The following is a 72,089-nucleotide window of genomic DNA, read 5'->3' on the forward strand; positions in this document are numbered from 1 at the left end:
AACACATCCAGGGATGGTGACTCCACCACCTCCCCAGGCAGACCATTCCAGTACTTTATCACTCTTTAGCAGTCTCTGATAACAAACTCTGCACCTCTTCTCTCCTCTTCACTCCTGGAACCAGTCTTAAAGCTGCAGAACTCAGTATTCAGCGCCAACAGAACAGATGATGGGGGTACAAGCATCATAAAGTCACCCCAAGACACTGAGAAAAACTTTTTCCTAATACCCAACCTAATTTTCCCTTGGCAAAACTTGAGACTGTGTCCTCTGGTTCTGTCAGTTGCTGCCTGGTGAAGAGAGTGACCCCCGGCTGACTACAGCCACCTCTCAGAAAGATGTAGAGAGTGATAAGGTCACCCCTGAGTCTCCTTTTCTCCAGGCTAAACAACCCCAGCTCCCTCAGCCATTCCTCATAGGGCTTGTGTTCCAAGCCCCGGACATAACACGACACCCTGGAGGTGTTAAGAGGTGTCTGAATTTGGCACTGGGTGATGTGATTTAGGGCTTAGGGGTTACAGTGGCAGAGCTGAGTTCACAGTTGGACTGGATGATCTTCAAGGTCACTTCCAACCTTGACTTCCTCTGAAAGCCAAAATCAAGGGGTAGGGTTGCTAAGCCTCAGCTCAGAAGCCTGGTCCAAGACTCAAAATAAAGAACTGTCTATAACACTTAGTCTTTATGGCTGAAGCTGATTTTAAAAGCTTTTTCACAATTAGATTTGGAGGCTGGATGGGTTATCTTTCTATTGATTTTAAAGTATCTGTCAGTTTTCCTAGAATTCTCCTCTACTCTTCAGTAAAAAGGCTCCATTTCTGCTTACAGCCTACCTATTATTTGCTTTTCTCCTTTCCATGCCTTGGAGCTTATACGTGCTTTTGTTTAGGTTCTTGAAAAGTGACAGGTACATATGAATGGATGACTGATCCATTAAGTGTGCAGCAATGCTGTATTGATAATCGCAGTCTATGCATATCATTGATCCTTTCAGGTTATTGGATTCAATGGGAAATTTTATACACTATGACACTTTGAGTTCAGTTTGGGTATGACTAAATGGGGAATGGCAGGCATGCAACATTGCAAAATGAAGGATTCCTGGGAAACCTCAGGTTTGGTACTTCCTTATTTCAAAGTGTTGATTTTGTAACCAGATCTAACTTCATGTGAATCAGGACCTAATGGAAAACAGAGTCCATGAAAAAGGCAACTGAAGATTGTAGCAGGGCACAAAACTACCTGGCTGAATTCGGATTGACCAGATAAGCAAATATCTGGCAATTCTCAACTTCACAGGACTTGATTTTACTCCTAAAAAAAAGCATGAATCTCAAGTATATGTTGCTAATTTATTTTGTTGGAGAAAGTCCACTCTGTTCATGAGAAACATCCTCTCTATGACAGGTGGGACATTGATGCTGACTGCTTATGATGCTGCACAATCACAAATTTCTGAGCAATCATTTATAACTGAGTTACCAGCTGCACACACCTTATTTCCAGTGGAGAGAACTGATGATAAATGAGGTGGAGAAGGCTCCTAAAGTGGGGCAAAGGAGGGAGCCCTTCCCAGCCCCCATTCCTCAGAGAGCAGCTCTGTAACCTCTTCTGCTGTGCTGGCTGCAAAGGAGCTACACCAGCATCAGCTTGTGGTGCTGGCAAGCTACCATGGCTTCCCTAAGCTCTGATAGGAGAGGCAGAAGCATCTCTGGAAGAACAATTTTGCAAGACAAAAGTTATGTATCTCCTTTTATAGTAAGAGCTCCTCCTTTTTGTCCTGCCACATACATATGTACACACTCCTCAACCATATTTCAAAGCTCTGCTGGAAGTGCCAAAGATGTTAAAACTTCTCAGGATGAAGTAACAAGAACATTTTATGCTGAAATGGTCAGGGCTCCCAGGCATGCAGGTAGAACAACTGCCACCCTGATAATTAAAGCAATATAAGCTACAGCCTACCCCAGGATGGAGAAATACTTCCTCCTTTCCTCCATACCCTTGTATGAGTTGCAAGTTTCTGGTCCAGACTATCCCAATAAAAGTGCTATCACTGTCAACAGGGTGAGAGGAATCCTCAGCAGGCTTCTTGTCTGGTCTTCCTGAATGAATCTGAATTTTAAATGTGCAAAATAAATGCTGGGTATCTGCCACAACTATTGCAGGAAGAAAAAAAGTATAATATAACATAATAGCTCATGTCTCAAGATTCTTTGATGCCAGGAAACACAATACGCAAGTACAGCTATTTTTCTAACTTATTTATCTTTAGAGGTTGCCAGAAGAAGGTCTTTTTTGCCTCCCAGACCACCACAAAGTTGAGACATGGGGAACAAGTGATCATGCACATGGTTCTTCTGTGAAAGTTCTGGATTTTCCGAAGGGCCGTTTACAGTTACATGTTTATTCATTTTTCCAGTCAGTGAGCATTACAAGAATACAGGACAGAAAAACAGAGGTTATGCTAATAATTCCCAAGTGACTATCAAGAGCGTGCATTTCAGTCTCTGATGCAGATGACAGCAGAGTTTCTCAGGAAGCTAAGGAAAGACACAGCCCAGCTTTGTGAAATTGCTTAGAAGCTAACAATTTGTAAAATTTATATCCATAAGGTCATACCAACAATTTATTTTTAGGTAATTCTTTGAATTATTGGGGGCATTAGTCACATTCTCTGGTAGATATCAACTGTAATAGTTATAGTTAGGTAGTCAGGAATTTTCCATCAGAGCTGAAAAGTCCCAATGGTCAGCAAATACATCTACTACTTAAAAAAAAAAAACCAACAAAAAATCTTTTAATTGAAGAAACAGTACCTGAATTTCTGACATTCAGAAGTATCCTGTAGTAAAGATCTGACATTTTGACTGGGGCTTTTTTAATGGGATTTTCTGTCACATTAGACCGAAAAATTCTGTGAACTTGACTAAATACTGAGAATGTTGACCCATTTTACTGCCCTTCAGCACGATTCACTGAATAATCCAATATGTTGCCCTGCTTCAGTAGAGGTGAAATAAACTATACCTTGCTTCTTCATGGGGATATTGACAATAGATAAGCTGTTAATCTGCATTAAATGTAACTTTTTTTTTTTTTTTTTGTGATTTCTCCTTTTTGGAAACATCAGAAACTTCTGAAGAAAACAATGCAGACTGCTAAGCCATGCCTAAACAAAAGCTGTTATGAACAAAAAATTGTACCGTTGGGCAAAAGAACAAAACAGTCTTCAGAGACACCTTTCTGCAGAAATCTCACTATCTTTATCATATTATTTGTCATGATATTTCACCCTGCATTCTTTCTGCTTTCCAAAGTAAGTGAAAAACAGTCACCTTTAATGGAAGGACCTTTGATATGTCCATTCTTATGTTCTTCTACATGCACCTGTTCCCATTGTGAATGTACATAATTCTATTGAAATTAACCTGGTGAAGAGGTGAAGAGGGCTCTTCATATTTAAATACTCCTTTTTCCATTCTATAGTCACAAAGGATTTGGTACAATACTCAGGGAAGTTAATGGGAGTTTTTCATTCATTTGTATTGAAAGACATGCTGAAGAATCTCATTCTCTCAGTCTCGTTCTGTAGCTTCTCTTTACTTTTTCTCTTTATCCTGTTTCTTCTTTCTACAAAAAAAAAAAAAAAAGGGATATTCTCTTTTGCTCCCATGTCTTTTCCATTTGCATCATACATCCTTCCCAACCCTTGTCACACGCCTATCAGGTGCAACAAGGTGTGTCTGAAAAAGCTACCTGGCTTTCTTATTCTCATTCGTGGTGGAGCTTGTTTCTCCCACATACAGGACAAAGTCAAATGCTTTGTGGAAATCTAATAGAATCAACTCTCCACTCTGGAGTTATGACATACAGCCAAAGGAAAAATACAGGCATCACTTCTGGACATGAACTGTTCTTGGGAACAACTGCATAAGCAATACTGTGGCATTGTGTGAAAACTTCTCAGCTTTGCTGGATGTAGTCTGATTCACAGGATCATCTTAGCTCTCTCTGTAACCACTGCACTGGTTGATCTGCAAACCAAATTGTCTTCCCCTGCTTAATGGGGGATGACTCTTCTCTTTATGAAGTAAATTGTCTGTGTCATCTGTAAGGTTATTTAGGCAAAATGTTGAGGTTTTAACCTCAGATAAAGATATTTGCAAATACATTAACTCTGTCCCAGTTTGATACTCTGGTTTTTTGTTTTTTTCAAGAGAGAAAATGTAGTATCATGTAAGAACAACTAAGGTCAGTGGAAAGCAAGGCACCTCATATTTCCTCACCACTGTAGCCAGATGAAAAGCAGAAAATCCCTTGGCTCTGTGTAAGCCCTGCTCAGCAATAACAGAAACATCTCTATATTATTGACCCTATGTTGATAAGAACAACATCTCAGCCACCTCTCTAAATGAAAGGCAGAGGTAAGACAAGTCTGTAGCTTAAATAGCTGTGGAGAACAGTTTGTCAAGAACACTGTAAGCTGCAGCAAGTTAAATCAGTGGGCCTTGGAACTATTATATAATGGAAGCAGACCAAGCATTGCTGTAGGCTTCACTGGTAAGTGTTACACTTCAGGCAGAAAGCTGCTCTCTAACTGTAATACATTGTGAAATAAATTAGCTTTTAGGAAAAAGCATGTAGAACTAATTGGAATTTGGGCCTAATATTGATGTAAAGTTATAAATTTTTCAAATACAATTGTTTATTTAAACAGGTAAATGTATTAAATATACTTTACTAAATATATAGTCCAGAAGATCCAGCAGGTTACAGAACAATGGTAACTAGCCATTAAAAGAGGGTACTTGTATTTTCACTCTCTTGAAGTAGTAATATGGAGATGACACATCTTACAATCACCACCAGCAGCTCTGAGCAGGAATGATTCCGTGAAATTCCCAGGCTTATGATGTGTACCTGTGATGGTTTTGGCTGGGGTCGAGATTATTTTCTTAACTGCTATGGGGCTATGTTTTAGATTTGTGCTGAATACAAAGTTGGTAATATAAAGATGTTTTTGTTATTGCTGAGCAGGGCTTGCACAGAGCCAAGGCATTTTCTGCTTTTCATGCAGCCATGGTAGTGAGGAAATTGGGGGTGCCTGGGAGGTTGGGAGGAGACACAGCCAGGACAGGTGACCTCAAGTGTCCTAAGGGAAATTCCAGACCACATGACATCATGCTCAGGATACAAAGTGGGGGAAGCAGGAAGAGGGGGAATGTTTCAAGTGATGGTGTTTGTCTGCCCAAGTCACTGCTATAAGTGATGGGGCCCTGCTCTCCTGGAGATGGCTGAACACCTGCCTGCCAGTGGGAAGCAGTGAATTAATCCTTGTTTTGCTTCACTTTTGTGCTCAGCTTTTTCTTTTCTTATTAAACTGTCTTTATCTCAACCTACGAGTGTTCTGGCTTTAACTCTGCTGATTCTCTCCCCACTCCTGCTGATGGGACAGTGAGTCAGAAGCTGCCTGAGGCTTCGTTGCTGGCTGGGGTTAAACCACAATAATGGGTATGCTTGTTTTGACTGAGATAGAGGTAATTTTCTTCACAGTAGCCGATATGAGGCTGTGTTTTGGATTTGTGCTGGAAACAATGTTGATAAGACAGGGATGCTTTAGTTACTGCCAGGCAGTGCTTACACAGTATCAAGGCGTTCTCTGCCTCTCACATCACCCCTACCCCAACAGTAGGAAGCCCGCCTGTATCCCCATAATGATCCCTTCTGTTTTAAAAGCTCTGAATACTATACATAATCCCTGTAATTAATCTAGCTCCATAGGCTTCTGTTTATGTGCCAGTTATTTTGGCCGTGTGTATCAGAAGAAATAACTGGTTGTAGCCAGTCAGGGTTTATTGAAAGTAGGGAATTACTATTTGGAGCAAAGTCTGTTTCTAAAAAGCCTGCTGTATAAGCCTATGCTCATTGGAAACACCAAAGTTGATCCTGATGACACATCCTATTTGCTGAAAGTTTACGGTAGATTGACTCACGCAGTTTTATGTTGTGCTCAGTTCAAAACACTTTTTTTTTTTTTTGGTTGAGTGGTAGCTGTTTCAGTGGTTACCTTTTGGTTTGATGGTTTGTTTTCATAGGGCAGAGAAAGTTTACCCAAATTATGAGCAGTTGCCAGTATTGCCAGAAGAAAAATGTCATCCTGACATTGATTTCTTTGGGGAATGAATCATGCAGCTATATAACTTTAAGCAGAACTGTCTGTCTAGATTTGTGATCTTTTTCTTTCCTTTAGTACAAAGTTTGTCACTTGAAACAATGTGCGATGTCTCGTCTTAAGCATATTTATAGTTTTCCCCCTGTTTACCAACATTTCTGTTCTGTGTGTCATTTGTGTCTGGCATATGCATCATCACAAGTTCCATTTCAGTATAGAAACCCATAATTTCACTTTATATTTTGTCCATATGCATCATTTTTGTGGCTATGTTTTATCCATGATGGAGCATTACAAGGAGGCCTTCTTAATGACAGAAACTATAACGTGTCCCAAATATAGCACAGAATGGATAATTGCAGTTGGGAGTTTAGGGTTATTTTTGGTTTTGACAATTAATGACTGCCTACAAGGAGGTTTTATTGAATTGCATCACATAAAAAACCACTAACAGAAAACCAATGACATATTCCTTTGGAGATCTCCCTTGAGCTCATCTAATCCAAAGAAAATCAAAATGGCCAAATCTTGAAATCAGCACAAACAGAAAATCTAAGTAATTAATACAGCTTGATGGATTTTTTCAGGCCAGATACTGTTCACTTGAAATCTTCCACTTATGAGGAAAGAACTGAGGAATCCCAGGAGCAGCAAAATCAAAGCAGCTGATGTTTCTAGTCTGGTTCTAATGTCATGTAATTAGAAAAACAGATAAATCATAACCTCTCACTGTCTCATCTCTGCTTTCTTTTTAAGATTGATCATTCCCTTCATTCCTTGTTCTATTACTGTGGGTCCCTGTTACTTACTACTTATTAGGTGCTGATAAATGCAAATCTTTGGAGGTATAAAGCCATAGTATTTGCCCTGATGTTCAGGGGCTCTCATCAACAAATCTCACCTTTTGTCCTTTGTTTCCTTGATAAAAGGCAGCTCAGAATTCAGTTTCTGACTCCATTGTCTGCTGGCCCCCTTATGGAGCAGCACTCACTGGACATGTGCCTGTCTGTATGGCAGAGCATGACAGCAGGTACAGTCATTCACATCTGAGGAAGTTGTCACTAAGCATTCAGTTACTGACTGATTCCCCACCACAAATCCTTCTTAAGGTAAAACACGTGAATATCTTCCTAGTGCTAATTGGCAATAATTCACTTTCAGATTGATTAAGCCTAGAAATTATTTTTTTAAAGTTACAATTGGAAAGAAGCCAGTTCCAGCTGGAGAACTGGCATAGGCAGCATTGAGCAGGATGCAAGTCAAATTCTATTTACAGTGCTCATCTGTACCCTTGTGAAATTGGCTCCCCACCTCTGTGAGCAGGTGCTGTGCCATCCTTCTGCATAGGTACAAGGTGGGCAGCCAAGCCATCGTGGGCACACACTGACTGTGGGCAGGAAGGGCACAAATCCAAGCCCAGGAATGTGGATGCAACAGCATGGCTGGAGTGTAAGCACAGATTTAACAGTAAATGGACCATGTCAACAGTATGAAGCTGGAATCACCTCTGATATCAGCCAAACAGCCTCCCCCTCTGTGTGAAGTAATTTTCACTGCCAAGGGATCAAGACATATACTGCACCAGAAAGGGAAAGAGCTAAAGAAGAGCAGTCAGATCTTTGTAATGTGTTGTACATTCATGTTCTCTCTGCTCTTTGTACAGCCTTTTTGCTTTTGATTAGATTGTTGGTCTTTGGAAAGAGAACAACTGATCTGTGATGCAGCAGAGTGGGTGTTTTTCATGGCAAACCTCTTGTGTGATGTAAAGCCAGAGACCAGTTACAATGAGATCTAATCTCTTACCATTAACCCAACTGCTCCTAAGTCTGCGTTTATTCTTAACTACTTCTGACTGGTGAGAACTTAAGGATGTGCTTTTAAATCTTACCACCTGAGGGGTAAGATCCCTTTGCCACAGAACAGTAGAACCTGTCAGGATCTACTCTTTGCTCCCAATTCATGCTGCTCTGACCAAATTGCAAGCACCTAGCAGATTGTGGCGATTTCCTGTCCCTTAGACTGAAGGTGACCCTGAAACTCATAAGAAAAAAGCTGGAATCTCCAAAAACTTGGAGAAATGACAGTGCTACATAATGTTTTACTGATACTGTTGGAGACAGTCTGACATTGTCTTTGGAACTGATTTAATCTTACTTGTAAACTCATAAATTCTTTTGAATGCTGTCATAAAATTCCATACATAAAAAAAAAAACAACAAACATGCCCCAGTTTTTGGTGATGAGAATTACTGTGCTGATTTATGAACCTTTCTTCTATATCTGTACTTATATTGCTGCAGCCAGAGAGCAGGTAGATTAAAAAGCAAAGCATCCAAGTAGGTGTCACTTCCCATACAAGGATGAGACAAACAAAAACTTGAAGGCTAGGAGAATCCTGCCTCAGGGAATAATGCAGAAAACTCTGTGGTTTCTATCAATGACAAAGTGACTACTATTCAGAAATCTTTTTGTAAGCCTTGTAGCTCATTTTTTTCCTTGTTAGAGGTGGCTCAACAGTTAAACCAAGTGATGTGAATTACTCCAAATTGGTTGAAGTCACAGCAGTCCTTTTATCCAGTCTGTGCTAGTACTGTATTTTACATGTTTATATGTTAAACCACTATTAAACTAAAACCCAGCCATAATGACATCACATTGTACACTTAAGCAAGTGTCCACAATTCAGAGGAATGCATATGAACTGGGGAGTGGGATCCAGCCTTCCAGTTTACAAATCACATGTCAAAATCTCCAGGGGTCCCAGCAAGAATCATCACCGTGTAGGAAAACCTTATAATTTTAAAATCTTCATTACACAAAATTTGAGCTTGTAAAAAGACTTAATTCATTAGCAGGTTAAAAAGGAAAAAAAAAAACCTAATAACATAACAAAACAAAGGGCTTTCTAAATGTGAACTGGGTGAAGGAGTTTTTTCCCTTTAGTTTTGTTATGCTGTGAAATGGAAAATAAGCCACCAGCATCATCCTTGCCTCCTTTAGGCTAGCAAACAGTCTGGCAGACAGTAACTAGGAAGATGAGGCTCAGAGGGAGAATGAGGCTCAAAACTTTCTTTTTCTTGCCAGAAAGACACCCACACATATATAAAACCAGTGTTACAACACATTACACAATACTGTGTGTCCCCAAACAGCAGGGAAACAACTTAGGATGTAAGATAGAGTTCACTGGGCAGGACAGACATCTTGAAACACATTTGGTAGCAGAGTTCAGGCAGTGACCAAGGCCAGGAGTCTCTGGGCTTGGAGGGAAGTTTTCAAGCTTTCTCTGTTTTCCTGCTCTCTCATTTTCCTCACATCCTTGCCCTCCCTTTTAGCTGGATCTTGCAGGGCAGGAAGCTGCCTCCTGTTTTGTTGGTGTTTCTTTTGCAAACTACCAAAGGAAGTGCTAAAAGCTGTTTGACTCTAGCTCTCTTCAGAAGGTATGCAGCAGAATTGGAACTGAAAAGGAAGACAAAAAGAGAAACTAAATAATTATAAATCTAGATGATCTGTATAATAATAACATATAAGGTTAACCTATAACATGGGTAATGCATGACACATCAGCTGAATTCTAAGATCAGGAGAGTAAGATCAAGTAAGACTGGTAGAGCTTAAGGTTTGAAGTTTTGTTGTTGCCTTGCATGATAAACAGTTTTCATACAAAATCCACAAATCAGCACATCACCTATGTACCACTTAGTATTTTAGGGTTTTCTCCTGGACACAAGCCTAACATCTGCCATCTCCTGTGATTATGTCTGCCCCCACCACATGGCTTTTTCCAGAGCACCCCACACAGTTCACCACTTCATGGCGGGGTTTCAGAGCATGCTGGAAAGCAAAGCTCAGCCTTGCCCTAATCCAAGGCTTTGTACAAGATTCTGTCAGTTTGTGTTGCAGTGTCAGCAACTTTTCTGTTCTCTTAAGTGCTAAAGAGAGTAGAATCAACCTTTTTCAGTTTATCATGTTTGTTATGGTGGGGAGTATGTCTATTATCTTGAGGCAACTTGTACATGACTTTGCCACTAATCCATACTATAAACTTAGAAAGCAAACACAAGAGACTGCACACCAGTGCTATTTCAGTTCACAGCTGCATGTGCAGGTCTGTTTCTAGATAGAAATACTTTCATTAACCATGCAATCCTCTGTTTAATTGCTTACATGATTTTTAGTTTTTTAAGAAAGGAGCCTCAAACCAGAATGGCAAGGGTATAACTAGGCAGGACAGAAGTGTGATTCCAGGCAGAACATTATATTTGGTTCCTATTTATGCAGCCTAAAATAACAACTCTTGAAAGAGCATCAGGGATGTTCAAATTCCAGAGCCAGAAATGAGCTCTGTAGCTCAAGACATGATGTGATCTCTAGGAGGAGAGCAAAGAACTCTAAAAGACAGAAATGCCTGAGATAAGAATGTAAAAATCTGAGGCTGGGTACATACCCATAATCTCTCAAGTGTAAACAAACAGTTAAACTTATGTCAGGGAGCAGCATGTTTAGCTTTCTGAAGTAGACATATTTCCCAGAAGGAATTACATAAATATTTATGAAAATGAAGCAGGAAATATTTTCCCAGGGTAGGACACTGTTCAGCACTGCATCAGCTCAGTAGAAGCTGGGGTTTATTTTGTCAGTCTTCTTCTGGAACTGAATAATTGCCGTCTTGTTTGCAAAAATCTGTTCTGACACAGGAAGAGGCTGCAGTTAGATAAACACAATTACAAGCCACATTGAGTATTTCATTTCTATCACATCTCTGAATACATATGAGAATGCCTTACGTTTTTGGGTAGCTTCTCTGAGTGATTGCATGGAAAACAATAGCAATAGGTATCTGTCTTAAGACTCTCTGAAAGCCTGGTGCCATTATGTCACAGGTGTATTCAGTAGAACTAAAAGCCTGCAGGCTAACAGACAGAGAAGCATTCTCAATCCAAGTGCTAACAATAGAAGTGTTTATAAAACATTCACTTATGAGCCAGGACATTCATGCTAAGTGCAAAAGTTAGAAACAAAAAGCTGTAATGCAATGCTACCTGAGTGAGCAGAAGTTACACAGGATTGAGGTCTGTTTACCAAATGGGGTACAGGGTGCAATATTGCACCTCATAAAACATCCAGCAGCTCTCTGAATCTGTGGTCTGCAGCTCAAACTCCTTATGAGATTTCAGTGCTGACCAGCTGTTCTGTTCCCTGGGCACCATCTGTCTCCAAATCCCTCCCGTCTCATGGCAGATAAGTACAGCTGGAACCTCTGTCAGCTTTTCTGTTTAAGGGCTAAAAGCTGAGGGGTATAGGAGTGGGAAAGGAGAAATAGGAGCATCCCAAGAAGGGGTTGTAAGCTCTAGTGCAGACCTAAGGTTCTCCCAGAGTGCCATCACTGTGTCAGATCAGAAAAAGCTCACACCCATCCCTCAAGGTACCCAACTCAACAGAGAGCCAAACTCATCAGCAGGAAATGAGAGAGATCATAGCTGATAGTGGAACATTAATTTTTATACAGCTGATGCTGATGAAGCTTCTCAGACATCCAACAAGATGTTGGATGATGATCTATAGAGTCCTACAAGCTCTGTTTACCAAACATATAAGCTGTAAGATTTTGGACAATTTTGTCCTTAGGTTGGTTGTTTTTGTCAGTTATTTTCAGGCACATCAAAATCTAGTCATTGTTTATATCTTAGAGGAATGACAACTGGTGGAGATTGTGTTTAAGGGCTCAAATAGCCGATGGTGTCAAAACTGAAAACGGCACTTTACAAAATAGTGCTTGGATTACTTTCCTACATACACATTGCAATCCACAGTACTTTACTCTTCCTTTTCCATTTCCTCTAAGCTTTGCCACCATGACTGATGTATCCAGCATGACAGAATGAAGCACCCCAAATCATCATGACCCCTGACACCAGAAGAGAAATCATCTAGGTAGGATCTCAAAGCAAAGAAATATTCTACTTTTTAAATTTTTTTTCCCTAGGTAAAGAAGGGGAATGTTCTCCTTAATGCTGAATTTGGGTCAGAAAGGATGCCAGTGGACTCTCAACACTTATGTCTGAATCAACCCATGGTTACAAGCAGGATGTATTAACCTGCAGTCCAACCACAGGATCTGTGACTCTACAAATGATGAAAATTGGCTGTATATCTGGCCACCTTTTGATGAAAAGCATTTCAGCATGTTGTCTGTGCTCCTTATAGTCTGTTGACATTTAACTACTAATATCTGAAGAGTAAACAAATGAAGGTTATGCAAGTCTCCAAGGAAACTACTTGGACTCCAAATAGACAATACACAAGACAAAGATTACCTAGCTAGTGCTCATCTCAAAGAACAGACTCTTTCTGGACATTTTTTGGTGCCTTTTCAGGGTTTTCTTGTAAAACATTCATGCCCTTGGAAGTGTTTGTTTTGTGACTTTTATGTCTAGATGATGTGGCCTAGACTGCTTTTCTTCCTTGCCTACAGTCATTTCTTTAAGCATGATTCAATGAGAATTAACATGCACAATAGGCACTCTGCTTCATTGAATCTCCATCAGCAATGAAGCTGCTTGAAGATTTTTCAGTGAAACTGGTTTGATAAATACTGATTTGCCAAAACACAGGCTTTTCACAGCAGTACATCAGTTTTGACGGATTGCCTGTTAAGGCTGGTTTTCTAGCTCCAGGACAGAATTCCTGGTCCAACACACAGGAAGACATAACTGATTAGCACACACCCTTGTAATAAGGCAATATAACCTTAAGGCTCTACTGCAAGCAATGGTTTGAACTAGGCAGAGAAATAATTAAAATCTGAATCTCCTACATTTTGAGTAGTTTTAGATCCATTTAGATCCATTAAGTTTTTAGATCCATTAAGTCAAATTTCTCACAGTATTTTCAGGGGGCTTGTGACTGTCATGGAAGGTGGGGTGGGGGTGGGAGGTGGGGGCTGGGGAAGAGTTGAGTCTTCATTTATATTCTAAAGTGGAATAAAAACATTTGTAAATGATCACACCACTGTCAGAAAAAACGTTTCCTGCTTAGACCGGGATAGTAACTGAAGTAGTTAAACAAATGGTTTCCTTTCTCACTTACACTTACACCCCTCTTTATCCCTGATAAATAACAAACAAGTCACTGTAAGTCTCTCAGTACTGTGGAACAGATAGCATCATTCATGTCAGTTTGGCAACAGTTCCCAAAATGCCTCCTCCAACCCTAAGTACACTAGCTTCCCACTCCTACGCTCTCTATTCTTGCTCTTACATTGACCTTCTGCTCACAAAATGGAAAGTGAAGAGAAGAAAATGTTAAATAAAACAGATTTACAGTGTACAAGTCAGAGGCACAGTGCCCAATGCAAATCACAGAGGAACAAGTTTATTTCTGGTATGACTCTACTCAAGTATAATCCTGACTTTGTCTTTCCTCCCCCTCTAGCTGTGTGTACCCGTTATCAAGGCCACATTTGAGGGTTTAAGTTAGATGACATTCTTTAGGACAAAGACCACTATTCATTTCTGAAAAGCACTGTATACAGTTTAACAGCAACAACAACAACAACAACAAAAAAAAAAACCACCAAAACAAAACAGAAAATCACCAAAAAAACAAACAAACAAAACCTGTCTTACAGTTTTAGAAAGGGGGACAATCTGTGAGCAGGTTAGAAAGGAAAAGGGAGAGGAGTATCCTGACCCTTCTTGGGACTATGGCCAATATTTTATTATCATTTTGAGATGAAAGCCTGAAGTCTGAGACTTCCTTCAGGCTTTAAGTAACAGTATTGACTTTTATGTCAGTACTGCTACTTATTCTGTATGCTCAAAGGCTGAAACATAGGACCAGGGAACCAATACTCTAAAATAATGAGAAAAGCCTCTCAAAAGCTATTAACATAGGAAATGCATTTTTTCCTAGAATGGAAAGCAAACACCCTCTCATACACTACATAGTTCAAAAGACTAATTCAGCTTTTTAAGTAGCTGTCTCATTGTGTGAGAAACCAGAAGTTAACAAAATTCCTGGAAATATTACAAATAGTCAGCTCCCCTTTCTTTCCTGCCAGGCTACCTTGAACATCCTCCTATGCCTGGTAACTGTGCTGTCCTTAAGAGAAAGCTAGAGTTTCTTCTAGGAAGGAATTGCACACAGGTAGGTATCTGTCATAACTCCCTCCAAAAGGAAGGATGCATGCAACCTGTTTATCCAAGATGACTTCTTCACTGATTTCAGGGTGCCAGCACCCAGCTGAACACCTGAAAGTTACCTCAGGATTCAAACCAGCTGGAGTTTTCTCTGGACAACCCAAAGATAAACTGTTGGGATCTATGCTACAGCACTGTCCCGATATATGGTCTCTCCCAGTGCATGGGAAGAGTGATATGGGAGAAGGTGATGCCATCATTCAAGCTCATCTTGTTCTGTGTCTTCTGTCCTGCAGATTGTCCCTTCTCTACTCTGTCTACCAACATGATCTGGGCTTGGGGCTAGCATTGTGGAGCAATCTGTAAGCATAAACCCATCACTTGTGGGTTTCATGAATACTCATAAAACACTCATGAATAATGTCAGCTTTTCATTTGGTGCTCTGGGGACTGTGGGTACCTGGCACCCAAAAGGTGAGATACAGCATCGGTGCTTTCCACCCACAGTGGACTGGCAGCTTGTCTGCTGTCACTAACAGTCTCCTTAGTGAAAAGCTTTTATGCTAAAGTATCTCTACTTGTTATATGCATTCTGCATTACTCTTCCAGCACACAACCAGCCAAATTTATCCTATAACCAATTAATACACACTTGGATACAATGCCAAAGTCTTTTGTCCCTTGAGTAAATGAGAAGCTGGGCATGAAGAATCAGTGCTGAGAGGAAAAAATTTACAAGAGAGATATTCCCATATGCTAGAGAAATTTTCCATGGCAAAAGGAGCTAAATGTCTCACAGATAAGAGATAAACTGGAATAAACAGCTGTCAGTGTTAAATAAATATCCTGGATAATGTGCAGGACAGAAATAACTACAGCATTGTCAAACTCCTTTCTTCACTTTATTTAGCTGTTCTTGCATGTAGCTCCCAAGCTTTCCACTGCTCCAGTTAGTGAAGCATTTATTTTTGAGTCAGCTGCATTTCTTAAGACTGTAACAACGAAAGGCATTTCCTGAGAAACTGCAAGGATGAGCAGCAAGAAAGAACAGCAGCTAAGGAAATATGGGACCCTCGTAGTGTTTTTTATCTTGCAAGTTCAGATTTTTGGTTTTGATGTTGATAATCGACCTACAACAGATGTCTGCTCAACACACACAATTTTACCTGGACCAAAAGGTGAGGAATTATCAGGTTGCTAATGCTGAGATCAGTACTGATAAAGGCTGATTTTTTTATCAATAGAGACTTGGAAGGCTTGTGGCTTGTGGTGTGGGCTGGGCATGAAAGATGTGAAATACTGTACAAACATCTAGTAACTGTAACTGTAATGGGGGAAAATGAAGAAGCAAGGAGATCTAAATTTTCATTCCTTTAGTTTCAGGAACAGTATCACATATTTTCATATAATTTGAGGTGTCTTTTTGCATCTTTCTCCAGCCACACAAATATTCTCTTATTTCTTGTGCTTGGCACACAATGAAAACAGGTAACAGATACAAACTGAGGGACTTGTTTAAAAGTAGGCACCTATTGTGAACTGTTAATGATCTGCTTTGCATCTACAGATAGGGAGAGATATTCAGTATTTAAAATGACCAAACTGCCATTATTTTCAAATGTTTACTTGTAAATACATCTCTGCTACATTCATCAGACTTCATTCAGTAGTTCTTGTTGAATTAAACAGGACCTTTGCAATAGATTTCAACATTAACTAGATCAACTCTGGCATATACAGGTCTTTTATCTTCAAAACACTTTGCAAATATCTGAAACCAAATTTTCTGCATTAACTTACTTTTTCTGTAACACAACTAACATCAGTGGAAGTGCCTGAAGGGCATCTTATTAGGTCCATGACATACAAATCTATCTTGCAGTGACAGATCTAAAATATATATTCCACACCATGGCTATTGCAGTTTCAGACTATTGCTTTCTTTTTAGTAATTCATCGTATTTTTCTATAGGCTACAGACTGAGAAAAAAAAATGCAGCTGATTTAAATTTAAAGCAGAAAAAAGATTTTCAAGTCAAGAGCACTGCTGCAGACTCATTTGTTTTTATGATGGATTATTCAAGTGCATGTTGCTTAAAGGACCATTTTTAATCAGGAAATTAATTTCTTTGTGATTACAATCCAAGCTTAAACTTTTGCTGCCACAGCATAAATGCAGAGAGATGTAATGATCCCCAAGGGAGCTAGTGAGTGTTGGTTTAGTTAGTATCTAATTAATGGCAGGCTGGAAAACAAAGTTTGACAGAATTGTGTTTAACAAGTCACAAGGCTAATGAGGGGGGTCTCGTGACAACACAGAGTAGCTGGGACTCCAGCTGGCTTCTGTGGTCTGCCTTGTCTAGGAAGCATTTGAAGAGTATATATTATTATTCTTTGTAAGTGCAGTACTGAGAGAGTCAGGATTTAGTCATTACCAGTCCTGTTCTTCCTGGCTGACATCAAGACACAAGATGAGACCAGCAGTTTATTGGCACACCTGTATCTACTACTTTAGATCATCATCCCCAAGATCCATGATTGGTAGAAGGAGTATTGAGTATAAATCCCCTCCAAATTACTTGCTTATATCCACTGCAGGTCATCAAATCAATTTTGGAGACTATGTGATATGATGCTATAGATTAATTTCAGTTCCTGCCAGACCTCAGCTCATCCAGGACAGTCACAAATAGCCCTTAATGGCACCAGTTGTTTTAACTTCCAGTCATCTGGGCAATTAAAGACCAAGCAGGCTGTGTCTGAACTACCCTGTTATTTCTCAGGCATCCCTTGTAGACAAGGTTGAGACATGCTTACCTAGTGTGTCAGAAGAATGTCTGTCCTGCTGTCAGTTTTCCTTCATGCGTCTTATGTCTATGACTCAGAGCATATGATCCCAAGCTTATGACCACAGCCACAGGCAGAACTTTGCTGTTTAAACTCTAACTTTGATAACAGACAAGCCTCTGATTTTGGCTGTAGTTTTTATTCCCTGTACTAGACCTCTTGTGTCCCTTTGTCCACTGTTCTTTAAAAACAGGTTTTGACTTATCCTGAACAGGTTTTACCCCCTCACCTCCACCTGCTCAGCATCTCAGCTATGGTAAAATATGGTGGTGCTCCCAGAAGACAGAGGTGCTGATCTTACACACTACATTGACCAGCTGTTTCTACCACCACAGGTTAGATTCCTGTTTTGACAACTCCTTCCTTCCATGAGAACATGGAAGTGTCTAATAAGCCAAGGCAACCAGAAGTGCAAAGAATTAAAAGGGATTCAATAGCTGCAAGACTTCCTAGACTGTCCCACCTCACCTGTCCCAGTGCAAGGCATAAATTGTCCTACAGGCTAGATCCAATCTGTGTGCTACAAGTGGGATGGACTCTGGTCTGGTGCAGCAGAGATAGATACTGCTGTTTCCATCACACAGTACAGTGGGGAGAAGAGTGCTGAGGGAGAAGTGGGAGGGTTTGGAAAGTTCAGAATTTATAACCCGCTATTGGAGGCTGCATGATTCAATCCTCTAGGCATTCACAGTTGCTACAGGACCAAGCTCTCAACCTCTTCATAGGCTTACCCTGAAAATTACCTGTTCAAGAATGGCTGTGCAGACAGGCCACTTATACAATCTGCATGTAACTTGTTCAAGTTACTTTGTGCATACCATATTCTTCCCCTTGAAAGACATCTCTTTGTTATGCTCATAGCTGAGATGTCACATGAGAAGTATGACATGAAGAGAGAGATGAAAAAAAAAGGGCAATTCCAGGCTGATTATCAGAAAATCTTCAAACCATCTGTGACAGTCCCACCAGCTCCTAGAAACCATGAGGCAAAAACAGAGCCCATTGTGCACAACAGTAAGAGCTAGAAAACACTCTGGAATAGTGCCCCAGGAAGAGAAGGGATGCAGTGAATGTCCTGTCAGGCTTTGCAGGCTGTGCTGCAAGGACAGCAGCAGGTCCAAACTCCAATGCCTGGTGTGATTAACCCTGCGGGTTTCAGCCCCATCTCTGGTGCCTCACATGGTGCTCACCAGGTGCTGCTGTCTCCCCCAGCTCCTGGGGCAAGCAAATGAAACCTGAAGCCTGTTTGCCAAGAATTATGCAAAGAAATCTGCCAAATGTGGACTCCAGAAAAATGGAAAATTAAAAAAGAATAAAATAAGAGAGAGGCAAAAGTTGACACTCTTCTCTGCTTCCTTTTCTAGGCAACACCCAGTTCTCTTCTCAAAAAGAGGGGAGTATTTTCAATGAGAAGAGCCCACTGTAATGGCTGTCTTGTACTGCCTTCCTGAAAATCGCATTGAGCTACACAGCCAGCTGGCTTATATGGCAGTTAAAACCAGAAAGGTGTGAAGTGTTTTCTAGGATTCTTATTGAAATACCCAAGGAACATCCCTGCCACTCTTATCCTCTCCCCCTCCATTCCCCCCCCACCCCCCCCAAAAAAAAAAAAAGAAAAAAAAGTTATGTTTGACCCCAGATGTTAGGAACAACTTGGTCCTAGCTGGGCTGTTGTGGCAGAGGAACTCTGAAAACTTACATCTTATGTTGGGTAACACTGATTCATGGCTGAGTAACTGGGGCAATAAAGACCATGTTCTGTACTTCATGGACTTTTTGAGTTCAAAGAGAATCAAGAAATGAAGCATAAATGAAACAATTAATTTTCTGGGGCAGCCAGGTTCTTGGTTCTTAGCCTAGCAAAAGTAGTCATGGCCCTATTGCTTACTTTCTACCCTTCCAAGCCTGGAAACAAAGCAGGCTGGCTGTTACTGCTGAGAAAGGGTCTGGGACTGTGGGCAGGCAGCAGCTAACACAGTGAGCACAAAGGCACCAGCTATTGGTTGTAGCCCTGGCAGCATCAGGAGGATCAGGCTCTGCTCCCCTGAAGTCTCCCTTTGAGGGGTGTCCCAGCTCTGTCCTTTCTTCCAGGCTGCTATCCCCTAGAGATTGCAAGCTCTGCTCTGCAGAGGAAGTTTTAAGTGGGCTGTTGATGTAGATGAGACAGGAGTTGACCTGCTCTGAGTAAATCAATAAGCAACAACATGCAGGTAGAAATAAGCAGAGGAGGACCCAAAACTCTGATTTCTGAAGTCCCATTAAATATGTAAACAGGGGCTGGCACTGCAGAAGCTGGTTCTACATGGATTTATGGGATATCAGCACTTTCAGAAGACTGGCTCTAGGTCTTGCCATCTGTACCTGATCCTAGTTCATTTTCTTTGAAATCCAGATACAAGAACTTTGAAAGTCTTGAATCAGATCCAGGTTGAGAAACTGGAATGAGATGAAATTTGAAGAGCACTGGGAGTTTCCCATAGCAGTTTAGATGTAAAATGTTTCCTTATCATTATTTCTGACAAATTATGCTTATAAACTCTGTGACATTGGCTGGTACCTCAAAATAGCATTTACTGTGGTCACCAGTATAGCTGTCCATCTCTCATCTTTAATTGCACTTACGCAGTTCCACTCCTGGAAAATCTCAAATTCTTTCAGAAACCAGATATGCTGCTATCCACGTTGCCTTCCAAAAATATAAAATGCCTTACCACATCCTATAGCTGTTCAAATCTATAACTAAACTTCCCTCTTAGTGCCTCATTTTTGATCTGAAGAACCCTTTAATTTCAACACATAATTCTATTTTTCATGGATTCTAGAATTCATTTTAGCACACAGTAAGTTTCTGGAGATTATCAGCCTGAGCTACCAAGCATACATATAGGGACTTAAATACATAAATTCAAAAGATTGTGGGTCTGTACTTCTTACCAGTGGCAGTCTGATTCCTCACTGAAGCCACCATAATTCATGGGTCTCTGAGATCATGTCAGAATGGCAGTGCAACAGGCTGGAAAAATCAAATCAGTCAGACCAAGAAAAAAGAATCAAGAATGACTGAAATTATGTCTTTGTTATTAGAGATAATGTATATTCTATTCATGCACAAAGGCCCACACCTTCAAATAATACAAGTCAGCAGAAGTTCACTGAGCCTACTGAAGGTTTGGGTATGCCTCATGCAATGCAATAGGAGAGGAGGGTATTTCTAATGAAGTCAAATTTATAAGTAGAAAATTATCAGAGAATTTTTTTTTCCTTGAATGTTCTTTTTATTTTACAAGAGAAGGGCTTGTATTCTTTATTTTGAACCTGGATGAAGAAAGATAATCTCTGTAAGAATGTTCCATATGTAGGAGCCCTGCATGTTCCTGCAGGACACCTGGGAAAATGACCATGGGTGCAGTTTCACACTACAGCTGAACATACTCAATTGTCAGTTTTCTGACAAAAAAAAAAAAAAAAAGGAGGCCAAACATCTTTTTCTTCCACTCTGACCATGTGGTCCCTGCTTCTGGCTCAGCTATTTCACAGGGTCACAGAATATTGTGAGTTGGAAGGGATCCACAGGGAACATTGAATCCAACTCTTAAGTGAATGGCCCGTCTAGGGGTTGAACCCACCATCTTGGCATTGTCAGCAACAGGCTCTTCAGTGAGCTGCTTCAGCTCACTCACCAAAAATGTGTATCTGCCTAATTGATATTCCTCTGTTTAGGGAGACAAATGTCTTCAAAATAGGGTGAAAAAGGTGCTCAACAGCAGGCAGAGGGGAGGGAGGTGTGCAGAACAGTACTGGGAACTGAGGGGAGGAGGAAGGACAGGGAAGGGAGCATCATGTCAGATAGGCAGCTGATGCCAAGAAATCCTGTCCTTGCTAGCCAAAAGCAGCATGCAAGCAAGAATGCACACTGTTATGGGAAATTTGCTAAGGATCTAAGAGACACTGAAAGTGAAATCAGAGGAAATTTTGAGTCTTTCCATTGACATAACTGTGACATGCTCAAACATTGGAAATACAAACTGGGCTGTGTTTGCTTAATTTTTAAAGTCTGTGACTCCCTCTGGTGACAAACTCTCTCAATGCCCAATGCTGCAAAGGTTCTCCCTGCTCGGGGTCACTCAGCGTCCCAGCCTACAGAGCTAACCCTGTGGCTATCTGTAAGGTTCTTCCAGGAAGGAAGTTGCTCCTGTAGGGTTCTCAAGGCTTCAGAATTATGCTCATCTCCTTATCCTTTTAATTTAATGCCCAGGAGAGGCAGAAATCACCTGTACTCTTCACATTCAATCTCTGGAGGTGGGGAGAATCTGTCTGCTGCCTCAGGTGGGACTAAGAGCATGAAACATGGAGCTCAGCAGAACTGTGTCACACATCTAACAAATTCCATACAAAGCCTTTCTGGTAGGGCACTGGATATGCCTAAGAATGATAAATGCATCTAAGGCAAGCAGTGCAAAGCCACCATGTGGTATTCTCATCAAGATTAAACATCCTTCCCCCCTCACAGTGAATTAGGGCTTTTCAGGGATTTTATGGCTGGTAGTGGGATTTTTTTCAATTTCAAGTGTCTGGTGTAGAAGGACAACAACTGTGCTGTAGCCCAGCATAAGTAATGTTTCTACCATTTGAAATGGTGGGCGTGCCCTGGATTCTGGAGGGAAACATACCTGCAAAAGAGAGGATGAGAGAGCATTAACATTTTTGTAGTATTTTTGTTCAGGAGACAGGAACTGGAGCTGACCTGAGGCCATGGAACACCAGCACACCTGACAAAGTGGGCCCAGGGAGTCTCTTAGCATAGCTCCAAGTGTGCTGAGAGGTACTCATGCGTAAGCCCAGTTCGGAGTCTCCTCCCAGCTTTAGCCTTTAGTCAGCCTGCAGACATTCTCTCAGCCTGATGCACATAAATGTGGGCTCCATAACCACCAGGAATTACACCCAGGTTCTCCAAGAACCATGGTCATCCCTTGTTTACAAGAGTTGGAGAGTCACTAAATATATGTGAGCAATATCTATGAATGTGAAATCGTCCTCAGTTCATGAATACAAACCAGATAAATTGCCTACAAAAGATTCAACAGGGAAATCTAAGTCACTTGAAGGTCAGTAAATTCTTGCTAATTGAATTCTTACTAAGGTAACCTCTCAACATTTAGTTATTTAGTGTTATTTAGTCAAACTCCAAAAAAGACAGAGCTTATTTCAACTGCCTAAAAATCCTGCTGGAGATTAGACCTTCAGCATTTTCCTGAGCTTGTTTGCAGGTTTGTCGTTCCCTCTCAGATACAATTAAAATTTTCTAATGGCTGCAAAATTTACTTACTTCTTATGGCTTCTAGTCTTCTGCCTTGCACAGTCCCAAGCTGGAGGAGCCTTTAATTTACTGCTTCAGGTGTTTCTTTTAGAAATCTTGTATTTAATATCTGTGACACAGAGGAAACCTATCAATTTGAGGAAATATTAACAAGGCAGAGAAATAGTCTTACTTCAGTTAATGACTGCAAGGGCTTCTTCACCCATTCTTCAAATGCCAGTGCAGTACATTATCTGACATCCTTGAGACCACAGTTTTAAAGTGACAATCTGCTAATTAGGTTAAAATTTAACCTGACATTGCCCCAAGTGAAAAGCAGCACAAAGGAGAGGTTAACCTCTAGGTACAGATAACAAGCTCATGAGGTCAGGGCTAGGAAAAAAGCACAATACTACAGAACTCAAAACCCCAGTCCAGAGTACTAGCTAATGCAGTGGGGTGCTTGTCCACATGTAGTCTCAGAGAAAATGGAGGGATACTTACGGTTAACCGCAAATAAAGCCAACTCACCCCCTGCCCCAGTCAGTCATCCAACCTCTCAGTCTCTCCTACCTGGTTGCAAATCAGAGCAAGACCACAAGAGGGAAACACAACCCAAGAGTTCACATTTTGTACCAAAATTTGAGATCACACACAACAGATAAAGGACTCTGGATGTACCATATCAGCAGGCACTGGGCTTAATCTAGTCTTAACAATAAAATGGTATCACTAACTAATACTGTTTGTTTATACCCTTGTTTTGTAATGCCTACCTATTCTCAGATGACAGATGGGAGAAAAGCAGGATTACCCTCTCTTACAGACAGACAAATTATTGTTCTTCCCATTTTCCTGACATGAAAAGTAAGACAGAATGTGGCAGGCTTCCTTACACCAAGATGAAACAGGTGATGGAACTTATTTCCCTCTCCGTTAGGCTTTTAGGGTCTTAAGCAAAAATTTGGAGTATATAAGGTGTTAATAAAAGTTGAGGCACTCCCTGATTTCTGGAAATCTCCAGAACAAACTTTGCCACACCTTTCACCTGTCAGCTCTCAGGCTGATGGTCCATACAGGACAACATAGCTTCCACTCAAGCAGCCCCAGGTGTGAAAATCTTGATCCCAAGTCCCTCAGGAAAAGTCACTGGATCTTTCAGTGGCTCAAAATGTTGAAACTGAAACAGGAATAAAACATCTTTAGAAAGTAATCAGTTTCTCCACTTGTATATCGTCATTATTTCCTGAATTCTATTTTTAGGATAAACTGTTACACAAATGAGAAAGAGAGAAAGGAAGGAAGGAAGGAAGGAAGGAAGGAAGGAAGGAAGGAAGGAAGGAAGGAGGGAAGGAAGGAGGGAAGGAAGGAGGGAAGGAGGGAAGGAAGGAAGGAAGGAAGGAAGGAAGGAAGGAAGGAAGGAAGGAGGGAAGGAAGGAGGGAAGGAAGGAAGGAAGGAAGGAAGGAAGGAGGGAAGGAAGGAAGGAAGGAAGGAAGGAAGGAAGGAAGGAAGGAAGGAAGGAAGGAAGGAAGGAAGGAAGGAAGGAAGGAAGGAAGGAAGGAAGGAAGGAAGGAAGGAAGGAAGGAAGGAAGGAAGGAAGGAAGGAAGGAAGGAAGGAAGGAAGGATCTTGCACAGAGGTCTTCCTTCTGCAGCAAATGACAGTCCCTCCAGAGCCTTTAACTCTGCAGAGAATGCAACTGGCTGGTCTGAGAAAGGTGAGGAGGACTGCCAGGATGACAAACTCTGTTTTGGAAGGACAGTAGGAATATGGTTTGTTTTCCACAGGCCAAGGAATCACCCGCAGCAGCTTCTATACCAGACCCAGAATTACAGCATATTTTACACAAAGAAATTCATTGCACAGGGAAAGGCTGGACATGAGAAGCCTCCCCCAACTCCCTTCCTTATCAGAGAGCACAACCATTTGTGAAATACTGCCGCGTTGCATTTCTAGTTAAGATTAATCCAGCTTTTCCAGCCTTTGAATCATGCCCTGCTTCCTTTCTATTATCACACATATTTCCCCCTGTATGGGTTTGCAGACCATGGTGAGATCAGCTCTTAACCTGCTCCCAGAATGTCATTTCACAAGCCCTTTATCAGTCTCTGGGATATTTTCTGAATTTCTAAACTACTGAAAAGTGATTTTTGCACTTTTCACGGGGGTTTCATGCATGGATTTAGAAAGAACAATTTCCCCTTGTTAGCATTGAGGTCAACAGCAAAAATAAACCCTACATTCTCTAGCTCTACTGTTTGATGATCAGTAGAATCATAAAATCATGGAATGGTTTGGGTTGGAAGGAACCTTAAAGATCGTCTCATTCCAATCCCCCTGCCATGAACAGAGACACCTTTCCACTAGATCAGGTTCCTCAGAGCCCCATCCAACCTGGCCTCGAACACTTCTACAGATGGAGCATCCAAAACTTCTCTGGGCTCACCACCCTCACAGTATGGAATGTCTTTCTCATATCTAATCTAAATCTACTCTCCTTCAGTTAAACTCATTTGTCCTTGTCCTGTCACTTCATGTCCTTGTAAAATGTCTCTCCCCATCTTTCTTGTAGGCTCCCTTCAGGTGCTGGAAGGCCAGAGTCAGGTCACCCCAAAGCCTTTTTCTTCCAGGCTGAACAAAACCTAATCTCTCAGCCTTCCTAATAGATGTATTCAATCCCTCTGATCAACTTGGTGGCCTCCCCTGGACTTGCTCTAACAGGCCCATGTCCTTCCTCTGTCAAGGAACCCAGAGGTGGATGCAGCACTGCAGGTAGGGTCTCACCAGACCTCCTTGACCTGCTGCTCACTCTCCTTTGGATGCAGTCAGGAACAGGTTTGGCTTTCTGACCTGTGACTGCACATTGCTGGGCATGTCCAGCTTCTCATCCACCAGCACCCCCAAGTCCTTCTCGGCAGGACTGGAACTCAGTACAAGCAGACATCCTTTCATCAGTGCCCCACTCAGACCCACAGATTCAGCTGAATATTTAAGGAGCTTGGCTTTTAGAAATACACACTAGCTTTTACAGTATTTTTAAGACCTAGTGAGAATAGAGATATTTAATATTTCTATTGCTGACTGCTTTTAGTCTTTTCTCTTCCTACTTCACCTGTGAAAGCTGGTGTTAAAAACAGAGCCTGAGTGAGCCAGCACACACCACATTGTTTCCTCCTTGTCCATCCCTTTAGCAACTGCTTCCTCCCTTCAGTGAGAAGTTCAGCCCTTTATCTTCCTCAGCTTGGGCTACTGACCTTCCTGTTGAAGGGCTTCCTGACCAACAGGGTGAGTTTGCCCTTCACAAAAGAGTGCCAGCCTGGAAGGGTTTTTTCAACATAAAGGGACAGACTCAGCTCACTCCATGTAACTGGAATGGAAAGGTGCAAAAACCTAAAACTACATTTTATGTGCTGCAATTATTGTGCAGCACTTCTCATCTGCTATTACTCCACAGAACAGACCACCACTACAGAAGTAGAAGGTAAATCAGGAATGAGTGGGAAGTATTTTTCAGGAAAAAAAATGACACCAATGTAACGATCAGTCTTAAAGCAATCATGGGAACTTTCTCCTCAGCACATTAAAAAATAATTGTGCTATTTGCCACAGGATATTTATTATAAGGGCCAAAGATATAAATGGATTTAAAAGGCACAAGGCTAATTGCTGGAGGGAAGAATCACTGGTGGCTGTTCATGAGGAGAGGGGATGCAGTGCTTGGCTCAGGTAAGCACTAAACCCATTGCTGTGAGAGGGCTGGAAGTGGCTGCCTGGGTCATAGTCACCCTCAGTACACCTCAGTTCTCTGAACACTTTCTGCTGGGACTGGAGGCACCACCCTTGGTGAGACAGGTTATTGGTCTTGTCACATACTGCTGTTCTGTCCTCACCTCTCTGGCTGACATCCAGACACTTCCCTCCCTTGTCCCCCTATATACTGCACCACAGCCTTCTCCCCTTCTGGGTAGCAGGCACAGACACAACTGGCTGCCACTACCAGATCCTGGCTGAGCCAAGAGGCCGTGGCACTGCTTCCCACTGCATGGCAAGGCTCATTGCCAGCACGGGCAGGGAACAACAGGAGAAGCTCTGGAAAGCTGCCTGTGTTCGGTGCAGGCGAGTTGTGTGTCTCCTCTCCACCTCTGCTGGGGGGAGAAAAAAAATCTTCTTAGGTTTTGGCTCCAAACTAAGAAGATGAGAAAATCACCTTTAGTTGTGCCTCCAATTTCCTGCATAATGCAAAGCAATATTGTATGCTACTTGTGGAAGGAAATAACATTTCTTTCTGACTAATTGCTGCTATGTGCCTTTAGACTATACACTGCACAGTTAGACATGTCTCTTCCAATAGTGAAAGTGCTTATACAGAGCTATACAGGAACCTGTGTAATAGGGTCTTGATCACATTTAGAGAAATCTCTGCACTACCATAATAAATGCAGTGATTTTGCCTCTTACAGATACTCTTGTGTGTGACCTTTCAAAATAAAGCACTGGAGTAATTGCAAAACAAGTTTCTTGGATCAACATACAAATGCCATCTGTCAAAAAATGAAGGCAAGAATTGTATCATATTAAGTGCCAAGGTCTATGTCAAGATCTATTTCAACATATTTACATTCTTCTCATTCCAAATGCATCTGCATACCCTGAACACAGAGTCACTAGGAATGGAATCACTAGGAACAATTAATAAACACCTGTTGTCTCCCTTGGCAGTTTGTCCCTGTGTGTACATTTCCCAGTACTCAAAGATTGGCTTACTTATCTGCTGAATAGCTAATAATGCCTAAAGTGTGGGAGTAGAAATTGCTGATGTATAATTCTCATGTTTAACAGCCTCTCTGAAAGGGAAAGTTTTTAGTTTTTCCTACTGATGGTCAGATTCCTCATCTCTTGTCTGGAAATTTATCCCATGGCTACTGTGCCTTCAATGTGAAGTGAAAAGAAATCAGTAGGAAAAAAGACCCCATGAACTTTTCTTTCTGAGGGTGAATAGTTGTACTTACTGCACTGAGAGAAATATACCTTGATGTTTTATTTTCTGGTTTTTTTTGGAAGGGGATGAAGGTGAAAAGGGAGACAGAGGAGAAGTAGGCAAACAAGGAAAGGTTGGACCAAAAGGATCAAAAGGTATTTATGATGATTTGTTGGCTACTGTTGGTATATGAATATCATTATATACAACTGTCCTGATGCTGCGATTGGTGTTTAATGCTTTTCATTCCTGTTTCACCAGTGGATTTCACAATCCTGTCAAACATTAATTGGTGAACATAATATTTAGCTTGGTTCAATTCCTACTGATACTTAAGACCAATATGTATGTCTGGCATGAGTGTGATTCAGAAAACCTAGATCATACACATAATCAGAAAGATCATTCTTACTGAAATTAGGCTTTAGTTGAAATTGAATTTTAAGGATTATTGCTTAGCATTACATCAGGATGCTCAATAAAATTTGGTTTCAGTTGTCTGTATTCTGTGGAAAACCAAACAAAGCCATACACAAAAAAAGAGAAAAGTTCCTCAGATCAAACAGCATCCAAGATGAGAACAAGAAATCACAGATGTTTCAGGACTTGGCTTGATTAAATATGTCCCATAACAACAGTGTGACCTGGGCAGATCATTTGGAGGCATCAGATGTGACCTAACCAGCCTTGTTTGCACTCTAATTCAAAAGCTTAACTTATCTTTAGAGTTTAATGATACTGCATATCCAAGGTCTTCCTTCCTTGACTGTGGTTTAAGAATAATCAGGAAAGTTTTTACTTTTATAGAAACTTTAAAATAACTCTGTTGTTATTGTTAAAATAAAGAACCTTTTTCCATTTTTAAATGCATTCTTAAGATTTCAGTTCTTACCTTAAAATGAACATCAGGTAATGCAATGATTCAGGGAATCAACCATTTAGAAAACATTTTATAAATGTTAAATTCCCTTTGCAAACTGAGATTCCCTAGATTGGCCTGTCATAATTAGACAGCTATTTCAGAACTTACACACTTTATTAATAATTTAAAAAGGACACCTGTTATTTTGGTGCTCTGAAGACTGGGAATACACATACAGCAAAATTAGTAGCTCCATACTTGCAGTCATGCTTTGTGAAGGACTCCCAGCAACACTGCAAGGACTTAGGAGTGTTTTGCCTGGGGTGGAAGAAAAAAAAGCTGTCAGCCTGGTTTGACTGTGGAGTAAATCACTAGCAGTTTTAGTTTATATTTTCTCTAAGACAATGTGATGTTTGAACAGGCAATTCTATTAAGGCTCTTTGCAATGTCCTACTGTCGTACCCTACAGGCACAGAGATCTGGTTGTACTCTTCCAAATATCCTCAGGCCTGTGCTCACTTCATTTTGTCACACACACAGGCTGGCCACACTCAGGAAAAATAGCAGTGGTAGAGACCTAAACAGTGTCTCAGAAAAGAAATTACAGCAACCATCCTCATTCCTCAACCATACTCATTTCCTCTTAATTTCTTCTCTTAGGAAACAAAGGACCAGTGGGCGATGTTGGTGACCAGGGAATGCTTGGTAAAATCGGTCCAATTGGTGGAAAGGGTAAGCTCTGGTCTGGGAATTTTCTTGGGTTTTTTTCCCTCAAGGTAAATATGTGCTTTATGAGAGCTCCAGATATGGAGCAGTATTAGATAATGGTATGACCAATGCTTTCCAAATAAAGTTATGCATAAATATAGGTGATGAGAGCTAAATAAAATACCCTAGTTTTATTTGACACATGCAATATCCAGCTAATTTGGCTAAAACAATTTCTTTCATGAGTTAAGGCATCAATCCTCTTTGATGGATCTAGCTGAAGGTGCTTCTGCTCATTGCATGTGGGTTGGACTAGATGACCTTTATATGTCACTTCCACCCCAAACTATTTGATGATTCTGTGGTAAAAGAGGAAGGGAGAAATCCAGATCCTGTGAAGTAAATCCTCTGAACACTCTAAGAGACAAATTTGTGCCTTTGATTTGAATGCTGAGGGCCTAAGTCAATGTCCTGCTGCTGCTGAGGATACCACACCTTGTCACCTGCACTGCTGTGGGTCATGTGAGCAAGCAATGCACAGGACATCCCTGTCCTGGTAAGGAACAAATTCAGGAGTTTTAAGAAGGTGCTCACATAAGCAGGGATGGCAACTACTTGCAAATCAAGGTAGACTCCAAATCTGCCTGGACAATAATTTCATGAAATTGTGCTCTATTCATCTTGAAAAGAAGCTCAGGCATTCCTTTATGATATTCCAAAAGAGCTACATAAGAAGGAACATTACTTCTGCCACTACTGCAGGGAGAACTCTGGGGGCTCTAACCAGCACATCAACTTGGGTATGCTGTTGAGTGGGTAGAACAGTCTCTCTGGAGAGCTTCTCAAACCACTGTTTTTAATAAACCTTTCATGACCTCTAGCCAGCCTCAGTATCAGGCAAGAAGAAAAGATTTTGACCTGAGGGATTAATTTTCAGAGGTACTTAGAAAACTGTTAACTCAGACAGTTATTTCTTAAGATGTCTTCAATCCCTAAAGGAGACAAAAATGAAGAATCTCACAAGTTGCTTTTCTTTTTCTGGAAGTAAACCAATGTTCTGAGCCTTTAAATCAAGCTCTCTTTTAATCTGAATGCACAATTTCTTGTCCCCTTACAGTTTTTTTGAATTTTCTTTATTTGCAGAAGCAAAGGTCACTAAGTCACTGTTTAAATCTATGATTAAACATTCGAGTTCTTAATGAAGCAACCCTGGAATCCCAGCTTGCAAGTGTGCAGTGTCAAGAACTTCCAATTAAAATGACAGCCAGTTCTTCAAAAAAACCCCCAACCATATAAAGTAAAAGTACATAAAAACATGGTCATCACTAAGGCAGAGCTCTGAAGTTTTTATTCATAAAAGAGCTGACACAGATTTCAGATAAAGTGCATCTGTTCCTGACCCAAATTACAATTGAGATTTTTTTAAAGAGCTGGTCACCTCCATTTATATAGTAGCAGAGCATTTGGAAAAGTGTTTCTATTATTTTTATAATTTACAAAAGAGGGGGAAAGCACTTGGATGCAAATAAATCACATTTCCATAAACCGAACTGAAATGCTGCTCCTTAATGACGTCCCTCCGTGCAGGTGCCAACTGCTGCCTGCACACACAGTCTCTTGCACGCATGATTTCAGTGGCTTAAAGTACACCTGCTGCCTCATCTCACCATGGATCTACTGAACCTGGGGAAGGGCTCTGTCCTGCAGCCCCTGAGAGAACCCAGATCTCATCTTTCCAAGATTTCTTGAGTGCTTTCAGCCTCTCAGGATCATTTTGCAGTTTATATTTAAAGTAAGTGGTACCAGGAACCAGCAGCACACAAGATGCCAGTGTTATCAGTGAGTTAGCTATTAAAAGGCTCTATTTCCATGCACCAGAATTAATCGTGGTTTGTTTAACTTGGCACATCTTCCAGTACAATCCGTCAGAGCTTCCCATCAAAAGCACATTGTTCATATATTATTAAATGGGTTTTTGAATAGGCTTCCCTGACATAAACACTATCTGAGACCTGAGACTATATCTCCTCTTTATTCAGGTGACAAAGGAGCCAAAGGCTTACCAGGGGTTTCAGGAAAAAAAGGAAAACCAGGTACGCTACACGTCCTTCTGTGCAGAAGGATCTTTGATTTCAGGCTTGGTTTGTATGGAATTCCATGAAATTTTGAGGCCCAAGAAAAAACGTGAGAATAGATGAAATGTAAGGAAGAGACTGGAAATGTTTAGTTGAACAAAATAAAGAATAGTGTAGGGACATGACTGATTCCTATGAATACACCAGCATACACAAAATAACGAAGTCACCCAAATTAATGGGCAACATTTGGTATCATAAAAACTAACACCAACAGGCCAGCAGCATGCATTTAAACTGGATAGTAGAAGAAAGTTTCCTAATATCAAAAGAATTAAGCTCTTTAACCATTTCCTAATAGGAGCATGGGGACAAAATAAGTGATTTTAGATAGAGCATAATCTGTTGTCAAATTAATGCAATGCATTTGCTTACAGGAGGATAATTTGATGAACTAGAAAGTTCTTCTCAGATCTAGTAATCTTGAATAGCTACCCACCTTGAACTTATACTTGCATTTATTTTTAACAGATTTAATATAAAATGACCATTTGGTTCTTAATGGGAAACTATCAGCAACTTATTTTCTTTCTGAGAAAAACCAAAGAACAAACAATACCTCTACCAAGCCAAATTCCATTTAAAAAAATGTTCACTGAGACTTCAGTGCTTGAAAGCTATTGATTATTTGGGTTGGTATTAACTTGCTTAAGCCAGTTAGCAAGGGAGTGTACAGAGCCAAAACATTAAACACTTTGATCAACAGAAGCATAGCCAGTGGGGTAAGGTGAGACTGGCTCTCCATAAGTGGAACCTAGGTCTTCAGAAGCTTTTGAAGTAGGCTACAGGTGACTCTCCATGCACACACACACACACACACACACACACACACACAGAGATGTTTCCAAATAGGTAAATCCTCTATCCTTTATATTGCACCAGGCACAGTCTGTGACTGTGGAAGATACCGCAGATTTGTTGGACAACTGAATATCAATGTTGCTCGTCTTAACACATCCATCAAGTTTGTGAAGAATGGTAAGGATCCTTATGTATTTTGTGGGATTTATGTGACTGCAGTAACAGATATCACTGCTATTCTTCTACCATTGTTGCTCTATGGAAGTGTCCACAGATGACCCAGAGAGAGGGTCCTCTGTTTCAGGCACTCTGAAAATCTAAAAGGAGAAACAGTTTTACATCTGTCAAGGATAAAAGGACCAGATGACTAAAAGCAAAAACAATACAGAAGTTATCAACAGCACAAGAGAATGCATCACGAAAAGCACAAGGAATGATTTGCTAACCACCTCTGCACTGTCATTCTGCTCAGGTTTGGTGGCCAGTCAGGCAATGTAAGGCAGAAGTTTGTTCCAGTCTGCTCCAGAGAGGCAGGAAGAGCAATAAGAACCTCTTGATCTTTCTGCTGCCCTGGAAGGCTGCAGACACAGTACTCCTAGTGCTCCCCTCAGTGCATGCACACTTTTCCTGTAACAATGGACCAACACTCAAGGATATGGGTTATAAAAAGTCACATTTGGAGGCAGCACTGCCAGGTGGACAGCACAAGCTTCCCCACTGAAAGGAAGGCATAAAACTGATTTTGAGACAGCTCTACCACTGCTTCCAGGACTAGGGCTCTATCAGTAAATTAAATGAATTTGAGACTGTTCTTTGTCACTGTGGGCATCCAACACAGAACAACACCCTTCTATATTAAAAATACTACAAAACTGAATGGTGTATTATCAAAGAGTGTCCCTCTACAAATTCTAAGCTGTGCCTGGGGTAACTCCTGAATTGTGGAGAGTGCCTGGGGAGTTTCCCAGGCCAAACTCTGCTCAGGACCATTCCAGCACTCCATTAGCAGAGACAATCAACTTCCAGGCGTGCTCCTTGGCGCTGCATAATATACCAGGTTGTACACTCACTGTTTGAGAGGTCTGCCTTTTAAAGCTCCTGAGCAACCACAGTTTTCTTCCTAGTCAATGCCACAGTGCTACAGCAGCTCTGAAGCAGGCCATATCTAAAACGTCTTATCATAGCAGTCACATTCATTTTCCTCTACGTGGAAAGTGCCTGAATAACTATCTATATCCCTGTGTTTATACCCCTGGGCACTCTTTCACAATCTATATTCAAGAACATACAAAGCAATAGGATGATCCATTTGCCATTTGACCATTTAGCATGCCTTAAGTTGCTTAGTACTAGATATTCAGGAAATAAAACTGAAGTGTCACAGGAGACATGCCAATCAGGACTGAATAGTCTTGTACTAATGTGTGCTAAGTGCTGAAAATCCCATTAGTCACGTCGATCTCTGATCATGTCCTCATCATTAATCATAAATACAGTGGCAGGAATTATTTTTCTCCTTTTATATTAATTCTAATGTAAAATTATCTCATTGTCATATTTGAATAGAATATCCTTCAGCATCTGTTGACATGCCATTAAGCAATTTTTCTTCTTCAAAGTTATAGCAGGTATCAGGGAGACAGATGAGAAATTCTATTACATTGTGAAAGAAGAGAAGAATTACAGAGAAGCCTTGATCCACTGCAGGGACAGAGGAGGATCACTGGCCATGCCTAAAGATGAGGCAACCAATGCCCTGATTGCTGACTACATCTCCAACAGTGGCCTGTTCCGAGCCTTCATTGGGCTGAACGACATGGAAAGAGAAGGACAGTTTGTGTATGCAGACAACAGCCCACTGCAGAACTACAGTAACTGGAAGCAAGGGGAGCCCCATGACCCAGCTGGTCACGAGGACTGTGTGGAAATGCTCAGCACAGGAGAGTGGAACGACTCTGAGTGCCAAGTCACCATCTACTTCGTCTGTGAATTCCTCAAGAAGAGGAAATAAAAGTGCCAGAGAATGTGCCTGGCATCTGCTGTACATACAATAACCCAATGAATTCCATTCATTTATGGTAGGGAGATCAAATCAGGGGTAGAAAACCAGGGACAGGGCTCAATCCAGCCTTCACATCTCTGGGCTAAGTAAGAGTAACTACTACTTAATCATCAGTGATTGTCGAGTGAGCACATGTCTGCAGGGGGCCTCCTCGCAGCCAGCTGCTAATTTTTATTTCATTTCTACATGCATTTTAGGGTTGGCATTTCCGTGTGTAATTTAGGGGTAAAATTAGAGCATGCAGAAGTGAATATAATTGCACTAGTTCCAGAAATAATAAGGTCATTGATATATGAAGTACTGATGTGATTTGCAAAGTCCACAGATGGAAAGAGCATGACCTTCATTAATCTCTGACTTGCACAGGGAGTCCCAGTAATCTCCCTAATCACTTCAGAGCTCAGAGAAAGGATTTTATGTATCTCTTGAAAAATTCCTTCTTTTGTTAGAATCATGATTTGAAGTGGAAGGTATCTCTGGGGGTCATTTGGTTAAATCTTGCATGCAAAGTAGGACCAACTTAAACCTTAGAAGTTGTTATACTCTCCTTAATTTGGCTGTGTAATTATATTGCCTGATAGGCATTTATCTGGTCTTTTATAAAGCCTTTGACACATTGTTATTGTCCTCAACAATAACATTATTTTTAAATTGGAGAGATGGATTCAGTGGGTGGACTGTTAGGTGGGTAAAGAATTGGTTAGATGGCCACATCCAGAGCGTGTTGGTCAATGGCTCAGAGTCCCAATGGACATCAGGGATATTCCTCAGGGATCTGTAGTGGGACCAGTGCTATTTAATATCTTCATTAATGACATAGACAAAGGCATGAAATGCACCCTCAGCACATCTGCAGATGACAACAAGCTGGGTGGTGCAACTGACACACCTGAAGGATGGGATTCCATTCAGAGGGATCTGGATGCCATCCAGAGGGACCAGGTTTGAGAAATTGTCAATGGGAACCTTATGAGGTTTAACAAGACCAAGTGCAAGGTGCTGCACTTGAGTTGGGGCAACCCCTGGTATCAGTCCAGGTGAGGGATGAACAGATGGAGAGCAGCCCTGCCCAGAAGGACTTGGGGGTGCTGGTGGATGGGAGGCTAGACATGAACTGGCAATGTGCACTCACAGGCCAGAAAGCCAAATGTGTCCTGGGCTGCATCCAAAGCACTGTGATTCTGCCCCTCTATTTCACTCTGGTGAGACCCCACCTGCAGTGCTGTGTCAGCTCTGGGGTCCCCAGCACAGAAAGGCCATGGACCTGTTGGAGCAAGGTCTAGAGGAGGCCACCAAGATGATGAGAAGGATGGAGCACATCTCCTGTGAGGAAAGGCTGAGAGATTTTGTTTTGTTCTGCCTGGAAAAAAGAAGGCTTTGGGGTGACTTAATTGTAGCCTTCCAGTACCTGAAGGGAGCCTACAAGGAAAATGGAGAGAGACTTTTTACAAGGACATGTAGTAACAGAACAAAGTGGAATGAGTTTCACTGAAGGAGAGTAGATTTAGATTAGATATGAGAAATTCCATACTGTGAGGGTGGTGAGCCCAGAGTAGTTGTGGATTCCCCATCCCTGGGTGTTTAAGGTCAGTTTGGATGGAGCACTGAGCAACCTAGTTTAGTGGAAAGAGACCCCACTCACAGTATGGGGGTTTGAACTAGATGATCTTTAAGGTTCCTTCCAACTCAAACCATTCTGTGATTCTATATAGAAGAGATCTTGCTCATCTCTGCTTTCAACTCTATCATCCATCAGGCTGGCCTGAAATGTGAGGAATTATTAGTACATAGGCATGCAAGCCTGCACAGCTTGCAGGCAACCTAAAAACAGATGAAGCACTTCTAGTGTCTGAAGTCCCCAAAATATGTGATAAATATACAGAAGTCTAGCACAAAGAGAACAGTATAAAGAAAGCAACACCATTCCTGTAGGCTGTAAACAGACACATGTAATATAAGCCATACCATGTGCATTGCTGGTTTAACAAGTGATTCTAGAAACATATTAACTCCCTAACTCAGAAGCCAGTGACGTTTGATGTTTAATGCTAAAATCACCCATGCCTTTGTAACACAGGAAGAAGCTATAAAACAGGCTTTACCCCCCAGGAACCCAGATTCAGGTGTGGTTGAACAATATAGTCATGTGGTTCGGAAGGACTCACTAAAAATGATGAGCACTGAACATGAAGGCTCTGCTGTCACTGTCTGGCTACTTACATCTCCATGTCAGAATGCCTGCAAAGGATCACATTTTCATATCTTCAAGAATACTGAAAGAACTTTGTTCTTCAGACACAGCAATTGCTTAGTCATGGTTTGCCTTTCCTCACAGAAGGAGATGCCAAAAGAAGCCTCAGGGCCATTGCAATGCAAGTCTGTAGTTTTTCTTTCCCACTTAACACTAAAAATTAAGGAAGGTTATCTGGAAGTTAAGGAGAATGGCTAGATGCTCCACACAGCAACATTCCCTGCAGGTCACTGAGCACCAGGTGCACATAGTCTTCCTCTGGCTATACAAAGAACGGGACATGCCATGAGTTAGTAATGCAGAGGGTCAGCTCTGAGTCTCCCTTCTACTGCTGAGAACAGCACTGCAAAGGCAACCAATCACACATCCTCAACCTAAACAAGAAAATTCTCCAAACCATTTGCCTGGTTGTTTGACTCTAAGTTCACCTCTGAGCATTGACCAACACAGGAGCATCCCAGGTGACCCTGTGACTCAGAACTACTCTTGTAATCTGGTTTCTCTGACACTTGTTCCTCCAGAAAACCTCCTGTTGCTACCAGCAGTAAATTATCTGTGTTGCTACACACCCTCCAGGAAACTACTCCAAACTATGAATAAATGGGTGGGACCATATTTATTTTCATTGCTCCCATTCTATGCTATGAGAGTATTTGGGCAAACAGGTTCACTTTTCATGACATAACTCAGCCTGAATTGTTACCTTTCTGAGAACTGATATTCCACAAAACTAGGCAGAATTACACTTTTAAGGATCTATTGTCATAAACTCATTAAACTAAACACTTTTGTTTTAGAAGCATTAATGGGCAATGATAAAGAATTAATGACTTATTCAAGAAAAATAGTCTTGAGGGAAAATAATGCCTTTTAGAAGTTCAAGTCCAAGGCTGCTAGCCTCAATCACACCAGGTCAGTTCCTACTAGTCATGCAGAAGTAGCATAGTAATATCCCTGTGGGTAGCCACAATCACTTCTGATATCTTTACTTCTGACCCAAAAAGCCACCAAAACATGCTTACCAGACTGGAAGTCATATTCTGACACCCTCTGGCCATACTGAGACCACTGGCTGACAAAATTTAGAGGTGTCCTTAATGCTACATCCATCATGGATAGGCCATTTTCCTGTTCTTCAGGAGGAAACTCCGATCCAGGAGAAGGTGAAAGCGGAGCAATACTTTGCTGCAGGATCAAGTTCTGCCTTAGATTAGACCAGCTGCTCTCCAAGACATTCAAAATCAGGAAATACAGGTCTAAGTTGAAATTTTAGGGGGTTTTTAGCTGACTATGAGTTATGAGTAAACCTGGACCATGCTCCATGTAGAAGAATGAATGACTATTGGAGCCTCTGGCTGCATTTCTGAGTGGGGAAGTGAGTGAGAAACTTGTGCTGGATTTCTACAATGGAAAGGCTGAGACTGCCCAGTTCTTCCATCCTTATCCTCTACTACCACACCAGCTTCACCCTTTCTTAAATAGAAAAAAAAATAAACAAAACCAATCCTTTTACCCACTAGGTATTATTGGAACACTGGGCAGAGTTACACCAGCAGACTTGGGATGGCAGTTCCTTTTTTAGCTAGAGAAGAGGGACAGCGAGGAGCACAGCAGATGTCCAATGTTCAAGCCAGCCAGGCATAAGTATGAGCAGGTGCTTGTGCAGCTCATTCCTGCAACACTAGCTCCAGTTAATAAATTCTGCCAAGAAACTCAATTCATAGGCCAAATAAAAAAGCCTATACCACAGAGGAAACCTGGCAGGTAGGTGCCTACCCCATTCCTTGCGGACACAGGCTTGAGCCTTAACTAACTGAAATATTATAGCCACATTTTGCAGAAAAAAATATGCTTGTTATAATTAAGGATTTGGGCTACATCAAAGGTTTCCACTGCTAGCCAATGGAAATTCACTGTGGTGGGTAAAGTATCTTAGGTTTATACATTAGGTGGATGGAGCCAGGAACATAGGAAATGGCGTCTGACTGTTCATGATTTATGTTCTGTTAATGTGTCGCACCTAGACCATTTTACCCAATTCCAGTATAACTTTTTTACATGTTTTTCTTTCCATTACTCCCAGGCCAAATGTTCTTGTTTCAACTTATACTTGTTGTTTCTTGTCCTCCCACCACTTAACTTACCACTTACCAGCCTGGCTTTGTCTTCTTGAAGACACCCTCATAGGTGCTGGCAGGCTGCTATCAGGTTCACCTGAAGTCACCTCTTCTCAGGCTGAATAAATCCAGTTCCTTTAGCTCCTCCTCATGTGGCTCTGACTCCAGCCATTCTGGGGAATCTCAGCTAAACTTGGCTCCAATTTCCCATTGCCTTTCCTTGAGGAGCTCAAAAGGACACAGTGCCTAGGTGTGGTCGGACAGGTGCTGAGCAGGAGCATAATTCCTTCCCACAAGCTCCTGGCTGTGCTCTCTCCAGCACAGTCAGGATGCCATTACCTTCTTTGCTGCCAGGGCACACTCCTGATGCACAGGCTGTGTGCTGTCTGCCAGGACTCTCCAGAGCCCTTGCAGTAAAGCCAGTCACCCCCAGCATGTATTGACGCAAGGGTTCAGCATTCCCAGGTGACAAGAACTTTGCATTTGTCCTTGCTGAATTTCATAAAGTTCCTCTTGGCCCATGCCTTCTGTATGGTAGCACTGCCCACAACATATTCACTGTTCCCTCCAATTTGGTATCATCTGCAAATCTGAGGAAAATAGATTTTATCACCTCCTTGAAGTACCTGGTAAAGATGTTAAACAACACTGTTCCAGTCTCTTGATCCTTGTGGCACTCTACTAGGTAAACAGGAAAATGTTGTCTGGCTAGAGAACAACTCATTTAATCATTCTCCTCTGAGCCAAATCAGTGAATTTTTAGCCATACAGACTGTAACATCCATCCCAGCTGGGATATAAGAATGTTGTTGGAGAAAATGTCAAAAGCCCTGCTAGACTTGAGGTAAATGACAGCCACTTCTCTCCCCTCACCCACAAACCCAGTCACAGAATCATAAATACAGTCAGGCAATTAGACATGATTTACATTTGGTAGATCCATGCTGATTGTTTCCGACCACCTTCTCCTTCATATGCCCTGAAATGTGTACCACTCCTTTAATTTCCACAGGGACCAAAGCAATGCTGATCAGTTTACAGTTCCCCAGATTGTCTTTGGCCTTCCTGAAGAAATGGTGCAACATTTACCTATTTCCAGTTATCAGGACCCTTCCATAATTTTCATAATTCTTCTCATGTAATACAGTGGCCCTGGAGAGACATCTAATTTTTTTTTTTTTTTTGGCACTTTGGATGTGGTCTGTCTGCTCCCATAGTTTTTTCTGGTCAAACTCTCTCAAGTAATCCCCAACTAAACACTCATCTACTGCTGGTAGTTGTTTCTGGACCCTTTCCCTAAGCATAGATGCATGGGATAGTTTGGTGGTAGAGATAGCAAATAAAGCTTAGAATGCCTCCATTTTATCAGTGTTTGCTGTCACTACATCACCTCCTCCATTCAGCATATGTGGTGCCACGTATTCCTTCCACATATTCCATATGCATTTTTATACTAACAAAGCATTGGAAGGTTTTCTTGTTGTGCTCCCCATCTAAGTCTCAACTGCATTTAGCCTTTGTATCTCCCAAGGCTACTCCTACCAACTGAGGTAATACTTGTAAATTAGTCCAATGTAGCCTGTCCCTGCTTCCATCTCCTCTATATTACCTTTTCATATTGGAGCTCCACCAAGCTCCTGACAAAGCTACTTGTAGATGTGCAGTGAAAACAAGAACACTGCCTAAGACAGCAAGAATACTTCAGCATGCTTCCTGCTCTTAGAAAAACAGGAATTTATGATCTTCGGTATTCTGAAGAATGTCACTCAGTACAAGTATTATCATCCTGCTCTCCCAAGGCTCATAACATATATAAGGCACAGATATCTATGGTAAATATAATGTTTTATAAACTAACCCTAATAAAAATAATCACAGAATCAATATATCCCATTAGAATATATTTTCCTCAAGCATTTCAAACAGTCTCATGTGGGCATTTGGCTGATCCATTTCTTTCTTTTGTTCTACTTATTTCACTGCTTTTAAAAACTTTTTTTTTTAATTACCACCTAGAGCAATAGATTACCACATTCTTAACCATAGCCACAAGAATATATAGGCATCTCTATGTAGTTTTACATAGTCTTAAAAATACATTGCAATTGTAGTTTAGCTGGCTGGAATGATTATTGAGATGCAATTTGACACCATGTGTGATGACAAAAATAGTATGTGTGTCACAGAGGGAGGGATTAATATGGTAATTTGGAAACATTGCTCTAGATTGTATTGATTTAATAGATTTGCATGGCTCATAAGACATAAATTGTTATTTCTTTTGTTCTTCCTTTTTCATTTATAAGTCATAAGTAAACTACTTAACATGGGGAAAAAAGAATGAACAAGATCGAAGTACTAGCTTAATCTGTGTTTCTTTTATGCTTTTATGGCAAGGGACAACAGCCAATTGTAAAAGAATGTCTGCCTAGCTGCTGTGTGCAGGACACCCAGCTAAAGCTCTCAGCCCCACCCACTCCTGGCCTGGAAAGGTTGCTCCATGCAGGTATTTCAACATAGGGAGGAAATTGATTTTAAGGTGGGTGGGACCAGGAACTCACATCACTCCATTTTGCAGACAGCAGCAGCAGGCTACTGTAGCACAATAGCTGACCACACAGAGTTGTCTGTGGCTGGGGAGTGTGTGCAAACGTGTGCATTTTGAGTTCTGAATCCCTTCTGAAGCACCTTAATGCTGTACTTCTGCATCCTCAGTGCCATATCTGTGCTTAAATCCCACGGAGGTCCTGTGCTTGATTAAGTGCAGACCTGCAGATGCTGGGGGAGTTAAGGAACTGTAGCTTCTCATTGGTATGAGGCAGTACATCATAGATGCATCTGCAGATGCATCAACAATCTCAAATTATGCAATTTCACTAGATATCTTCTTTTTGACACATTTTTTCTTTACTTATGTGTTCTGAAAAACAAAAATAGCTTTTAAAAACTAGCCAGATGTCAGTCATTACTTTGGTTTTATTGATGTGGACATAGTTCAAACCTAAAGAGTCCTAAAAAGTATAAGTAATAACTTTTTGAAAACAGATTTCAGTGATGAATCCCCTGTTCATTTTTTTTTCTCTTACTAGATGCTGCAAGTTTTGCTATCTTTTTAACCTCATCAGTAAATTGCCTAGGAAGGGATGCTATTTTTCCCAACTTCATACAATAGAAGTCTTTATATCAGTTTCCCACAAGATTCCCAGAGCTCATGGAACACTCTATTGTGTGGAGGGTGGAAGGAGTCACAATGATGATCAGCCAGTCAGCAGAAGATTAAGTAAAACATTGCAGAAAAATGCAAATACAGAGTTGGGAGATGCTTACCATGTGAGCTGATGGATTATTTACCACTGTGAGCTAATTCCTAGGTCTTGAAAAGGGCTTTAAAGTTTCTCAGAGAAAATCTAAAATGTTGTCAGTAGGTCCAACAAGAAATTTTAATTCAATAGCTCAGCAATATTTTCTGCAAGTCCAATTTTTGCAGGAGAGAGTGAACTTTCTCAGGACCTGAAGAAGCAGAAACACATTTTCTGCAAAACCAAGGACAAGGCAGACACAAGTGATTCCTGTGATCTATATCCAGACACCTACTAAAGTACAAAACAAATTATTCATCAAATTATGCTATTGCTTTCCTCTTTGTAGTGGAGGGTCTGGCCAGGCAACTAGAGATACACATAGGCACTTAATCAGCTGAATCCCCTCTGATTTCTATCTGGTTTCTTTCACTGTGCACCAAAAACCCAAAAAGAATTCATGTGAGGTTAAGTATTTCTTTTTGAGTATACTCTTTTTGAGTATAGCTAGATGTAGAAATGTATGAACACATTACTCCTGTACAACAAATTACATCTTCAAAGTACCCCATAAACACTAACTCCCAGCAATTATACTATCCTATTAGTAAAGTAAGGCACAGAATACTGACCTATTTATTCTTTTGCTATTATGTAAAATTAATGAGCTGTGGTTTTTGACCACTGATTCATCCTTCTTCCAAATACCTGTGGATTAAAATTTAAGCTACTTAAATAGCTTCATAAAACTACTGGTAGGCAGAAAAAGGCAAGGCTATTCAAGTATTTGAAATGCACTGCTACAGACTGTAAACACTCTGAAGGAACGTAAGTTCCCACTCCAAATCAAATTCCAGGGTAGAAAAATAATTTTTAAAGGTGTAGGTAGTCTACTGTTTAAAGTTTCTTTACTTTCATTTTTTAATTACTGCCTTATAAATAAATTACAAAACTGACATGGTAGCCAATTCACCATCCTTTTCTTTCCCTTCATCCAGTATGTCTGAGAACAATGTACAAGTCCACTGTCAGGAGTTATTTACTGTAGTGGATGAAAACACTCTAGATAGGAGAAGCATGTGCACAAGCACTTCCATCCTGAAAGATGTCAGGGAACAAAGTCCAAAGCCAGACACTAATGAACACAAGAAATTATCAACAACTGTGAATGAAATAAAGTATTCATATTTGGATGAAATAAAATATTAAGGTGATTGTCACATTAAAAATCGTGGAGGGAAAGTGAGATAGTTTTTAACTCATTTTTCATAGTCTAAACTACATCTTAGCAGAGTTTGACTCAACATGAAGATAGCACAAACCGCCTCACCTTCCTTGATGATGCATAAGCTAAACCTGCCAGCAGAACCACAGATTGTTTTCTATCCAGAAATTGCATACATGCTGTGTGTAACACTTATTTCTTCACGAAGGACGTCAGGCTAACAGGAATGCAGTTTAACTGGTTTAGGATTTAAGAAAGAAAGAAAAGAAAAAAAAAAAACAACAAAAAACCACCCCTGTTTGCTTTCCTCTGAATCAAAACCTACTTGATCAAATACTTAAACTTCCAAAAACATTATGAAAGAATCTGAGGTGAGGTTCAGTAGGAACTAAATAGCTGAGATAGGCATGCAGAAATATATTCACAGTAATTCCCTGAAATAAAGGTATTGTTCTCATGTGTTATGTTAATTTCTGATGTAGCTTCAGGACTTGATAGCCTAGAAAGAGTTACTGTTTGGCATCAGAACTTGAGAACTTTGGCATGAGAACTTGTCATCACTATCAGGACTGGTTTTCAGATGATCTGAGCACATAAGCAGGCAGCATTTCTTAATCTGACATAAGAAAAATCAAGCATTAGAAGGAAGGTTCATGTTCTGTAAGGGGCATCCAGTTCCTGAAAATACCTGACTGTCCTATGATTGCAGAGGGTAGGCAAACTCAAAATCTAAAGTTCAAGGTTAGAGAACATGTATTTGTGCTTACTGTAAGTAAAACATACAAACAAACACAAACAAAACAAACAAAACAAACCAAACAAACCAAAAAAACCCTACCAAAACCAAGAGAAACCAATGCTGATATATCATGAATCATTCATGTCAACTGAGACCCTTGGAGTCCTCCAGGATATAAAATTTGTGAACTTCACTCAAGCAAATTACACTTCAGGTACCAATGTCCTGAAAATCACCTATGCATAAGAACAATAAAATAACTCTTTATGAACAATTTGAATTTTATAAAGAAATCAACAATTTTTCAGTACAAACAACTAGGATAATTTTATTTTTCCCTTTAATTAATATGGCAACAGCAACACAGTGTCTAATGATGCAGAGCATGGCTCAGACCACCTGAAGGTTTCTAGAAGCTGCATCAGCATTTCTTATCTAAAAGAAAAATCCCAATAATGGCCTTCCATCTATCATTTAAAAGAGTAGAAATGTACTGTACATTCCATAGAGAAATTAGAATGTGGCAGTGCATCTGACTCACAAGTTTTGTGTTTATTTTTAAACTGTAATGTTAGTACTGAAATTAATTAATTTTGTGAACACCAGAGGCACTTGAATGCTTGGAGGCCTGGAGACAGTTTTGAAATGATGCATAGACAGTAAAAGAATTATAGGTTTGCAGTGATTTGGTAGCTGAAGAGGTCCCTGTCTGCCTTATAACTCCAGTAATTACTGTAAGTAACAACAGTTGTCATTAGAATAAGACCCTGCTGTTCTAAGCAAACTGAAACTAACAAAAAATATAGAAGTTACTTATGATTCCCTTAATGATGCCTATACTTACAAAGAGCTCTTTACCATCCTACTAACAGTCATCAGGTAAGTCCTAATTATGTGTATACATTGAAACACTGATAAATCCTTTTTATTACAAATAAACTCCAAGAGCTTTGAAATCTATAGACTCACTATTTTGCAGTAGCATTTTTATGCTATTTCAAACCATTACAGTGCTTTTTTATACAATCATATTTTAATGTCTCCATGCTTCTCCTTCCTGAATTTAAAAATATAGAAAATATATAAAATATTAATATAAATATATAATATATAAATATAATATAATAATTAATGATATATAATATATAATATAATAATATATAATATAAATACAATATAAAATATTAATTTAGTCATCAAAAAAATAAAGCCACCATTGTCTTTTACCTAATCGTCCTTTGCCTTCTATTGGATTTTTAGCCAGGATTTTGCTCAATAAAACAAACAGTCCCCAAAAGGCAAACAAACTGCAAGTGAGGAAAAAAGTGACTTCCTGAAAGCACTGATAGTTCACAAAAACAATGGATACCTACTGTGCCCAATGAGAGATAAGATCAGAGGCCAACACATTATGAGCAAAGATTGCTACACCAAGTCTTGAGTGCTGACAGAGTAAGAAGAGGCCCATGCCACCAGCAGTACCACGGCAGGGTCTGTGCTGCATCCTGCAATGGCAGCACTTAGCACACCCTTCTTCAGTCCCTCTGCAGCCTCTGAACTGGTCCTCCTTTGTATCGTGAAGCTGGAGGGGGACAGGGAAAAAAAGGTATTGCTGCTGTGCAGTCTATCTACTGCTTTCCCTGGGCAATTCTGTCATGAACTACCAGTGCTATTTATTCATCCTTCATCTACAGTGTTATGGTCCCAGTTTGTACCTCTGAGACTTTCACACTCTCTTCTGAGGACGATCCATGCAAACCATTTTTCCTGCTGGCTCACCTATGCCAAGAGCAGAACACTGACTTCTTGAGACATTTTCCCATTAGGTAACTTGGCTTTGCTCTGCCGTGTCACTCTCTACCCACCTTGCCTCCTGCACCATCTCAGGTAAGGATCCTTCTCTATGCTATGATGAGAGTCTGCATTTTTACCTTTGCTGCACCCTCATACATCTAAAAAGAATTTCTCAAAGTAAATCAAAGGAAAACTGGCCCTTGGCACGTTACACTGTATTACTAGCGAACAGCAGTGCCACCAAGTCAAACAAATGAAGTGCTGGTAACCTTAGGAACAGGGAAACAATGTTATGAGAACAGGTCAGGAACCTCAGCCTGATCTCCCTAACACCAGTTTACTCCACCAAGGAGAGTCCCTGGCTCCACGCCAGCCTCCAGCTGTGTAGTGCCAGTGTCTAGGGACCCTAAACACTCCTAACCAGCCAGGAAAGAATTCCCTGCTTCAAAGGATACCCCGAGAGCCAAAGTAGCCAGGTCAATGCCTTTCATTCCACAGCTCTGGTCACAGAAGACATTTCTGCCATGCCCAGAGTGAGAAGAGGTCATGTCCAAAGCACCACCGTAGCCCCATGAGTCAGCCAGAGTCACTGCTGGGAGCAGCTCTGAGACTGCTTTAAGCTGCTCCAGGGACTGGTTTGGTAAGCATCCCCAGCACAGGTGTACCAAACAGGTGGCACATTTATCTTCACTTCCTCTCCTCAGCACACATCCCAAGTTCAGTTTAACTGGATGAAGTGAGAGATTTCAACAGTTGTTTTTCCCTAAGTGTAATGATGCAAGAAGTGCAAGAAGGGGCAGCTTGCATTCACAAGCCTGGCCCTACCTGTTAAAAATTAAAACTGTTGCACTGCCTCCCAAGAAACCTCAACAATGTGGTGGTATTTGCACACTAATTCATAATATGCACAGGTCCAACCATGACCCTGAAGTTCTGTTACCACTGAATAAATACGCTATACAAATGATGCTAAAGGCTTTCCTTATCACTCATCTTATGCAAACCAGTTTTATGCCTATTTAATTTCACTGGCTAAATGGGAATGACTTGTACCAGTATGAGGTCAGAATCCTGCATGCAACTTCCAGGAGCATGTTAAATTAATTAATCCATAAACAAAAAGTCTGTTTCGCATGATCAGCTACAGGCTTTCTATTTTTGATATGTAACTAACTATAGGATTAGGGGAGTTTGTGTTCCATATTAAGAAAGAGCAGCTTTGCAAATCTAAGAGAAACACAGATGACTTTTGGGGGCAACTTGTGCTTTTGTGTGAAAACTTAAAAATGCAATCCTGGCACTAATCTCTTTAAAAATACAATTCTTTAAAGATTCAACCAGAACATGAATCAGTATAAAAGCAATCCCACATGGCACTGTAGCATATCTTGCCTGAACACAGCAAAAATATATTAAACAAGCACTCTAAATTATTAGGATTTAAGAAAAAGCATAGCCAAAAATCTACTCAGCATTATCTATACCTAGCTGTGAAAGTGAAATTTGGACTTTTTTGTTAAAGCATACTAAATTTTGAGAAAATAAATGTTACAAGAAATGTACAGGTGAAAAGAAGTGGTATTTACAAACAAGAAACAGTGACTGCACATGGTATGCAATCATTAGTAAAATCTAGTACTGCTGGAGTTCACACAGATTAACTGTGCAGCTGGATAATAACACTGGAAATATTTATGACCAAGATAAGGATAATCACATTTCTTGTTCTGAATCATAAACTAACCAACCCTGTTTCCACCCACTCAGACTTCTCTCTCTGCAGGGAAGTCTTAACAGATTTAAGGCCAGACTATGAAATTAATGGGATATATGGTCTCAAGAACAAACCCCCTACATCTAATCACTTAGGCACAAGTCTGAGCCCCATTCCTTTCCCAAACAGGGTCCTGTAGGCATACACTTCCAGAGCCTGGAGTCTTTTCCTGAAGATAAAGGATGGGACATAAGGTTCACTTTTAAAATAGGTCTAGAGGGAAAAAAAAATCGCATTGGATAAGTGATGGGGAAAGCACTCAGAAAAGAGGGGAGGCTGGGTGTAGTACCTTCTTCAGCCTAATGGGCATTCAATCCTACATCTTCTACTTAAGAGTTCAAGAGGCATCCAGCTACAAGGGGCATAGGGATGAATGCAGAGCACAAGAAAGAATGCAAACTTTTGCTTCTTCCTCCTTTAGAAGCCATGATTTCAAAGCCAAACTGCTATTAATGAATTTTGAAAGCATCACAAACCTATTTAAGTACAGAATGGTAAGGCAGAAACACAAATGAGTTCTGTTTTATGGAGCTAACTGCTCTCCACTTACGGCTTGGATTGGGGTGAGGACTGTGGCATTTCTTGTCGTCACAAAAGCATGTCTGAGAAACAACATGCATCTAAAAACAAAAGAATATAGTCTTCATGCCCAAGCTAGTTCAACTTCCAGAGCAGCTACACACACTTGCATGAAACCTTCTTAAAATGTAATCTCTGAAGTCGCAGCTGTATGTGTGGAGGGTAAACACTGCATGGAACAACACTGGGTGAAGCTCAGTCTTGGTCATTCCAGAGGCAGGACACCCCAGCCTAAGCCACAACTTATAAGGGAGAAAGAGGTGAAGTGCTGCTGGATGGCACATCCTTCATCTGGAAAAGATGCTTATACAAATAAGCATAAGAAAAAAAAAAAAGGATTATAAGTGGTCTGGTGAATGTGCACCCTTCTCTACCCTGAACTTTTACAAACATTTTCTATTATTTTTAAGCAGTGGTGCACAGTTGAACCAGACTGAACAAAAAGAAGATATAAATGAAATGTTTTCAATATTTTCAATGAACAACGTAGTAGGCTCCTTTAAAAAAAAAAAATGTGCAACCACACAATTTCGAAGCCCAAATATCCGTAACCAGAAGGTAAATAACAACCTTCTGCAAGCCGGCATTAGGAAAACACGCCCCGAGTTTGGCTGGCCTGATTCAGGACTCGTGAATGCGGAGCGTCGCCCTTCTGGGGAAGCCGAGAGGCAGCGGCCGGACACGGCGCGGCTCCAGCCCCGGTGCCCGGCACGGCGGGGCCGCCTCCCAGCCCCGGGCGAGGCGCGGCGGCTGCGGGGCGGGGGCGGTGCCGGGCCGGGCCGGGCCGGGCCGGGGGAGGCGCGCACGGCACCGCACCGGCCCGGCCCGGCCCGCCCGCACCTGCGCCCGCCCTCGCCGCCGCCTCCTCGCCCACCTGGCCGCGCTCGGCACCGCCACTGCAGCCGCCGCCGCAGCAACATGTTGCCCAGGGGAGCCTCGTCCATGCCGCCGCCTCCCAACCCCGCTCCCTACTGCCCGCCTCCGCGGGTCACGCTGCCCTCCGGCCTGGAGATCCTGCGCACCTTCTCGGGAGCCGTCATCTTCCTGGAGATCGTGAGTGCGAGGGGCCGGGGCGGGGAGCGGCCGGGGCCTGCCCGCGCCGCTCACCTGCCATTTTGTGAGCGGGGCTGGTGTGGGGGGCCGGGCCGGGACCACACCTGAACTACACCGGGACCGGCCCCGGGACCGGTCCCGGCACCCACACCGGGACCGGAACCGGGACCGGCCCCGCGCCCTCCGGCCGGCTCGGCTCGGGCGGCCCCGCACACAGATGGGTTTCGCGGGGCTGTTTGAGCTGTCGAGGGCTTTGAGCCACGCTGTCTCCCCGACCCAAAAAGGCACCACGGCGAGTTACAGCAGGTTTTGTCTGTGCACGTGTCACGCGTCCTCTGCAAACTCCCACGAGTGCGTTCAGTGTGGTGTGTGTTAGACCTCGCTGGTGTGCACGGCGCTGAGGACCTTTGAGCTGAGGCTGGATATGACGCTCTGCAGTGCCACTGATTAGTGGGAGATAAAAAGCTTGGTAGAACTCATCTGACTTTATTATTTTTTCTGTTCGTTTGTTTGTTTTCTTATGGTCAGAGCAGAATACTGCTTGGGTCCCAGCCTGTGAGCTGGATCCCACCTCCCAAGCTGTAAAATTGTACCTAAGCAAGGAAGAAGTTGAAACTCGAAACGCAAGTCCAGGCACTAAATCAGGGCCAGAGGCAGCAGGGACAAAAGGTTAATTTGGTCGGCCAACCAGTTGTACATCTGACAGCCAAACTGTAGTGGACTGGTGTGGTGTGAGGGAAGTAGCACAGCAGTGGATGCTGAGATTAGCAGTCCCTACAGTACAGTTCTAAATTTATTTTTAAGGAACCCTGCAAGCTTGCACGTTCAAAATACTGAAAACATTTCATGTGTCTCTGTTTTTTGTTTAACAGACACTTTCTGGTATCCCTTTTGCTTCCTCAGTGCCCATCACTCTCTGGTCACCAAGTAACAGACTTGCACCTGCAGTCTTGTGAAACTAGAGAAAGTTTGGTTCTTCACAGCTAAAAAAGGAACCCTAGAGAACAACTTGACCAGTAATACATAAACCCATGGGAGCTTTGAACTGAGACTAGCAATGCATCTTTACATATGTGCTGCTGCAGAGTAACGCCAGAGAGGAACCAACTAACTTTATAGCAGGCATCTTTTGAAAGGTATCTCTTATCCAACTGTGATACAAAAGAAAGCTCTCTGAGTCTTAAAATGTAACCTCTGACTTCCTGGTTTGTAAATCTGTAAAATTTGAACAGGAAAGAAGTAATTTGGAAATAGATTTTATTTGACATTATTCAGCAGGTTGGATTATGAGGTTCAATCTTTCTGTAATAAACAAACATCTTTGGAGTGAATCATAATTATCATCTATTTATCCTTTTTTATTAAGAGGCAGGATTTGCAGGAAGAAATAGTAGTCTTCCTTTGGCCAAGAGTTGATTAAACCAGGGAAGCCTTAGAGTACATGAATTGTCCATAAGGCTGTCCCTAGCACAGTGTCCCTAGCACTCATTTGCTGTGAGGAGTCTGCTGAAATGAATACTGGCACTGCTGACTTCTTCTGCAAGTTATGATGATTCTAGAAAGCTCTATATTTCTTTAGTCTTTATGGCATAGTCTACACCTCACCTTAATGCTTTGTGTCCTCTTTCAGCTTGGTATTACAAATACATTGAAAAATGTGTGTCTATTAATCTCCATTCTGTATCTCATCTGATTAGGACTACAAAGCAAAACAGTATGAGATAGAATCCAAAGTAGTATAAGTACATATTTTTCATGCTATTTTGTGTATATATATATAGAGAGAGATTTATGTGAGGGTGTGTGTGTGTGTGTGAAGCATGTTTTCACATTTCTTAGGTTTTGCTCAAAGTAACAGTAAGAGTAAAATTTTCAGCAGCAGCACACAAGTCACCTGGGTTTGTAAATCCCATTTTCAAGACTATTGTAAGAGCTTTTAGGAATTTCAGAGTGGCTTTGTCTTTTCACCACTTAGTGCCTATCACTTCTAAGAGGAGGACTTGGGCTCTCTGAGTACTTTTCAAGTGTTCCTAAGAGTCATCTGATGATATGTAGTGTGTGATATCAGCTCATAAGCAGAAAGGACTGAGTAAAAGTTATCTCTCACTTTATTCTCTGTGCTCCCTTCCTTGCAGCTGTTTGGAACAATAGTCTGGATTTTGGTCGCCTCTACTGGAGTTCCACTGCCACTGCTGCAGGGATGGGTAATGTTTGTGGCAGTGACAGCGTGGTTCCTCTCCATTGTCTTCCTCTCTGTGTTCCTCTTTGGTTATGCAAATAGAATTACTGTCAACTGGAACCAGGCGGTAAGATTTTTTTCTTTATTGAAGGATTATCTTTGTTTTATAAACTGAAAATTATTTAATGAGAAATGTTGCTCTTAAGTCTTAGCACCTGGCTTTCTGCTTTAACAGGAAGTTTTTCAAATAGAAATTCAAAGCTGGAGAAAGAAAGGGTTACAGAGGTGGAGAGGAAATCCAGGTTTTATGATGGAGGCTGAAGGAGCTTTTGAAGCTGTTTGGAGGGGTACACTTGTCCTCTCTGAGCACATAAAATGTATGAGTAGCAGGAAGAGGACTAATTTAACAAGACATGACAACAAATTGTTTTAAATGGCCAGAAATAATTGTGGACTGGAAATCAGAAAATACTTTCTGACTATTAGAGAAGTAGTAGTAACACCCTGTGATTAATGGGATGTAGAAAGATACATCTAATATTATACAGGAAAGGATGCATTTATGAACATACTGTGTGATGTGGTTGTCTGAGATAGCATAGACTGGACTTTAGCACCCAGAACATCCCCTCCAGTTCCTAAGAAAGTCTACTGGTGACTTTTGGGTCAATTCCTCAAAGCTAGGGCAACAATGGTGACTGGCTGTTAGATCTTAGGTGGTAAAAGACATAATAACCTGGACTATATCTTAACATCTTATTAGGAGTCTTAACGTCTTCATGTTTCTTAGAATGAGCTTGGTGAAACTACAGATACAAGAGTCATTTTCTGAGCTTTTCCTCTTGAAAACAGAGCTTGAATCTTGCTGTAATTGATTGTTATGGCTTGTGCCAGTAGTTCTCAAAGACTGTAGATTCCTGTTAAAAAAGGGAAGTTTTTTGTATTAGTTTATTGCCAACCACATGGATACCTCAGGTTACTGATTGGTAATTTACATAGTAAGAGGTGGCATAACTGTGATCAGAATTTTTAATTGAAAAAAAATTCTTCCAAAAGGGCTGCAACTTCTAAACTACTGAAGTATGTCTGCCTGTAACTGCTGATCACCTTCACTTTGCTCCTTGGCAGCTTAGTGTTCCTATTGACACTTCCCTTGATCATAGCTGGAATTGCATCCTTAGTATCAACAGCTGTGGATATTTATCTGTTCAGGTAATTAATGGACAGGCCCTCAAAACAAAAGTTCTTTAAAGCAAATCATAAAACTTTGAGTTTGGAGATCTGATAAATCAAAGCCCTCGGTACTAACAGACTGGATTCTATCAAAAACAGACTTTAGCACTTTAATAGTGAATAAACATACATACAGCATCAGCTTTCCAGCACAATACAGGCAGTAATTAGGCTAATAATCAGTTACAATCACAGAGACCTTTACAGGGATTTATGCTGCAACATCCTCACAAATTATGATGCAACAAAACCCTTGAGCATAACTAAAGTAAATTAGTAGTGTCCTGGGTTTCATTGAAACTATTTGCCAGTTTACAATCATGCATCTATTTAAGAGTTGCTGGGTAAGGACCAAGTCTTTTATAGATTGAAAATGCCATACAAATTTCATCTAACAACACTTGTGTGTGTATGTTACACATTGGCTACTTGATGATGGCAGTTTGTTGCACTGTTAATTTTGTCCCCTTGTATATAATAAATTGCTGGAAAATTTCTAAGTCAGCAAATGGATACATGACTTGTATAAAAACTGCATCTGTAACTTTATCAAAAAAGCTGTCATAACTCAGTCAACATCTCAAATAAATGCAGAGAGAATAATTTTATCTCTAACTTGGTAGTTGGAACCCAGCCCCTTCCAGCTGTCAACAAAAATAAGGGAAGATACTTTTCCACTTTTTTCAGGTGCCCAAATATTTTGTAACTTGTTGACACTAAACTCTAGCAGCACTTCAGAAGTTGGGTATTTTTTACCTGATGTTGCAAATAAATAATTAGTTACTGGAAACACTAAAACTATCTGTTACTATAAATGCAGTCCTGGATTTAGTAATACTTTATGCTGTAACTATATCTGCTCATGCTAATAGAGATATTTAAAAAATAAGATGGTACACAGTGGAAAAGATGGACCTTATGGAGCTCCATCACTCAGTACATCAGTGTATTAAATCACATGGTATGACAACTACTGCCCTTTACAGCCTGACTCACGACACATTCATTTACAAAATTAGATGTGAACTAATTTATGCTGCTCTGACAGTGTTTTGCATACACTTTGTGTGAAGATTCAATGATTATACAAGTGTGGAAGCAAGGGAGAGTTAGGCACAATGATAACAATTACCAAAATCCAGAAAAAGGTCCCTCATAAGGTCTTGAGGTTTTTTGGTCACAGAAACCATAATGTAAATATGAAACCTTACTGATGCTGCAGAGCTTCACTATAATTGCTGCCAGGAGAAGGAAATTAGATTGTTTGGCAGGAGAATGAAGATGAAAGAGTCTCTCCTGAAAAATATCTCTCCTGTAGGCAATCAGTCCTGATCTAAGTGGAATGGGGAACTATAGTAGCAGCTTCTATTATAACTTATGAAAACTGGCTAGGGTATGATTTAAGTAGCTATAGCTGCAATCAAATATGGAACAAGTAATGAGTTTGAAAAGAAGATTCTTTCAATTAGAAGAAAATCTCACATTTATGAAGAAAATGCATTTCTCTGGACAGGATAGTACAGTACATTCTCACTTTTCTCAGTACATTCTTCTCTGCTCTCAGGCAGGCATCAGGTAAGGATTGTCACACAGTGATTTCTAGTGCAGGTGAGTGCTGTCTGCTGGACACAGATAAAGTATCCTGGGTTCTCACTCCAGGCATACTGATAGTCCATTGCACTCAAGTGAAGTTAAAGTTCATAAAGAACTCACCAGTTAGACTGCATATCATAGGTATCATAAAGCACACATACATCTACATATATTTTTTAAATTGTCACTGTGGCTTTTGCCAGCCTTCACAGGTATAGGCATGAGGTATATGTTGTATGGATCAAGAATTGAGTGCAGTGCAAATATCAGCTTTACAGACTGAATAATGGAAGGAGGTGTTAGAAGAATACTTCAGACATTTTAAACTGTACTGGAGTATGCCTTAGATCTTGTTGCTGGAGCACTGGGGTCTGTACTAGGGCCTACAAAGCACCACACCTTTTTTATGTGTGTCAGTAATGGAACCCAGTAGTGAGAGTGTTTAAATCTGACTTAGGTTTAAGTTAGCATTCATCACAGAGGAGGAAATTGCCTGGAGAGGTTCAGGAGAGAAGCATATGTGAAGTAAATCCTAAAGCCTTTGTGTTCTCACAATTCTTGGACAATTTATTCCACAGTATCATGAAGAATTGTCAGGTTACTGACTGTTGGGTAAGTCAAGTCAGAGAGTTGTGGAAATGCCTCACTTCTTGGATCTCATTGTCTTGGGACGTTGGACATTTCAGCTGTGTCAAAGCCGAGTTGTTTCTGGGCATTTAGAGAAGCAAAATTTAAGCATCAAGGGAAGATTTTTAAAGCTTTGGTTATAGCTGAGAAGGGACTTATGGGACTGCAAGATTCTATTGTACTGCTTGAATTGTGATCGAGTTGGCCTGTGTATATCTTCTTTTTTATCTGTCTGATGGGGGATTTCTGTAAACTCCACTAACTTTAAGGTGGTCTAAAGTGTCAACATAAGTACATAAAGATGAGCATGTGCGTTGGTCTAAAGTGTCAACATAAGTACATAAAGATGAGCATGTGCCTCTTAATTTGAAAAAAATATAAGATTTGGGGAGAGGGAGAGCTGCTCTTCATCACTAATAATGTTAATGAGTTGCTTATAATTGCAAGAAACTATGAAAACATGCCTGGGTTAAGCTGTCAGATGGATTTAATACTGCTTATCTCAAGTTAGTGTTATCAGTTCTTGTTTCATGTTTCAGTGTTGGATTTCATTTGTACTGAGGTGAGAAGAATTAGATCTGTATTGGAGCCCAGACTGATTCTATTATTTGCTTTTTAGGATTTTGTTTTCCATGGGGCTACTTTTGTCTTTTATTTTGGAGCATTTCTACTGCAAGCAGCAACTACATCCCTGCATCACTTTCCCCGCAAATTCAACTCCACCACACAAGAGAGGATTCTAAGTGGTCGTGAATATAACATAAGCATAGCAGCCTCGGTATGTGTTTCATATATTTGTATCAGGGCAACAGAAATCTGTAGCAGACACTTGCAGCCAGCCATTCAGCTTGGGAATTTAACAGCAAACTGGAATAGAAAGAGGAGCTGTGAGAGAAAGAATTGCCTCTGATAGCAACAATATAGTGTCTAACAAAAACATGCAAAAATATTGGTATAAGCTAATGCTTATGGGATAGCTGCTGAGAACAACTGAGCCTTTATCAGAGGATGAGGTATGAAATTTACACCTGTGCTCAAAATTTCAGTTGCTTTTTTTTATACCATTTAGATAGTGCTGAACATGCCATGGAGATAATTTTTTTGTCTGAGTCTTTCTGAAGCTCACATATTACATCAGGACCCTGCTGTCTCTAACTGCATTTATTAGAGTGCTTTGCTTGATAGCCTAAGCCTGGAATGCATTTTTCTCTCTGTAGTTGCATCATCACTGAATCTATGTATTTGGTGCTGTGGGTGTGCATAGCTGAATCAGAAAATCTATCAGGCTTTGGTGTTCATCCTGGCTGGACTCTTCAGGGATGAGTAGAGGTGTGTCAGGCTTGACTTAAAGAACTGAAACCATTGCTCTTAATTTTTTGTCCCATCCAGAGACTTTCCTACCAGGGAACTGTATATATATATATATATATTTATTAAGCTTCTAAACCCTCTGTGGTTATCTGTTGCCCTTAAAACTCTGTGCACCATAACTTTTGCACAGTATGCACTTTCATTTTATCTCAAGATAAAAACACATGAATGGAAAGTGTAAGGTTCACATTCTGTCTGCAAGAGCAGAATAGAAAGGAGAAGCCTTTGGCTTTGGCAAGCCTGGAGAGGTGAAGTGGATGTGTCAGTGTCCCAAGGCCAGAGTTCCTCACGTCACCCACCTGACTGTAACACACTGAAGCACATTTTATCCCTGGGTGACTGTGTGGCACAAGGACAGAGGTGGCGTTCCAGTGGTGCCTGAACTAAGGGAGGTTCTGTATACTAAGCAAATACATTAAATTATACCCTTAAGTGTACCTCTTCAGTCTTAGTTTAGTGTGTTCAGATCCCACTGAATCACTGGTCACTGCAATCATTTTGTCTAACAGAATTCTGCGCACTCCAAGAAACCATTCCCTGCTTCCCTACTAATTTTTTAAGGGAGAATTCAGTTCTTCAAATCCCTGTGAAGATAGAGGAGGAGAAGGCTTTTTCATAACTTGCCTCAGTATCTTAATTAAGAGTAGTTGGCAAACAGTGAATGAGATAAATGTTGTCTTTAGTGCATTTGCATTTTTTGTAGAAGTGCATATTTAGGAAGTTAAAACGTACAGAAACGATTATTGAACCTTTAAAATATTTTATTAAAACAGTCTTGTGAGCCACATGACAAAAAGAAAAATGGTTGCTAATGTTCTTTTAAGATGACATTTTTATACCATAATTAGAAATATATATATGTTCACTTTTTACAGGTGAGGTAAAAAATGGGTTTTTTATGGTTTATTTTTTCATGTTTTTTATGGTGTAGCATTTCTTCAAAACTTTAATTAGTCAAATTAGTACTTGTATGTAAAGCAAAAGATGATTGAATTGGTATATTAAAATAGACAGAATTTATTTTTATCACTGGACAATATGAGATGTTTTTTTCAGAAATTCAGTTTCTCATTTCTTCTGTCCAGTGTACATTACACATTCACTTTTATTGTGGCATGACCTTCAGTTCAAATCTATCCTGTTCAGTTTTTGAGCAGGGCAACTTCCCTGACATTGCCTGGGAAGTTGTTCTAATGGCTGGGTATCTGGTCAAGGAGGCCAGATGGGAGTTATTTCTGTGTTTCTGTGAGTGAAAGAGTTCTGCTGTTTGGAGGGATGCCTTCTTATACGTTTGCTGGGGTAGAGGCATTCTGTTGGAAATATCTGAGATTGATGTTTGATCAGTCTAGAAAAGAGAGCTGAAATACACAGTGTGCATATGCATGTTCACTTTCACTATAACTTGTGCAGAAATTCTATTTCATATTCTATTTTTAAATGTCTGCTGAAGCAAATGAAAAGTAGTAACATGAGGTAGTAGTAAAATGGGGGTATTACAAATAAATTCCTGAGAAAACTTCGGAGTATACCAAATCTATCTTTACCTTATTAAGCATTTTGGTTGGGGGGAGGTACCTTTTGAATCACTTGTGTTCCTGTATTCATTTGGAATAGAAAAATATTGTAGAACAATATGTGTGATTCACTTTTTCTTTTTTCTTATTTTTTTTCTCTGCTCCTCTAGATTTTTGCCTTTGCGACAGCTATTTGTTATGGTTGCAGCACAGCCCTGGCATTAAGGAGATGGAGGCTAAATAACAGTTGAACAGAGGTTAATTCTCACGTGTTCCACTTCAGATCAAATTAAGTTCTACTTGTCTGTTTTACTGTAATTTAATTCTAAAAAGACTTTTTTCTTTCTGCTTAAAATCTGCTTTAAATGCAAGTAACCCCAATCAGGATTTCTCCAACAGAAGAAAATAGTTTCCGTCTCTTCCCTTTCTGATATTTACTTTTACTGTGTACTCATTGTAAAGTATTAGCGAGGTTAGGGATAAAGAGATACGTCATTAGCAGACAACTCCTGTGCTACACCAGAAAAGGAAGAAAATGGAAACCAAGCCAGGATGTTACTGCACGGGCAGCTAAAATGCTCCCCCCTTGTTAAATCTTAAGTGCTTTGCAGCGTTACAGTGCACTCCACAGTGGTAGAGCCTTGAGGCTCCTGGTAGAGTCATGGGTGTTCTGTGTGCTGCTGTTTGCATGATCAGAGCCCAAGCTGACTTTGAAATTCCAATTTAGTATATATATATGCTATTAACTTTGATGTACAGAGAAAATATTTTTAAAAACCATCCAGTGAAATCTTTTTTATACTCTCTTATAGCTATGTCTATCTAGGGTCACCTGAACCTTAAAGCTGACTGTGCTCCATACTAGATGAATACTGGGACTTTCAATCAGTAGTTTATTAGTTTTAGGTATTTACCTTAATCAGATCTATTTATACTACAAAACAAAACAGTATGTTTATTTTGTGTATGTATATACATGATATATATTTGTTTAACAGGAATTTTTGCACTGTTTAACTTTGTTGGAGTACAACTTTGTTCTTGCTATTTCAAGTTCTGCATTTGTCAGGTATTACGTGAGTCAATGTCATTTGAATGGAATGTTACCAAATAGTGAATAATGTCTGACCTCGATTCTTGCTGTGTGTTATTTGTTGCATTCTAAAGCTGCAGTGTTGTAAAGGTGTTTTTATTTGGACAAATGCCTATGCAACATCTGGCTGAAAGTGGTGGAACACAAAGCGGTCCGCCCACTGTGGAGTTTGCTTTTCTCACAGATGACGTTTAATTGAGCCTCTCTTGGATATCCTGGTGCAGGATGACATGCAATATTATATACAGAAAATTGATTTAGCACAACGAAACTATAGCATTGTGCTCTGCTCCCTGACCCTCATGTCATTTTGCACATGGTGAAGCTTTTTATTATTTTGTTAGTAAATAATTTTTGCTTTTGTGAATAGTGCCAAAATGATAAGCTGGTACAAATAAAGGCTCCCTGTCATTTGTAAAACAACTTGTTCACTACATCTTGCCAGTGCACCTGATTGTTCTGCGGAGACCAGCAGTGGTTGCTTAAGGGAAGACAGGATTTCCTTTATTCCTAGGCCTACTCACTGTCCTTGAGCCAACAAGGGTGTCTGCCCTTTATCAAACTTGTCAGGTACAAGGATCTCTGAGGGGCAGCCGCCCTCAGCAGTACCCTGCTGACTCAGGGCAGGTTCTTGTGAGTGGCACCCTTCTGACTATGGAACCACTTGGTCATCCTGAATTGCTACAATGGGATGTTGTCACATATTTGTTTTCTGAAGGTTTTTTTCTTCCAAAGATTTTGTTCTCTGGCTGATTTTTTTTCCCCCTAATTCTCTCATTGCATTGAACTTTTTGTCAACATTTAACTAGAGCCATATACTTTTAAAAATGCTTCACATTGTATAAAATACATTTACACTGGAGTACATGGATGAAAGTATACAACAAAGACTTATGCTAAGTGGCATTAAAGTTACTTAATATATTTATGGCAGTAGTCTGGTTATTAATTTTGTCTTTGGAAAGTATCAGAAAAATGACCTTGTTACTCTGACTCACTTGATGCTAGATATGCAAAATTGAGGCTAAGATTTCATGAGACGGCACAGTTGCATAGGGGCTAGTTTTATAAATGTTTAATTAGTTTCACAGATAGTTTGCCACGTGACACTGTGTGAATATTGGTGGGAAGAGTAAAGTCAGTTACAACGTTTCAAACAGATGCTGATCTTTGGTTTGGTTTCTCCTGTGTCCTGCAATGTGGCTGTGGCCTGCACACCACACACTGCATCACAGCTGCAGTCTCTGCAGCCAGCTGAGATAATGGAGAGCAGAACTTAATATTTTGTATATTTAAACTTACAGAGTATGAATTCCATATATGGAGTCAATTAAAGAGCTGTCCAAGCTTAGTTGGCATTTGTATCTAACCTCCCAAGTTCAAACCTCAGGTGTAAAACCCTTGATTGGTGAGTGCTGTTCAAGTCTCTTAATCTACTCATGGAAGTCCAGATAGCAGAGTGCAAGTTAGTGCAGCATGGAAACTGTTTGCATAGTGAGGAAAGACTGAACTTTCCCTCTTAAAGTATCAAAGACAAACAAAGGACAGAGAAGAGATAAAGGTAAAAACTACAGTAATGCAGAACAACTTTCACAGCTAAAATAGAGTGAAAGAACAGAATTTTTGTGTTAGTATGGACAGAGTTTTGCTGTACTTTGAGGAAGATCTATGGGTGGTCAGACTGGAATGTGGAGCTATGTTCTTTCCAAAAAAAAAAAAAAAAAAATAAGTAGGAGTTAAAAAAAAAATAGGAGCTAAAAAAGTAGGCATGACTAGAAATTGTATGTGTGTGCTGAATGTATGCAAATATTGATATGGGTATAATATGTAATCCTTGTGATAAGTATTCCAGGGAAAATGTGTAAGCTGCTGGTTCTAAAAAAATCTTTCTTCCTTGTAAGAAAATTCCTACAAGCCTATTGTGACCTTCAGGGACACAATCTTAGAGCTCACCAAAGAATGGAACGCATTGGAGGGGCATAGGGAGAAAATTTATCTCAGTTCATTTAAAGTGAAAGGATAAAGACAAAATAGCCAAATATAGTTTTCATCAGACATCTCTATTTGATGTGAAGCTGCAGTGCAGCATATCTAAGGAACCATGTAGGTCCCAATTCATAGAAAATATTTCATGGTGTTTTGGATAGCACTGAGTGGTAGCTGCTGGTAAATAAGGAGAAGGAGCATCAAAGGAGACTTTCCTTCAAAGGGTGCAGAGATAAGCAACAGTTGTTTTTTTCTGAAGGGACATGAAAGTGCACATGTTAGAAAGCTAAAATTTTGTTAGTATTTTGGCAGAAAATATGCACAGCATGTACTTCACTGAAGTCTTGACTCTGTTCTTCTCTGTTCATTTAGCTTCTGCCTTGCTAAATGTCTAGAAATAATCCAAAGTGATAGAGGTCCTGCAGGATTATTGATCTGCACGGGATCAATCTGTTCAGATTCTCATGATTTCTCTGGCTGTGTATATTGGTTAGAACTCCTGATGTGAGTGAAGTTGAGCTACTGTAAAAGGTTTCCTAAAAACACAGTTGTAAACCACAGCTTTTAAAGGAGAGAGGCAAAACCAGTGACTTCACAAACCTGTGTCCTTCATAAAAATAGAAGAAAAACTGCTGGATAATTACTAGACCTGTATTGTCTCTTTCACTTACAAAACTAGATGACAGTGCTGACTTCTGTTGCACTGTGAAATTGGTCTCTGAGAAAAAGCATCCTCATGAATTTCATGCTCCTTTGCCAGTCTGCCCAAGTTGTACAAAAAGGCTTCCCAGGTTTTTGTCCAAAGATAACAGTGAACCATTAGTTCTCAGACTGAGATGCAAATAGAACATTGCTCTTTTCAGTCTTACAAAAAGAAAATTTTGAAAGTGAGAGGGAGCATGTTGTCTTTCTTGCTTTCTTTCCTTCTTGCTTTCTTTCCTTCTTGCTTTCTTTCCTTCTTTCTTTCTTTCCTTCTTTCTTTCCTTCCTGCTTTCCTTCCTGCTTTCCTGCTTTCCCTCTTTCCTGCTTTCCCTCTTTCCTGCTTTTCCTCTTTCTTCCTTTTCCTCTTTCTTGCTTTTCCTCTTTCTTTCTTTCTTGCTTTTCCTTTTTCTTTTCTTTTCTTTTCTTTTCTTTTCTTTTCTTTTCTTTTCTTTTCTTTTCTTTTCTTTTCTTTTCTTTTCTTTTCTTTTCTTTTCTTTTCCTCTTTGTTACAAGTGTTTTGGGTTCAATAAGCTTTACCAAACAGACTAATGAGGCAAAAAGTCTTCTACTTCCATATAAAATAGAAATGTGGAAGATTTGCTGACTCATATTTTGTCCCATGGCCTTTTTTTAATTATTATTGTTTTGAAAGTGTGAAATATACTTTAGCATAACTTAATAATGTAATTGATACCCTCACAAACTTCATGGCCTGTAAGTATTTCAAGATTCCTGGGTCCAGATAAATACCCCAGCTAGGTTGCATCTCTATGCCTCTGTAAGACCTAAAACAGCATCTTCCCTACCTCTTCCCCATTTTTGGAAAGCAAAAAGAGAGCTGCACCATGATCTAGACAGGCTGGGCAACTCAAAAAACTAATGTGGTGTATTGAGTGTGATTCAGTCTCCAGTAGCACTTTTAGGTATGGACGGTCTCGAGGTGTTTCCACCAAGATAAAATGCAAAGTTATGGCAAAAAGGAAAATGGGGTTGGAGGCCTACCAAATAGAAAAGGTGCATAAGAGCTCAGGACTTGTCTACAATTGCTTCCTGCATAAAATCTGACACCAAATCCAGCACTTAGCTCCTGAATATACCTGTTTTTCAGACTGTTAATACCTTGGCCTGGGTTCTAAAGCCATGGGGAACCTGTAGGGCCAGCTTAGAGCTTCGGGTTGTTGGAATAAGAGGCAAGGTGAATCATCAACAGGTACTTTAACTCAAAATTCAGGAGCAGAGGAGAAAGAGAATTGTTTGTAGGTCCCTTTTCCAACTTGTAACCAGCTCTAAGAGCTGAAAGAAGGGCAGGAATAGTTCACCTTCATTCCTTGGCTGCAATCACCATGGACTAGAATGAGCTGCAGGATAGAAAGGATGAGGACTTGTGCAGAATCATCTGAGTTCTAAGCTACACCTGACCTACCCATGGCAGTGACAGCTGTTCTTGGGCCAAGTCCAAGATCCATCCCCTGACTTAAAATAAAAATCAATAAAACAAATTAATAAGAATTGAAATAAAAATATTTAAATATTCAAATAACAAACCTGAGTCTTAGCTGGAACAAATGTTCTTAGAAAAAGACAGAGTTATCTCAGAGAGACAAATTTAATGGTGAACAAGAAGAAGCCAAATTGTTCTTTTAGTTGTATCAATTAAACTTCTTTTGAGATCTAGTTGCCAGTGAGGGATTTCACTAATGGAAGTAAGAGCAGAATTTCCCCTCAGCTCTAAGTAGAGCTGACCTTTGAAGCAAATGGAATTATGAATTCCTTGGCCTTGTGTCATTTGCTCTTAAGGATCCTGCTGCTAGGGTGAGTTGCTGCTGGGATGTGTTCCTGCTGCTCTTAAGGGACGAATAGCCTTTGTGACCATGTCAGACTTAGTGTGAAGACTTCAAGATAAAAATCCAGCACTTGTAGAATCTCATTATTTTGGAGGATCTGACTCAGAGCGTGTGAATGGTTTAGGGTCAGCAGTGCTGGGCAGGGTATATGAGATACAGTGTCACATACAGCTAAGATTAAAAGCTTCTACCTTATCACCAAGTGACAGTATGGCTGAAAGGATAGCAGGAGAAGAGATCCATTCAGAGTTAAACTCTTTCGGTAAGAGAGACCGCCGAGGGGAGGGAGGAGCCGTGCCCAGGGCGGTGGTGCCGGCAGATGGAGCCGCAGCGCCGGGAGCCGCTCCCGCTCGGACAGCATCACCCGAGCGCCGGCCGGCGGCATCCTGAGCAAACACTGCTCCCAGGCTGCAGCTAGGCTACTCACTGTAACCTAGGTGATTCTTCTGAAAGAACCGGGCTTGCTTTTTCATCTTTTTATTGTAAGGAGACGTAGCAACAACTTAGCGTTGTACATGACTTCATACTACTGTTGTTATGGTTCTATTACAAAGCTCGTATTTATCAAGAACAATCCCAGGACACAAATATAATGCAAAGTCCCTTTTTGTGAAGGTAAGAAGTAGCTGCAGACAGTATTCACTCTTCTCCCTGCAGGACACAGTTGGCTTTATTGACTTCTATAAATAATTTGTGGTTGAAATCCATGTAGCTCCAGTAGGTTAGAGAAATAGAAACTAGCCTTCAAACCTTAAGGAGGTTTTGGAGGGTCTTTTTTTTCCCTTGGGAGTTATGAAAGTTAAACAGGTCGGCTAAAATGAAATTACAACTGAATGAGCTCATACCATGGAGTCGCTGTCATTACATTGTTTGGGGCTGATTCTTTTTAGACAAGTTCTGGGCAGGCCATGAAAACATCACCAAACTGAATTGGCTCAAAGGTGGCAGATGAACTTTAATATAGATAAATCTGGGGCAATGCATCTATGAAAAAATTATCCACATTAGATCTGGAACTGGGAGTTATAACTTAGGAAAAAGACCATTACTGATAGTTCTCTGAAATCATCAGCTCAGTATGCAATGGCAAACAAACTCCAATAAAATGTTGGAGCTCATAGGAAAGCTGTTACAAACAGGCCAGAGGGTGTAATGTTACTGCTACATAAAAAAGGAACAAACAGAACTCCAAAAAGCCCCATGGTGTGTTCTTGTAAAAGACAGCAAAAATAGTTGAGGTGTTGTAGCCGCTGCCTTATGAAGACTGAAAATACTGGGACTCTACTCAGGAGTGAAGGAGACAATAGAGTGAGGTAATGATCATTTACCAAATGATGAACATGTTACTTAAACCAGACATATAACTGTTGTTTACAAGGACTTTGTATGGGATCTGGGGGACACTTGAGGCAACTACCAAAATATCAGTTTAAAAGAGAGAAAAGAAAGTATTTGCTGACACAGTGAGCAGTGAACATCCGGAGCTTGCCAGCACAGGAGCTTGTGGAGGCTGTCAGGGTTAGCATGTTCAAAAAGGGATTAGAAAAATTAGTGTGTCTTTATGCTAAAAGGATAAGGCAGGAGCATACCCTCTAGTATCCCTAATACAACAGTTATGAATGCTGCTTATTAGGGAAAAGGACATAACCAGCCTCACATGGTTTTGCTAAACAGCACCTCTTTTTGCCACCACTGGAAACAGAGCAGTGGGTGAGGCAACTCATTATGTGATCAACAGGCTGTCTCTTACATGCTGCTTGGGACTTCCCCTTGGCAAGGTTCCCCTGAGGGATACAGCCTCCCCTGCACACTCAGTCCTTGCTCCATCACCAAAATGCTGAGTTCATTGCCCAGCTGATAGTTGAAAATCAAGGCAGGTAAATTAAGATTTCTTGGAAAAGGTGGAACTTGTATATCCTAGCATAAACAGAGCTGCTTGATTTGGTATAAAGGAATAACAATGTTGGCTCCTCGTCCTCCACAAGGCAATGGGAGAAGAGGTAAAATCAGGTCGTGCTCTTATACACAATTTTGGGAACAGTAAAAAGGTACAATAAAAATGCCCAAGTCAGCTGAGGAGATCCTACCTTACCCTTCAGTACTGCTCCTCAGACTCTCTCCAAAACCATTTTTCAGCAGTGACAAGCTGAAAGCTAATTGTCAAAACTAATTATATGTACAAAGTAGCTGAAAAAAAGATTAATGAAATTTCCATGTTATCTCCTAGATACTTCCTGGCCTGTTTTTTTCCTCCCCAGTTAATTACTTTTTATTCTACCATTCTGTGATGGCTGGGCTGTCTTTACACACATGCTCATTGAAGTTTCATAAGTCTTTTGTTTTAAATACAAGTGCCAAGTCCTGTATTTTGGCCTCAATAGCCCCCTGCAGCTTTACAGTCTGGGGGTGCTGTGGCTGGACAGTGCCCAGGCAGAAAGGGACCTGGGGGCACTGGTTGACAACTGACTGGACATGAGCCAGCAGTGTGCCCAGGTGGCTAAGAAAGACAAGAGCTTCCTGGCCTGGATCAGGAATGGTGTGGCCAGCAGGAGCAGGGAGGTCATTCTTCCCCTGTGCTTGGCACTGGTGAGGCTACACCTTGAGTGCTGTGATCAGTTCTGTCCCCTCAGTTTAGGAAGGATGTTGAGATGTTTGAGCACATCCAGAGGAGGCAACGAGGCTGGTGAGGGGCTTGGAACACAAACCCTGTGAAGAACAGCTGAGGGAGCTGGGGTTGTTCAGCCTGGAGAAAAGGAGACTCAGGGGTGACCTCATCACTCTCTACACCTTCCTGAAAGGTGGCTGTAGTCAGGTGGGGTTGGTCTCTTTCTCCAGACAGCATTGACAGAACAAGAGGACACAGTCTTAAGCTGTGCCAAGGGAAATATAGGTCGGGTATTGCGAAAATGTTTTTTGCAGAAGCGGTGATAAGGTACTGGAATTGTCTGCCCAGGGAGGTGGTGGATCACCATCCTTGGATGTGTTTAAGAAAAGGTTGGATATGGTACTTGGTGCCATGGTTTAGTTGAGGTGTTAGGGCATGGGCTGGACTTGATGATCTTGAAGGTCTCTTCCAAACCAGTGATTCTGTGATTCTCATGCAAACACATACTCACACTTTCTCATCCCACTTGGTTCAGCCATTCCCTCTCCTCCATCTCTTTTTTTCTCTTAGTATAGTCTCAGTCTCTGTGTAGTGTTTTCAGGTCCCATATGCCTTGCTGATGTTTCATGCCCACCTCTTCTCACAGTCCTTGTGTCAAGTTTTACTCTTCCCTGTAGTCAGGCTTTAACTCACTTGTGTTAAGACACAAGATGGGGATGTCGTGCTCCAAGTGACTTGAGCAGGTCTGTGGGGTTTCAGGTAACCAATGAGTTACACTCTGCTGCTGGATATGCCACTAGCTCTGCGTGTTGAGTGAGGGGCCTCAGAGGTGGTCAGGTACCTGCCTTTCCCTTGGTAGCATGCAGCTGCTTGGTAATATGGATACAGAATTATTTTTCACTACAGGCAAAGGAGTATTTCCCAGTTACTCTTTTTGAAAGGATTGAATGACTTTTGATGAAACCTTTCCCAGACAGTTCAGCAGAAAGTAAGCAACCAGAATGGAGAATTGGTTTAAATCTGGGAAATCATAAGCAATTGTAAAAGCCAATGCTTCCTACTCTGGTCATAGCATCTTTAAACCCTTCACACTAACAAGTCCTCTTGACACTGAAGCAACACGGTCTTTTTTTGGACAAAATTCCAACTGTATGATCATCACTGGAAAATACTTGTATTGTTATGGCCAAATTTTTTCAATTACAATCTAAATGCCATTTTTCTGAAGTAAATGAGACTGAGGTTTTCTTTGCATACTGAGGGAAGTACTTTCCACGTTAAAGTACCCCTTTTACCTGAGCATATGTACCACTTTCCTGGAGGTTTAAAGCTGAGGAGCTCTTCTCCTGCTGCTGTCTTGGCTTGTTCAGCTGTGCCAGCTCACATCAGCTGAGCATCCAACCTGGTGTTTAATAAGGTTCTTTTCGAAACCTGATGCTTTGTTTTTCCTTACCTAGCAATCACCAGGGTGGTGAGGGACAACTGACAATAAGACCAATGGCTCTCTGAGAGAGATATTAGCATATTAGGGGTAGGTGAAGAGGACAAACATTAGCACCAGTGTTTCTGAAGTTCACAGTTACACACTTCCCTCAGAAATTATTCTTTATTCAAATATCCATTAAAGGGTAGCAAGTAACCACAGGATGCCATTTATCTCTGGGTTATAACTCTCAGCAGAGAGGCTGCACAGCTTCCTGGACTGTCTTTAACAGGAGGTGAGGCAGACCTGGAAAGCTTTCCATTTTCCAGCCTGCTGGCTTTAGCAGTAATGTCATGTAAGTCCAAAGGGAGACAAGTGACCTTCTAGCTCATGCTATTGTGCTGGTAACACACATAAACAAAGCCTGTAGCTAGAGGGGAAGAATTTCACCAAAACCAAGGTCTAAGAAGTCCTTTCCTGTGCACCTTTTCATATAATCCTCCTGTGATTAAAGCTCTCCTAAGTGACTGGTCTTTTTTTCTTCCATTCGCCTAAGGGATTTAAACTCACCTCTCCACTGTCAAAAGAGATCCTTAAACACCACACTCTCATCAAGGCTGGAATAGCTCACAAACATGCACACACATGCTGAGTTTGTATCATAATGAGTAAAGGGGTGTTGTGTTCACATGGTGACAGCCATCAGTAAAATTCAGGTGATAATCATTGTCCCATCATACCCTTGTCATCCATTACCAAAGGGCTACAGAATATCTCTGACAGGCTACAGGTTAAAATCTTAATAGCTGTAAGATTGTTAAATCCTTGGACCCTTATGTAATTATTAGTACCCATAGGCACTGTCAGCCTGGATGGATTTTCCATTCTTCTGACAGCACACAGTGTGCTGACATCTGTCCTCAAATGCAGCCTCAGGTGAGCCTGCTTCCAACTGCAATTTTGGACATCCCCACTCAGGTTGCTGCTGCCAGCCCAAGGATGCTGCTGCATGTCCCATCCTGGGCTGCTGGCCCCACGGGGGGTACCTGTCATGAAGGGAGCTGGCAGCTCTCTCTCTCCACAGACATGGACAGGGTGTACTGAGCAGCATATCCAGAAGAAAGGGGGGGGAAAAAAGGATTTAAAATATTTCCTATCTTTAACATTTGAAAAAATTCAGACTGTTCTGGTGTACTAGTGTGTCCCTTGTGGCTCACTCTACAGCTCAGTCCAGCACTCCCCTTTGATGTTCTGCCCACAGTATAATAAACTTCACCAAAGAATAGAAAAACAGCTCTCTCTGTAAAAGCCACAAGCAAATGAGCTGGAAATGTAAACTGAAGCTGTACCATGATTTTTTGGATTTTTTTGCAGGAGCAGATTCTTTTATATTCAGTGACTTAAATATGGTAAAATTCAGCCAAACAGAATGATTGTCAACATTACTAGAATTTGCCTGGGTAAAAAATGTTGTATTTATAGCAGTTTTGGTAAACTACTAAATTTTGCTAAGTGCTGAGAGGGGAAAAGAACTTTCTTTAGAGCGAAGTGTCTTAGGTTTTTTTCTCCTCTTCAGATTTCTGGTTCCATCTTGTTCAGTATCAAAGAAAGCAAGCAAAAATACAAAAAATGTGACTTCTGGGAAATAAGAAGTTGTGGGAAGAGCAGAGCTCAGGTCTGAGAATTGTCATTGGAAAATAATAATTTCTCTAAGATCGAATCCCTAGTGCTCCATAAGTTTTAAAGGGAAATATTCTGTCTAATCTATCCTGAACAAGGGGAGATTTTTCCTCTCACTGTATTCATTTCTGTTTGTGTCATTCCTGGAAAGGGACCTCTATTTTAGATATCTTCTAATTTTGTGGTAGGGATTGTGGATTTTGGTGAAAGGCCAAAGTCTGAAGACTTTCAACACTGAACGTTTCTAAGAAAGAAATAGTGTCAGATAGATTCTCTTACCTCATATGACACTTGGCCTGAGATTTACTGCTGCTTTTTTCTAGGATGCTGGAAGAAAGCTGTGCTGCCACTTGGTGAGCAGACTGTAGTTCAGCTTTCAAGTAGTCTTTCACAACTTTTATCCACAGAAGAACAGAAAACTTTCACAAGAAAATGTAGTGAATCAGCTGTAGCAACATGCCACATGAGCTAATTTTTAAAACCACGTATAGGATATGAAAGGCTAAAAATCCCATTTTTTAAGTCATGAAGGGCCAGCTCCACAGAGGCCAAAATTATGACCACTCTTGCCATACAGAAATAGGGATGGTCCATGCCTAAACTCCTAACTGGATTGAGAATAAGACAGGTAAAGTGTCCGAGTGCATAGCCAGGAGACACTGTGGCACCCATAGTTAACTGTCACTTTGTTTTAAAGGTACAGTGTGACAAAATACACTGGAAAGGCATGCAAGAGATGAGGAAGTACCCATCAGATGTCTAAAAGGCAGCACCTGCTACCTGTGCTTCCCTTTCTATTCCCCATATTAACAGTCCTGTGCAGTATTTCACTTTAATCTCAAGGGAGTTCCCACAGCACAGGAATCACCACAGCGCTTCACCCTCATCACCCCGTGCTTGCAGGCAAGGACTGTGCATAGATTGCTCCATACAGGGCAATGGTCCCCTCACCCACACCCAGCAGTGATGCTGAGGTGCAGCTTAGTAGGAAATACCCTATTTTGCTCTTCCTTTTGGCATCTGGTCTAGCTTTTGAATTTCATGTGGTTTTGTGCTACACTGGAAGACCTGGAGCAGAGACCAGTGCTAAATAAGGTGAATTATTCCCTCAAGCTGTTGCAGAACTCACTGTTGGAGAATTACGTCACCATGTGGGACAATCTGTGGGATGTGTCTGCAGACAGCCGTTATTTATCCCATAATTATTTGGAACAATTCTTTCAAGGCAAACAAGACCACAACTCAGAAGCTGACTTCAGTGAGTTGGAAGACTTGCTGTGAGAAGTCCTGCACTATTAAGCAAGGCACAAACTATTTATTCACCTTACTTCATTATAAAGACTTACTGTTCAATGTATTGACCTCACGCCTTTTGCTCTGCAGAAGGACTCTGTTAGGAGTCTAACTAGGACTTTAACTAGGACTCTGACTAAGAGTTAGACTATGAAATCCCAAAGGACTGTCTTGGAGGATGTCTACATGTTCCTTTACAGCTGCAGGACCTCAGGAGAATGAGAGGAAGCTCTCTTCATAGAATGCTGTGCTCTACCTCCTGAAACCTCATTAGTCTTTTGCAGACCCCAGTAGCAATCCCTTTGTGATTTTTTATTTGAGCAAAATTCCCATTGTACAGTCAACCTTTAGATATTTCAGGGGAAAAATTTTCATTATTAGGGACAGAAATTAGTCATACAAGTCATTAATACCTTCTGGCTTTTACAAAGCATTTCCTCATCCAGCTTAATCAGAAGCCATGAGAAGAAAAGAGGATTAGAAAAATATATTTCCACAGGGAATTTCTTAATTGTTCTGCTCTAAGGCTCGGCACTTATGGGCTGGTTTTGGCTGGGGTAGAGTTAATTTTCTTCACAGTGGGGCTGTGTTTTGGATTTGTGCAGAATACTGGGTTGGTAATGCAGAGATGATTTTGTTATTGCTGAGCAGTCCTTACACAGAGCCAAGGCCTTTTGTGCCCCTCACTCCACCAGAGAGGAGGCTATGCAAAAGCACAGCTGGGAGGGGACAAAGTCAGGACTCCTCAGGTCAGCTGAGCCCAACTGACCCGAGGGCTATTGCATAATTTATGGCATTATGCTTAGCACATAAAGCTGGGGGAAGAAGAAGGAAGGGGGGATGTTCAGAGTGATGATATTTTTCTTCCCAAGTCACTGTTATGTGAGATGGAGACCTGCTTCTCCAGGGATGGCTGAACACCTGCCCATGGGAAGGGGTGAACAGATTCCTTCTTTTGCTTTGCTTGTGTACATGGTTTTTGCTTATTCTATTCTATTCTATTCTATTCTATTCTATTCTATTCTATTCTATTCTATTCTATTCTATTCTATTCTATTCTATTCTATTCTATTCTATTCTATTCCATTCCATTCCATTCCATTCCATTCTATTCTATTCTTGTCAACCCACGGGTGTTCTGGCTTTTACTCTTCCAATGCTCCACCCAGTCCCACTGGTGGGGGTGTTAGTGAGTGGCTGTCTGGGGCTTGGCTGCTGCCTGGGGCTAAACCACAACATTTTCTATGATGGAAACCCATGCAAAATCACATTGCTGTGGAATACCAGAAAGACATTTTTGAATATGAATTTGACTCTGGGATGCTCCAAGGCACTGAGTGTCCCAGAATGAAAAGCAGAACTGGGATGCCAATGGAAAAGGCTCCAGCACTGGAAGGCTACAGACACCCCTTTGTGAGGAGTCTTCCCATGAAGTGCCAAGTACAAGTTGGCTTGGCCAGCAGGCGTGAAATCTCACCACAGAAATGTATACAGGCCTAAACTGCAAGCCTCTGGCAAGTAATTTTTGTACAATTTCCTTGCCAAGTGCTCATGCTGGGGCTTACACCAACAGCTCTGCACACAAGTCAGAACAAAACCAACTCCCTGTTCTGGTGTTATTCCATCCCCATTTGGCTTTTGCTGAAATCTCCTTGTATTTCATGTCTCCTTAACTCAGCTGACAAGACTTAAGACTTACAGAGGCCACATGCTCACACACCAGACCAATTTCACACAAACTGAGCCCATTCTGCAGAGGAGCAGTGACTCTCCCAGTGCATCATCACGGCACACATGGGTGTCCCCCTTGCTGGCTGAGTCTGACCTGGAACAGGAACAGGGCCAGGATTTGCTATTTGGTCAAAAGCAATACCCTAGAGGGATGGTGAGAAAGGTGCCAGATGTGTTGTACATGGATAATGTGGCAGAGAAGCCACACCAAGTGGCTTCCAAGACAAGTGACAGCAGGAAACAGTGTCCAATAACTTCAGCTGAAATCCTCAGCATTTGCTAATGCCTTTAGTGGATACTATGAAGAAAATCATCCAGGAAAATAGGTTTATGACAAGAGGCTATAATTTACAGTTTATTTTTCAGTAAGGTTCCATCCTCT

General features: G+C 40.9%; 2 protein-coding genes across 2 annotated transcripts; both read left to right on the forward strand.

Annotated features, from left to right (window-relative positions):
- The first annotated feature begins 15,343 nt into the window (after nt 1–15,343).
- On the forward strand, nt 15,344–33,951 carry COLEC10 (collectin subfamily member 10). The gene is made up of 6 exons (XM_062503657.1): nt 15,344–15,491; nt 27,518–27,589; nt 28,957–29,028; nt 31,044–31,097; nt 32,022–32,117; nt 33,560–33,951. The coding sequence occupies exons 1-6, from the start codon at nt 15,344–15,346 to the stop codon at nt 33,949–33,951; spliced, it is 834 nt and encodes a 277-aa protein (XP_062359641.1).
- Nucleotides 33,952–48,698: 14,747 nt separating this feature from the next.
- MAL2 (mal, T cell differentiation protein 2) lies at nt 48,699–57,829 on the forward strand. The gene is made up of 4 exons (XM_062503668.1): nt 48,699–48,833; nt 50,969–51,139; nt 55,085–55,243; nt 57,521–57,829. Exons 1-4 carry the CDS (start codon nt 48,699–48,701, stop codon nt 57,599–57,601), a joined length of 546 nt encoding a protein of 181 aa, XP_062359652.1. The 3' UTR covers nt 57,602–57,829.
- Nucleotides 57,830–72,089: the final 14,260 nt, after the last annotated feature.

The sequence above is a fragment of the Cinclus cinclus genome, chromosome 1 (assembly GCF_963662255.1).
Source record: "Cinclus cinclus chromosome 1, bCinCin1.1, whole genome shotgun sequence".
NCBI lineage: Eukaryota > Metazoa > Chordata > Aves > Passeriformes > Cinclidae > Cinclus > Cinclus cinclus.

Excerpts from the sequence above, each read along its gene's own strand:
- COLEC10 (XM_062503657.1), top strand. The coding sequence starts at position 15,344 with ATGAGCAGCAAGAAAGAACAGCAGCTAAGGAAATATGGGACCCTCGTA. Across the intron at positions 27,590-28,956 it reads TGGACCAAAAGGATCAAAAG|GAAACAAAGGACCAGTGGGC; the intron begins GTATTTATGATG and ends TTCTTCTCTTAG. Across the intron at positions 31,098-32,021 it reads AGGAAAAAAAGGAAAACCAG|GCACAGTCTGTGACTGTGGA; the intron begins GTACGCTACACG and ends ATATTGCACCAG.
- MAL2 (XM_062503668.1), top strand. The coding sequence starts at position 48,699 with ATGTTGCCCAGGGGAGCCTCGTCCATGCCGCCGCCTCCCAACCCCGCT. Across the intron at positions 48,834-50,968 it reads CCGTCATCTTCCTGGAGATC|CTGTTTGGAACAATAGTCTG; the intron begins GTGAGTGCGAGG and ends CCTTCCTTGCAG. Across the intron at positions 55,244-57,520 it reads ACATAAGCATAGCAGCCTCG|ATTTTTGCCTTTGCGACAGC; the intron begins GTATGTGTTTCA and ends CTGCTCCTCTAG.